Source organism: Arachis hypogaea, chromosome 20 (assembly GCF_003086295.3).
Source record: "Arachis hypogaea cultivar Tifrunner chromosome 20, arahy.Tifrunner.gnm2.J5K5, whole genome shotgun sequence".
NCBI classification, from domain to species: domain Eukaryota; kingdom Viridiplantae; phylum Streptophyta; class Magnoliopsida; order Fabales; family Fabaceae; genus Arachis; species Arachis hypogaea.
The window spans coordinates 101,634,099-101,706,187 of record NC_092055.1 but is presented as its reverse complement, the minus strand read 5'-3'; the positions used below and the strand labels follow the sequence as shown (position 1 = coordinate 101,706,187).

Below are 72,089 nucleotides of genomic sequence, written 5' to 3'. Positions count from 1 at the left end.
ATCACAAGCACAACTAACCAGTCCAAAACTGCACTCTAAGACTGACGAATGCCGCGCTGGTGAAATCCCTATGCCAATGGAAAAAAAAATAACAGACACATCTGCACTCAACTCGCATGTCAAGGGAAAAGGCATTGCAGGAGATTTCGAGGAGGGATGTTTGACATTATAGTCCCCAATTCTCCAGGGATGTTATCTGATGACAAGTCATCTTAGCCTATTTTAACTAGCCTTTTTCTTTTGTTTTCAATTGAATTATGCACTTTCTTGAGCCATAAGCAAGCCAATTGGGTAGATTTTCATGTTTCCCTTGATTGAACCAACCATATATGAATTCATGCCATTTCATGAGGTTTTATGCTATATTTGTTACATATTATGAAAGATTGAATATCTCATGATTTTGAGCAAAGCTTTGATTAGTTTGGTTGATCAATGATAGGTGAAGAAGGCTTGGAGAAAGGTTGAAGCAAAGAGGAATGGCTAGGAGTGAAGAAAGGACAATGGAAGAATGGAAGTTGATCCTGGAGGCATGAAGTTAGCCCCAACGTTAGCCCCCTAACTTGGAGGCTAACGTTGGGCATGAAGATCACTCCCTGGACTCCCCACGTTTGAGCCAACGTTAGCCCCCTAACTTGGAGGCTAACGTTGGCAAGAGAAACTTGAAACTCATCCCTGGGCCAGCCAACGTTTGCGCCAACGTTAGCCCCCTAACTTGGAGGCTAACGTTGGCACATGAGTTATAAAGGGGGAGAAGGCCAACGTTTGCGCCAACGTTAGCCCCCTAACTTGGAGGCTAACGTTGGCGCCACACACCACAAGGCATACAAGGGGTATACTTCCAACAAGAATAACTTGAGCTACAGAGCTCCAAATGAGGTGATTCAAGAAGCATTGGAAAGTAGGAATCAAGAGCTTTCCAAGCATATATGGCACTGCATGGTGGACACTAAAATTGAGGGAGAAAACTGCCCTGCAATGTGCATAAACGAACATGGTGGCAACCTGCAGTGAGGCCAACTGACCTCTGCACCTTAAAAGGAGTATAACTCGAGCTGTAGAGCTCCAAATAATGTGCTCCCAACGGCATTGGAAAGTAGACATCCAGGGCTTTCCAACAATGTATAATAGTATGGGGTGGACAATACATTTGAGCCTCCAGAACTGGCGTTTTCGCCAACGTTTGAGGGCTAACGTTACCTCAAACGCTGCACACCAAAGCCAGCGACCATGCCCTCTTCAAATGATCATAACTTGAGTTGTAGATGTCCAATTGAAGTGATTTCAAGTGGGTTAGAAAGCTGACATTCAGAGCTTTTCAACCATATATGATAGTCTATATTGGGCATAAAATTGGCAACATGACAAGAGGACAAAGTTGGTGCCATAAATGTGCATAAGGGAGGCCAACGTTAGGGTCAAAGTTAGACCCCTAACGTTGGCACCAACGTCCAAACCAGAGAATATTGCTTGCTGCTATGAAAAGTTGGGGTCAAAGTTAGACCCCTAACTTTGGCCCTAACGTTGGGACCAACTATGGCTAACTTCAAAACCGGTTCAATTGGTTCACTTCGGTTCTTCTTCAAACTCCAAGAGCAATCAACCAAGGCCTCTTTCAACCCAATTCCACCAAGAGCAAAGGCCCATGATCATCACTCAAAGGCACAAGAAATAGATAAAATAGGAATTTCATTTAGTTGTAATTTGTTTTTAATTTCATTTTCATTTCCATTTTGTAAAGCCTATATAAGGCATCATTTTCATATTTGTAAAGAGGCTGGCTCCACTAGGGAGCATTAGGATTTGAGAGCTCTCTCTTAGTTTTCAATTTCGTTTTGAATCTTGGGTTGAGAATTGAAGAAATTCTGTTTCAATCTCACCTTGAGAATTTTCTTGTTTACTTTCTCTGCACAATTGAATTTCCATTCCTGTTTACTACTTCACCTTCTCTTGGCTTCTGCAATTTACTTTTCTTTAATTTCTCTTGCAATTGTTCTTGTTGGATCTAGGAAGGCATTGAGATCTAGACTTGGTTATCTAGTCTCTTGGGTCCTGAGATCTTAATTCCAATTTTACATTCTCTGTTTATTGCTTTTCATGTTTATTTACATTTCTGTTTTGGTTCCGAATCAATCAAATCCATCTTTTACTTCTCTGCTTGTTGCAATTTAACTTTTCCTTGTTTAATTTCTGCAAATCCAATTCCCAATTCCCTTTACATTTGATGCAATTTATATTTCTTGTCATTTAAGATTCTTGCAATTTACATTTCTTGCTCTTTAAGTTACTTGCCAATTTACATTCTGCAACTTTAAATTCATTGTCATTTACTTTCTGTTGGTTACAATTTCACACAATTCACATCAATGTTAGCTTGACTAAACTAATCACCCACTAAAATTGCTTGATCCATCAATCCCTGTGGGATCGACCTCACTCCCGTGAGTTTTTATTACTTGATGCGACCCGGTGCACTTGCCGGTTGGATTGTGATGTTTTGTGAGAGATTTATTTTTCACCAAAATATCTCATCAAGTTTTTGGCGCCGTTGCCGGGGATTGATTAGATCAACAATGATTAAGTGGGTGAGAAGTCTAGATCAAGCATTTTCTTTATTTTTGTTTTCTGTTTCAAAGTGAAACCAAGGTGTTTGAGTTTTTGCCTCACTAAGAAATTCTCATCTCTGATATGAGTAATTTCAATTTTCATTGATGTTTGCAAAATACAAATGGAGTTCAACTCATCATTTGGTCAAACAAAATTTTATGGGATATCACCCACCATCACCAATCTCTAATGATGGCTGGGGATATCACCAAGAAACTTCAAATTCTGGGCACTCCAATTCATGGAGCTATGCTTCAGAACCACAAGATGAGAAAGAAAATCATATGGGATATTTCTTTCCACCACAAAATAATGCAAGTCATGATTCTAATGGTGGCTGGGAAGGGAATTCTAGTGCTCCATATGATAATCATCCAAAGATATCATCACTTGACCATACTTCAACCGAAAGCCCCTTTCAAAACTCACCACCCACACAAACTTCCATGAACCACTCAAGGCTTTCAGAGCTTGAGTCCAAGCTCGAAAAATATGCGAAAGAAGCACAAATATCCGAGAAAAGGCAAGAAGCTTTCTTCAAAAATATGAATGAAGAAGTAGAGAAAATAAGGAGGAGCTTAGAACCACTGAGCAAGAAAAATGAAGGCCAATTGATGGATATGAAGGAGAAAGTGGAAAAGCAAGATAAGGAGGCCACTGCATCAAGTGAACTTTCAATGAAGAATGAGGTGGTTGAACCTGAAACTTCACTTGAGATGACAAGAGAACATGAAGACTCACAACTCTCACAAACCTCCCCCATGATAGAGCAATTGAAACAAATGTTGGGTGTAAAAGAGGAAGTGGAGGAGCAAGAAAGTGAAGAAGTCATTCCAAACTCAAGTGAGGCAGAGAAGTACATAAAGGAGGAGTTCATGGAACCACCAATACAAAAGGCTCTGGATGAATACAAAACTCCAACAATCACACAACCACCAAAACTTGGATTCAAAGAAGTGAAGGCAATTGACAAAAGCACCAAGAAGAGGATTGTGACCAAGACACCAAGGACAACATTCATGAGAAGGTCAACTGCAAACAATCCTCCCCCTGATCCAGCAAGCAAGATCAATCAAGCCAATTTCACAAGGAAGCTTGCTGAGGAGAGACCAAGACAGGGGGCACTAGCTGAAACTTCTCCTCCTTTGAAGTCATTTCTCTTAACAAATTGGAAGAAAAGGAAGAAAGTAAAGAACAGGTAGACAGTAGGTACATTTCTTCTCCTTGCTTTGTTTAAATTTCAATAAATTGGCATATGATTACATTCTAAGTTTGGTGTTGCCCTGCAACAAACTGTTTTCCATCTTCATGGATGATTGCATCAATTTTACATGAAAGTGACACACCAAGATTCTAAGTTTGGTGTGCCACCTATTTTTCTATGCAAATCAATCCAGCAACATCACTTGTCTGTATAATCATATTGCCTTTTACAGTGTTATTTTTCTTCTTAGTTGGATAATTTTTGTTTTCCCTTTGTTTCATTTATTTACTTGTTTTTAATGCTTTCCTTCATTAACTGTTTTTGTTAATACATCACCAAGACATCCTTATTTATAACAGACTCTTCATTTGGTGATTGTATTTAACATATAACAGTTTCTTTTGTTTAGTTTTAGTTTAAATAAATTGACATAGGATTGCATTCTAAGTTTGGTGTTGCTATGCAACACAGTTTGCTTCAAATCTTTACTGGATACTTGCATTAATTCCAAGTGAAAGTGTCACACTAAGTTTGGTGTGCCACTTATCTTTTATGCAAAGTATTATGCTCACCTTCTTAAGCTTGCAATCACAATGTCTCTGTCTCTTGTGCCTTGATTATTATCTTTAATTTTGCTTGCTTGAAACACATGTACTACTAACATTCCTTGTGAAAGACATTCATGATCCATCTTAGCCCCATAGCCACGGTTCTAATAGTTGCTTGAGGATGAGCAAGCATTCTGAGTTTGGTATGGGAAGGAGGAGAATGGGAGGAAAATGACAACAATAGAGAAGATGAACTACAAGGTTGTAAAGTTCCTTTTCCTCTCATTTGTTTCAAGCACTATAAACTGCATGATTGTCTTTACCTTCTCTGTATGCATGTGTGTTTGAAAAGGCATAGTTTGATTTCTAAATTGCAACATGGTGCTATGTCATTATGATTTCCAACTTGAGTTTTGTGAATTCAAAAGCAACAAAGTATCATGATCATAAACAAACAAGGCATTAAAGAAGATTTTAGCATGTGCATAAAAGTATTGGTAAGCTAGTATGTTTGATTGTTGCTTGATTGCACTGGATTTTATTTAATTGAAGTTTTCATCTAGGACATTTTGTGAAATTTTTTGAAAATCATGAAAACCTTGAAGAAGCAAATGCAAAATAAAGCAAGAAAAGAAAAAGGGAAAAAAATGAGAAAGCTGAAGGCTCTGAGTACCAATGGCAATTCATTTGTTAAGTACTTGTGGTGTTTATGTATCAAGCCAAATGCTTGAAAACAAAACACTTAGAAGTCAAGGTTAGGCTTAAAGTGCAAAAGCACTCCCTCAAAGCTCAAGGCTCTGAGCATCAATGATTAGAGAGTCAAGAAAAGAAAAGAAAAATGAGCTTAATGAAGTCCTCTAATCAAATGCTTGTGGTGCTTATGTATCAAGTGGTAATACTTGAAAACAAAGCATTTAGAAGTCGTAGCTTTGTTATCAACTCATGGGGCAAAGCACCCAAAAAGGAGAAGCTAATAAGAAAATCAAAAGCTTGTTTCAAGGAAGAAATATAAGAAAAAGATTTCATAAATTGAGCTAGATGGAAGCATCAATCATTTACATTTCTTTTGTGATTGTAGTATACTTAGAAAACTAGCTTACCATGAACATTGAGTTGCTATTCTTCTTGCCTTGGATTGTCAATCTTTATTGCATGATTCTTTTCTTGCTTGGGGACAAGCAAGCTTTAAGTTTGGTGTTGTGATGACAAGTCATCTTAGCCTATTTTAACTAGCCTTTTTCTTTTGTTTTCAATTGAATTATGCACTTTCTTGAGCCATAAGCAAGCCAATTGGGTAGATTTTCATGTTTCCCTTGATTGAACCAACCATATATGAATTCATGCCATTTCATGAGGTTTTATGCTATATTTGTTACATATTATGAAAGATTGAATATCTCATGATTTTGAGCAAAGCTTTGATTAGTTTGGTTGATCAATGATAGGTGAAGAAGGCTTGGAGAAAGGTTGAAGCAAAGAGGAATGGCTAGGAGTGAAGAAAGGACAATGGAAGAATGGAAGTTGATCCTGGAGGCATGAAGTTAGCCCCAACGTTAGCCCCCTAACTTGGAGGCTAACGTTGGGCATGAAGATCACTCCCTGGACTCCCCACGTTTGAGCCAACGTTAGCCCCCTAACTTGGAGGCTAACGTTGGCAAGAGAAACTTGAAACTCATCCCTGGGCCAGCCAACGTTTGCGCCAACGTTAGCCCCCTAACTTGGAGGCTAACGTTGGCACATGAGTTATAAAGGGGGAGAAGGCCAACGTTTGCGCCAACGTTAGCCCCCTAACTTGGAGGCTAACGTTGGCGCCACACACCACAAGGCATACAAGGGGTATACTTCCAACAAGAATAACTTGAGCTACAGAGCTCCAAATGAGGTGATTCAAGAAGCATTGGAAAGTAGGAATCAAGAGCTTTCCAAGCATATATGGCACTGCATGGTGGACACTAAAATTGAGGGAGAAAACTGCCCTGCAATGTGCATAAACGAACATGGTGGCAACCTGCAGTGAGGCCAACTGACCTCTGCACCTTAAAAGGAGTATAACTCGAGCTGTAGAGCTCCAAATAATGTGCTCCCAACGGCATTGGAAAGTAGACATCCAGGGCTTTCCAACAATGTATAATAGTATGGGGTGGACAATACATTTGAGCCTCCAGAACTGGCGTTTTCGCCAACGTTTGAGGGCTAACGTTACCTCAAACGCTGCACACCAAAGCCAGCGACCATGCCCTCTTCAAATGATCATAACTTGAGTTGTAGATGTCCAATTGAAGTGATTTCAAGTGGGTTAGAAAGCTGACATTCAGATCTTTTCAACCATATATGATAGTCTATATTGGGCATAAAATTGGCAACATGACAAGAGGACAAAGTTGGTGCCATAAATGTGCATAAGGGAGGCCAACGTTAGGGTCAAAGTTAGACCCCTAACGTTGGCACCAACGTCCAAACCAGAGAATATTGCTTGCTGCTATGAAAAGTTGGGGTCAAAGTTAGACCCCTAACTTTGGCCCTAACGTTGGGACCAACTATGGCTAACTTCAAAACCGGTTCAATTGGTTCACTTCGGTTCTTCTTCAAACTCCAAGAGCAATCAACCAAGGCCTCTTTCAACCCAATTCCACCAAGAGCAAAGGCCCATGATCATCACTCAAAGGCACAAGAAATAGATAAAATAGGAATTTCATTTAGTTGTAATTTGTTTTTAATTTCATTTTCATTTCCATTTTGTAAAGCCTATATAAGGCATCATTTTCATATTTGTAAAGAGGCTGGCTCCACTAGGGAGCATTAGGATTTGAGAGCTCTCTCTTAGTTTTCAATTTCGTTTTGAATCTTGGGTTGAGAATTGAAGAAATTCTGTTTCAATCTCACCTTGAGAATTTTCTTGTTTACTTTCTCTGCACAATTGAATTTCCATTCCTGTTTACTACTTCACCTTCTCTTGGCTTCTGCAATTTACTTTTCTTTAATTTCTCTTGCAATTGTTCTTGTTGGATCTAGGAAGGCATTGAGATCTAGACTTGGTTATCTAGTCTCTTGGGTCCTGAGATCTTAATTCCAATTTTACATTCTCTGTTTATTGCTTTTCATGTTTATTTACATTTCTGTTTTGGTTCCGAATCAATCAAATCCATCTTTTACTTCTCTGCTTGTTGCAATTTAACTTTTCCTTGTTTAATTTCTGCAAATCCAATTCCCAATTCCCTTTACATTTGATGCAATTTATATTTCTTGTCATTTAAGATTCTTGCAATTTACATTTCTTGCTCTTTAAGTTACTTGCCAATTTACATTCTGCAACTTTAAATTCATTGTCATTTACTTTCTGTTGGTTACAATTTCACACAATTCACATCAATGTTAGCTTGACTAAACTAATCACCCACTAAAATTGCTTGATCCATCAATCCCTGTGGGATCGACCTCACTCCCGTGAGTTTTTATTACTTGATGCGACCCGGTGCACTTGCCGGTTGGATTGTGATGTTTTGTGAGAGATTTATTTTTCACCAAAATATCTCATCATTATCATCGACGAGCAACGTTCTACACCGAGGCCTAAGTCTCGTCTAGCGAATTCGAAGCCCCTACTAGCTCACAAACTGCATTGGTCGACTGGAGTCCTGAAAGTCAGAATCTCCCGAACTATTGCTAGGAGTTCACCTATTATAAGATCCACAAAGATGGTACATGTTATGTTAAAAAGTTGTAGTCTCTCTCTTTATTTTTCAGATACTCCACAATTGATATTTTTCACACTGTTCAGTTTGCTGTAAATGATGTAAGGTTTTGATGAACTAGATAATGCAATCTGTCATGCAACTTCCGAGCTTAACCCATATGGATTGCAACACTCAGGTTTGTGAGTTGTTTTCAGCTTCACCTTGTAGGCCTAGACCAATGAAGCTACCCAAGATGGAGCCTGTAGACAATGATAGTGTTCCACATCCAGCTGAAATTCCAACCCATGGGCTAATCCTTTCGATGGAAGGGTGTGTGAACAATTAAGTCCCTCTCATAACCCAAGTCGGTCCACCCACAAGTGTCCTTCGACATCCATTCTTAAACTACTATGATTCCCCGTTTTTCTAATTCCACTGGCAAGCACATGAGAGTATTTGATAGTAATAAGTAACCCGACTCAAGGAACAAAGAGTTCATGCAATTTTTTGTTGCTATTATAAGCAAACCTTCGAAATGGAGTTCATGCCGACCCCAGAGATGGACCTTATGTATGATGAAGTCCGATTTGCTGCTTATATATTTTGGAAGACTAATGAGACTAGTGACTACAGGTGCTTTCTTTTGCATAAATTTGCCATTATAGTTTGGTTTTGTTTTTTTACCTTTTTGTATGAAATTACTTAACAAATTTATTCACTTGACCCATTCATACACAGGGAGATCTTGTTCAAATTCACTCAACTTGAGGTTTCTAAAGGGTAATTATTTTCTCTTTGTCCACGCTATGTGTCCCATTCTGATGTGAGGTTGATTCCTTTTGGCATCAAATATAAGATTTAGACATTTGGCATGAAGAATACATTCACATATGATTTCTTTTTTAAAAATTTGCAGATTGTGAATATTATTGTAATGATGGCTTCCATGAGAGCCTCAAGAGCATTATCACCTCGTAATTGGTTTGTTCCTTCCACAATGGCAAATGATATTCTCCTTCTAAAACCCTTAGAGGTTATCATCAAACGGTATCTTGAGCGATGGATGCCTGAAACATCCCAACTGGAACATGCAATGTTTATCTAAAAATTTTGTTGTACTTGAGTATCTATGAAATTAATTTACGATTAAAATTTTTGTTCATACGTATCTTTCAAATGATGAGTTGTAGGTCTTTGTGCCAATTCGCAAAGCAAGTCATTCATGGTATCTGATGGTCATAGATGTATCAAATGCAAGGGTGTATTCTCTTGACATGACCAAGGCACCAGATACAGTAGAAAGGAGAAAACACAACATGCGAACCATGGTGAGTTTTGAAAATCTGTTTTATATTGAGAAACCATGAACGCAACACTTAATTCCCTCATGAGATAAGATTGTAATTAGAGCTATTTGTTAATTTATTTTTATTTTACCTTTCAGATGATTGCGCTATCACAGATTTTTAGGCTAGACCACAATGTTGAAAGCTTCCACCTTGTGTCCCTTAACCCTACCACATGGGGACCTATTCAATATCCACAAGGAGTTCCTACTCTGGACGATAAGTATGAGAAAATCAAGCTCATGAATGATTGTTTACAGAAGAATGATACCTATGGTGAAAATAAATGGCAGCTTTTAGTCGGCAACATGGATGTTATATTGGTTGCAGCTGGCTGGCAAGTTCAACTTCAATGACATATGGAACATGGTAAGATATACAAGTTTTGTTTTAAAGTTGCCACAAAAGTTGCATTCCTTGTCTGATGTTTCATTTGATTTCCTAAATTTTGTGTGGATTTCATGAATAGACAATGCCGGATAGGGTGTGAGTGAGGACAGCTATAAACATCGTCTGCTTCCCAATCAACGAGGTTCTAAACAAGGTTGACTTGAATATTGTAGTGGTATGGAGTACCATTTTGCACAACATCGAGTAGCAAACATGAATTATGTCTATTTATCTTAGAATTGTAAAATGTTAATCAATTATGTAGGTCCGTCATGATATTATGGTGTAATACTAGCTGCTCTACTTATTTTGGTGTGGAGAATAGTTGTCTAAGCTACCCCATCAGAGCATACAATCCACATTTTCCAGCTTTGGTACACTCTTTTAGAGTTACCTCTTTTGAACCATGTGTGGGATATAAGTCTTTAGGTTTCATTGTTGTTAAATTTATCTATGCATATGTATTTTGAATCATGAAAACCAATAGTGTTAATGGTATGTGGTATTAGGTAGTTTAATTATAGGATTTGTTTATGTTTTTCAAAATTGGACTCTTTAATTATGTTTAAAGTAAACATGATTTATCTTCCTTAACTATTTAGGACTAGTATTTTTAAAAATATTTTTTAATATAATAATTATATTAATAATATTTTGATTTAAGTATTTTATTAGTTCTTATCTTTACCAATTTTTTAATTAATTTCTTATAGTCTAACATTTTATAATAACTTTATTGTATTGGACCAAAAAAATCAATTAGATCCTTAGTAGTTGTCATCTTTTAGAAAATAGAGACCAACTATAAAATATTTTGTTTTTCACATATTTTATAATTTATCCTACGTTAAATATAAAAACAAATGTTGAAGAAAACTTAAAAAGAACCTAATTGAAGATTTTTATCTAATATAGAAACTCAACATAATTATAAATTTTTAAATTATACGGACCTAAATAAAAATTTGATGAAGCTATAAAAACTAATAGATTATTTAAATCTAATTTTTATAAAGTTTTTAAATTATGCAACTACAAATTAAAATACTAAAATAGTAATTTAAATAATAACACATACTTTAGAAAGTTCTTTCAACTGTTTCAGATGATACGACAAAATTAAAGCTAACTTTAAAAGCAAAAACATTTATGGATAAATAATATTCTGTCAAGTCTCAACCAATTTCTAATAAAGAACACTAATTTCATTTAAGTTTAAAAATTAATCTTGAAAATGCATATCTAAACTGAAACTCTCATGTTGACTATCAAGGACAAAAGGATTGAGTAAAAAGATTCTAGCAAGGTTAAATTAATGAACTTAATGGGGATAAATAATTATTATTGTTATATACTGCTTAAAAATTTTCTAAATAGTAGTATAGGCACTTACTCCCACACCCTAATACATAGATTCGTCCTTATACACAAGTATAGTTCAAAAGTCTCCACTGACATGCGTTAGTGGTAAATCTGGTAATCCTTACGAATCTGAACAAACATTAGAAAAAAGTCTTTCAAACCATGACGAAATATGGTGATACAACTTAATTCCATTTGATAACGAATAGTTTATAATTTATACCACATATTAATTATTCAAAAGTATCATAGGTGATACAAGTAGTCTTAAAATAAATTGGAATGTCACCTGCTTACTTTAATAACTTCCACCAATGAATATAGAAGCATGATTCAAACAGATTACATAACTCAATCCAATGCAACAAATAAAGTCATCATTATAGTTCAACTACTTATCCATTTTAAATAAAGGTAAACACAAATCATTCAAACTACAACTTTGTCGAGCATCACAGCCAAATGTTGCCCTAGTACGACACTATTTAGGTTATGTCTTCATTTATTTTAAGGGTCACACCTCCGGCAACTGACTACATTCACCTATACATGTCATAGAGTCGGGAAAAATGGGTGCTTGGACAACAGAAGGATCGCAACCAATCTTCAGCTTCCTGGTTAGAACTGGTTTTTCGCCACCTTGTGTGGTTGAACAGTGTTGTCAACAGGGACCCTCTTAATGAAAATTCGTTAGCGCAACAGAACAATAAAACATAATCAATTGTTTTAAAATAGTTTTGGATCATTCAATAGGATTGGTATTTGATTAATGATTCAGGAAAACAGATGATAGTATGCATACACTTAGGTAAGCCTTAACTTTATTAGATATTGTCTCAACTAAAACTAATTCAAATGGCTGAAAATGATCACATGAAACCAACCTTGAAAGATGACAATGGTAGTAAAACTTAAAAGATGTAAGATCTTATGCCACAAGTACTCCATTCTTGCCTAATATTCTTTGATTTTAATGTTACAATTTTTAGTAGTCTTCCATGATCCCATCCTCCTTTAAGCTCATTCATTTCAAATACAATAGCCTTTCTTGTTAGCCTAATAGCTCATTTCATAAGCTTAGACATATGCACTCAAGTGCTGTTAGTGCCTGTCCTGTCATTGTATTACCACCTAATTTTTAGAATGATTTCAAATTTTTATAACCTTACCATCTAATCGATTCTTTTACAATTTAAATGTCACCAACATAAAAAAAACATTCATTAGTTAAGAACCACTTGTTAAAATATGTGAATAATAAAGTTGAATGTCAATATCAGGTACCATCGTTAATGTATCTTAATATTTTAATTTTATAGCCAATTAGTTTTCAAAACTAAATTTATTAAGAACAATATTATACTTACTTGAACTTCTTGAGTCATCCTATTAAGCACAAATTCGTCTCTTGGCCGTAAGGAAGCCTGGCTTGGTGCATTGGGACATTGATAAACCACTATTTTATGGTTTATCTTGTGCTCAATTGAGTGGATTTCATCAACTCTTTACCCACTTATTCATAATATTTGCATGGTTTTATATTTCCTTCCTGATTTTGTGCTATGATTGAAAACATGCTTCTTTGATCTTATATTTACTTATTATTAATCCTCTCCTATTACCATTAGATGCCTTGATATGTGTGTTAAGTGTTTTCAGAGATTACAGGGCAGGAATGGTTCAGAGGATGGAAAGGAAGCATACAAAAGTGGAAGGAATACAATAAGTTGGAAAAATTGCTAAGCTGTCCAGCCTGACCTCTTCGCACTCAAACAGCTATAACTTTAGCTATAGAGGTCCAAATGATGCGGTTTTATTTGCATTGGAAAGATAACGTCCGGGGCTTCGATTTGATATATAATATGCCATAGTTGCCCTGACGCTAGGCGATGCGAACGCGTGATCCACGCGGATGCGTCGCATCTGCAAACTTCAATCTGCGCGGCCGCGTGGACGATGCCTCCGCGTTACTTGTCCGCGACCTGAACGTACCAGAATACGTAGGGAGCAATTTCTGGGCTGTTTTTGACCCATCTTTCGGCCCGGAAAACACAGATTAGAGGCTATAAAGTGGGAGAATGCATCCATTCAGAGAGAGCTCGCCAATTTTTACTTTCCATGAATTAGATTTAGTTTAGAGAGAGATTCTCTCTCTCTCTCTTTAGGATTAGGATTTAGATTTAGGATTTTTATTCACCTTGAGGATTATCTCTTTTGATCAGGTTCAATATTCCTTTTATTTACCTTTGCAAGCTACTTTATGAATTCTTTCATGTTACATATTACTCTTTTATTAATGTTATTTGAGGTATTTCAGTTTAATATTGATCTCTCTTATTTATGTTATTGTTGCTTTACATCTGAAGGCATTTTTATTCCAACAAATTTACTTTTTCCTCTTTTGGTCTTGGTTAAGAAAGCAGTAACTCAGGAGTTATCTTATCTCAACATAATTGATAACTGTTATCTTTGCTAATTGAACTGAGCTTCAATAATCCTAACCTTTTCTTAGGAAATAAATAGGATTCGAAGATCAAACTAATTAGTCCCTTGATTTTCCTTTACTTTAGTAAAGGTTGAATAAGTGGAATTAAGATTCAACTTTCATTGTTGTTGATAAGAATAACTAAGCCTGGACTTCCAATTTCTCATACCTTGCCAAAAGTTTGCTTTACAGTTATTTATTCATTTTAATTGTCATTTAATTTACTCACCATTAAATTACTTGTTCCTCATTCTTGAAACCCCAATTTGCAATCTCCATAGCCAATAATAAGAACATACTTCCTTGCAGTTCCTTGAGAAGACGACCCGATGTTAAATACTCGGTTATCAATTTTAAGGGGTTTGTTACTTGTGACAACCAAAACGTTTGCACGAAGGGGATTTCTGTCGGTTTAGAGACTATATCTACAACGCGACTGTTTTTATGACATTCTTTACTGGCAAAAATCCCTAACGTCAAAATAGCGCCGTTGCCGGGGAACTGCTAACGTGTGCCTTATTATTGGTTATTGTAAATATTTTTCTTTTGCTTGTTTATTTATTTTTGTTTTTCTTTTTTATTTTTATTTGCTACTATGAACTCTCACCCCTCTCGCTTTGAGTTTGGTTCTAACTTTGTTGAAGGAAATAGAAGTTACAGTAGGAATATGCACCAAGGTCAGACCAATCAAGGATGGATGGAGCCAAGAGGATCTAATCAACCCTTCAGGCAACAACACCCTTCAAGATATCACGGACAACGACCATTCTACAATGCATCCCCAGCTGATAGATATGGTGGACAACCTTGTAACTACCAACAAGTCCCACCCCGTGCCTATAGACCAAGCTCTCAACATAACCTCGAACCACCACACTCACAAGCTTCTCTTTACTATTCGCCACCACATGATCCCTATTTACCCCAGATCCAATCCAGTCACTCCCAAACACCACCACTTTCCTATGTATCATGTCCAAATCCATCACCCTGAGAATCAGAGGTTCACCTCAAGGCAATAGTAAATAAACTTCAAGCAACCATTCGACAATTGGAGCAAGCAGTAATTCAATTAGTTTCTAGACGCGCGAACATTCAAGGACCAACCACAGCCCCATGTGGACAATCTAATGAAGAGCGTAGCATGAAAGAGATATTGAAAACTCCAGTGGACAAGACAGAGCATGAATTCGTACTCGAACAAGTAGAAGAAGCTGTCATTGTACAAGAAGAAGAGTTGGTTGAAGATCTAGGAGACGCTGAACCTCCATGGGAATCCAGAGTTGAGGAGAACTCCGTCAAAGACGTTACAGTTGATGCTAAGGAGGATATTGCACATTTCCCAAGGCAAGTCGTTTATGAAGAACTAGACGGAATAACCCAGGACACAAATTCCCTTGATGATGATAGTCACAAGTCAAGTTTTCTTAGTGATGAACTTGCATCCGTAAGTGAATTCTCTGAGATCGAAGGGTCTTTCCCAATTGAATACGAAGATGATGCAGAGGTAGATTTCTCTCAACCTCCAATCTATGACTCAAGTGATGAGGAAGACATAGAAGACTTTGACCAGAACTCAGATGCATTTGAAGAACCTTCACAGAAGAGCACAAGGGAGTAGAACTTCCAGAACCACCAGAAACACCTTCCCCAAGGCCATTACCACCCAATACAAGCTTCAAGTGGGTACAATCCTTAACTTTTAACTTTACTTATTCACTTGAATATGGTTTACTTGAAACAGATGGCCAGCTTAGAGCTCTCTGCGGCTTTAAGAGTAAGAGGGAAATGGCTCGTGCTCAGAGCTGGTGTACAGGGTTCAATAAGGTTCCACGCTTCAACTTGAAGTGCACGGATTGGTATCAAGCTCAATTGAATGGATCTCGGAAAACGTTTGGTCACTATGGTAAGAATCTACTTTCTAAACCACCCGAATGGAAAAGTATAGATCAAGACGGAGGCGGATTTAGAACCAAAGTTTGGGATCCTGGAAAATATTCTGATATTCATCACCCCGGGAGCCTGAAAATCTGTTTGAAGCTTCTCGGAAGCTTTACATGCCTAGTTTGGGACCCCGGAGGCTATTGGCATTCCAAGCATTGGTGGAGATTTCTGGATGAATTTAAACACAAGCCACCATAACAGGAAGCCCCTCCAATGTCCAACTTAAGGACTTTAACTAAAAGTGCTAGGTGGGAGACAACCCACCATGGTATGATCGTTCCTTTTGCAATTTTAATTTTATTTAGTTTTGTTTGTTTTTGAATTTTATTTTATTTTATTGAACCTGGAATCATGCATAGCATTCACATTAAGCACTGCATTCTGCATATTGCATTCCACATTCTGCATATAAAAAAAAGGGGAAAACACTCACGCGACGCGGCAGCGTCGCTGACGCGTCCGCGTCACAAGCGCGTTAGGAAGAAAAGAATTGAACAAAGAGTCACGCGAGAGCGTGGCTGGAGGCGTGCCAATGGCACAAATCGTCCCACGCGACTGCGTCATATGGGAATAATGGCCTCCCACGCGACCGCGTGCCCCATGCGGCCGCATGACCAGGATTTCGACGCAATAATGGTACACAGCCGAAAGTTGTGCTAGAGTGGTGCTGGACTGGCGCTGGACGCGCAGTCCATCTCACGCGACCGCGTGCCCCACGCGGCCGCGTCACATCCTACTAAGTGGTCATTCACGCGATCGCATGCCCCATGCGATCGCGTCACCCAATATTTGGCAATTAATGATTTTTGAACAGAGAGTTGTGCGAGAGCGAGGCTGCCCTCGCGCCAGTAGCATAAAATGGGTCACGCGACCGCGTCAATCAGTTTAAGCGCAAGCCGTGCGACCGCGTGCCCCACGCAACCGCATTGCTTGCGCCGCACAACTTATCCTTATTTGCCAAATATCTTATCTTTTCTTCCCCAATCCTAATTTTTCCCTCCCTCCTTTCTTACTCACTTCTTTCCCTTCTCATTCTTCTTATCTTTCATTTTATTTTACTTAATTTATTTGCATATTTCATTCATTGCATTTTAATTTAGTGCATATTTTTTCTTTTCTTTTATACATTTATTATATTTCCTTTGGTGTTGATTTTCTTATTTAACTGTTGCAACTTTTCTGGTATTATGTGGTGCTTAGTGACTTGTTTACACTGTTGGGTAATATCACTTAAATCAATGCTATTCTTTTATGATATTTGTATTCCTTTTTGCATTGACATGAGCTTATACTATCTTTCATTACCCACACTCTCCTCCCCTATGTTTCAAATCTTGCACCACTGGTATGCCATGGCTTCTATTGTTTTCTCACGTACATGTTGAAGCTTCCATGTAAATGAGACCCTTATCATTTGGCATTAACCCACCCATACTTCATTTATTTTCTTACCTTTATTACTGGGTTACCTTTCTTCCCTTTTTCTTTCAGGATGGCCACCCGGAAGGGAACTGGAAGACGTTTACATGGGGAGATAAGACAAGTCCATCTGCACAATCTTTGGAGAAAAGCATCAGTTGTAGCAGCCCGTCCACCGCACATCTCAGCATGCACGGAGGACGGTGCAATCTTTAAGTGTGGGAAGATCGATACCGATCTCCATGGGTTAGCTATTTTCCTCCTTTCAACACCATTGTCTTATTTTCTTTGTTAATTCATTGTTGCATTTACATATTTGATTGCATGTTTATTTGATTTTGTGCATTTAGTTACTACTTGGTTGAAGTAATATTTTCTTTTTCAAGAAATTTTTATAGTACTTCACTAATTTAAATTTAAAAAAAAAATTTCTGTTAAAACTTGTTTGAAGTTGTATTTGGAACATGGTTTTTGAGCTAAAGAACACACAACCTGTGAGATTTTGAGCTTATTTACATGGTTACATTATTTAACCATAAATTTTTATTCTTGTGTGTTTTCTTCACTATGATTGCAATCTTTTCTTTGTTCCATTCTATATGTCCAATATTTAGTATATTTACATGCTTGCATATGATTGAGGCCATTATTTGTTATTAACTTACTTATCCCAAATAAGCCTACCTTTTACATCACCTTTGTTAGCCCCTTGAGCTTAATCCCCTCTTGTTCTATAACCACATTACTAGCCTTAAGCAGAAAAATAAATCAAAAATCCCAAGTGAATCTTTGGTTAGCTTAAGATAGAAATTGTGCATCAACTAAGTGTGGGAAAACTGTGGGAATATGGGTTAATAAGGGAATGTATCATGTTTCTAATTTATTTGAATATTGGGAATTTGGGAAACCTACTCATGAAAAACTAAAATAGAAAAATAATGGAAAATTCATGTGCATTGATAAGTTATGTTTGCTTATATGATTCAAAAAAAATTTTCAATAAATAAATAAGGGGAAAAATAACCCCAATGCTAAGTTAATAAAAGATCAATGCACATGTGATAAAAGTAAAGAAATATAAAAAAAATTTGGTACATGAGTATGGGAATCATACAAAAGTGGGAATTATGGGTAGTTAGGCATGAATTTAAAAGTATATAGAATATATGTATATTAGGTGAGAGCTTAGGTTAGTCAAAGATTCATATTATTAGCTCACTTGGCCATACATATATCCTTACCTTTACCTTAGCCCCATTACAACCCTGAAAAGACCTCATGATGTTTGCATTAGTATGCTAAATATTTGTTAATTGGTTAGATGAAGAACAAAGTTTAGAAAGCATGATTAGGGAAGAGTAGAGTGATTGACCCTAGACACTTGAGAGTTTGAGTGATATACACTACCAGTGAGGGTTCAATACTTAATTCTATGTTCCCTGCTTTCATGAGCTATCTTCTTACAAGTTTACTTATCTTTTATTGTATAATTTGAATTAGTGAAATTTGATTTATGTTTATCTTGAAAAGCTTATTTACTTTTAACCAAGTAGGTAGAAACATTTTGCATTTAGTTGCATTCATATAGATAGGATTGCATTTCATACTTTCTACCATTCCTCTTCATCTTTATAGCTTCTCTTGAGCTTAGCATGAGGACATGCTAGTGTTTAAGTGTGGGGAGGTTGATAAACCACTATTTTATGGTTTATCTTGTGCTCAATTGAGTGGATTTCATCAACTCTTTACCCACTTATTCATAATATTTGCATGGTTTTATATTTCCTTCCTGATTTTGTGCTATGATTGAAAACATGCTTCTTTGATCTTATATTTACTTATTATTAATCCTCTCCTATTACCATTAGATGCCTTGATATGTGTGTTAAGTGTTTTTAGAGATTACAGGGCAGGAATGGTTCAGAGGATGGAAAGGAAGCATGCAAAAGTGGAAGGAATACAATAAGTTGGAGAAATTGCTAAGCTGTCCAACTTGACCTCTTCGCACTCAAACGGCTATAACTTTAGCTACAGAGGTCCAAATGATGCGGTTCAATTTGCATTGGAAAGCTAACGTCCGGGGCTTCGATTTGATATATAATATGCCATAGTTTCTCTGACGCTAAGCAACGCGAACGCATGATCCACGCGGACGCGTCGCATCTGCGAACTTCAATCCGCGCGGCCGCGTGGACGACGCCTCCGCGTCACTTGTCCGCGACCTGAACGTACCAGAATACGCAGGGGGCGATTTCTGGGCTGTTTTTAACCCAGTTTTTGGCCCGGAAAACACAGATTAGAGGCTATAAAGTGGGGGAATGCATCCATTCAGAGAGAGCTCGCCAATTTTTACTTTCCATGAATTAGATTTAGTATAGAGAGAGATTCTCTCTCTCTCTTTAGGATTAGGATTTAGATTTAGGATTTTTATTCACCTTGAGCATTATCTCTTTTGATCAGGTTCAATATTCCTTTTATTTACCTTTGCAAGCTACTCTATGAATTCTTTCATGTTACAGATTACTCTTTTATTAATGTTATTTGAGGTATTTCAGTTTAATATTGATCTCTCTTATTTATGTTATTGTTGCTTTACATCTGAAGGCATTTTTATTCCAGCAAATTTACTTTTTCCTCTTTTGGTCTTGGTTAAGAAAGCAGTAACTCAGGAGTTATCTTATCTCAACATAATTGATAACTGTTATCTTTGCTAATTGAACTAAGCTTCAATAATCCTAACCTTTTCTTAGGAAATAAATAGGATTCGAAGATCAAACTAATTAGTCCCTTGATTTTCCTTTACTTTAGTAAAGGTTGACTAAGTGGAATTAAGATTCAACTTTCATTGTTGTTGATAAGAATAACTAAGCCTGGACTTCCAATTTCTCATACCTTGCCAAAAGTTTGCTTTACAGTTATTTATTCATTTTAATTGCCATTTAATTTACTCACCATTAAATTACTTGTTCCTCATTCTTGAAACCCCAATTTGCAATCTCCATAGCCAATAATAAGAACATACTTTCTTGCAGTTCCTTGAGAAGACGACTCGAGGTTAAATACTCGGTTATCAATTTTAAGGTGTTTGTTACTTGTGACAACCAAAACGTTTGCACGAAGGGGATTTCTGTCGGTTTAGAGACTATATCTACAACGCGACTGTTTTTATGACATTCTTTACTGGTAAAAATCCCTAACGTCAGACATCACATCATTCGATGTTCAAGTCGGTCATATGTGCTACACTTTTGTCGCTTCTTCCCAACTGACGAAGAGGCCTGGAACATCATCTGGTGCCCTTCGTTCCAACACGGGCCGGGTCTTTTATCCCTTGACGGACTAACTTGTTTGTCACGATAGGTTCAGCGGATCTCAGCCCGTACTTAATTTCCAACACAATTGCATCACTTTGAAGCTTCTTCGAGTATTGCTTGAAGTCTTCATCACTCGTGCATGCGACCCGTTCTAACCTCTTGCATATCTGAGAAAAGGCACCCAACCTGGTTCTATAAGTTGCTGCGTGGTCTATTGTTTCTTCACCACATGCATTTGATATAATCGTTAACTTTGCTATTTTAGCCCACCTGCGCAACACAAGGCTATCGGGCAGTGCACCTAAATGCAGCCTAACGTAGACAGCAAGGATATGCACACATGGGAACCCAAAGGACGCCATCCGCATGCATGTGAACCTAAAGTTATTTGTGACAGGTTTCCACACAACAATCCAGGTCATATCCAGTCGCCGATACTTTTTGATTCTGTAAACGTGGCACTGATCTGTAACCTTGCTTTCAAATATCCTAACTCAAACACATCGTCTGAGGGACTCACAAAATCTCCAAAACGTCTCTCGTGTGAATTTACTCTATCCAAATTTTTCCAACTCCACAAACTCTGTTTGCAATACGGGGGTACCATAGCATGACCTAAATTCAAGCTCATCCTCATTGTCATTAAGAAAATCTACATATCTTTGAAAGTTAGTAACAAACTCCAATACTCTATACCTACTCCCAACAAACCTCCCAAGCTTAGCATGTAACGACTCACAACAAGAATGGTCCTTATACCGGCAAAGAACCTCCCTCGTATGTAGGATGTCGCCCAAGAATTCTTTTTTCTATACAAGTCCTTCACCTACTCTACATTAAAAATGCCACACTTGTCGACCATTGACTGCCAGTGTGTTTTGAATTCTTCAGTCTCCATGTCTGCCAACATACAATGTCTTAGCAATTGTGTGAAACGCAGATCACGTATATTTTGTGTTGCGTTTCTCAGAAGATGCCATGTGCAAAGCCTGTGATGATCTTGGAGAAAAACAACTTGTATGGCTATTCGCATGGAAGGATCACCATCTGTGATCATTGAAATTGGCAATTTTCCTTGCATGCAATCGAGAAACTATTGTAAAACCCCAAATATATGAATCTTGAGACTAATTGCCGTGGCAAACACACAGGTTTGGTTGTGATGATTAACCCCTGAGAATACCACCACCGGTAGGTTGTACTTGTTATGTCCATAAGTTGCATCAATAGCAAGCACATACCCAAAAATAGCGTAATCGTCCTGACTACGACCATCACTCTAGAAAATATCGCGCAAGTTCTCCTTCGATCCCACCTTATACCACCAAAACATTCTACCATCTACACCAGCAATGCCTTCCAAAAACCTAATCGCAACATTTACATCTCTACCTTGCAATTCTCTTTGCTTCCTAACGTCGTTATACATGACTTGTTTCGTGAAAGGAACCTTATTAAAACCAGCAAGATGGGGCTGCAAAGGATTCATATATCTTCGGAATACTGATCCCAATTTCCCTCCTACTAGTCAACTGAGCAATCTCAACCTTCGATATCTTCCTATGAGACCTTAGATAATTTACAAACTTTTCAGATACCATCTCGTGGTTATGTTCATCAACGAACCGCGACACGTACCATTTCTTGCTTCCATCTTTTTTCTTAATCCTCATCTCAATGAGACACCCACAACGAGTTACTACCTTATGCTCCATTTTTTTTATCCATTTTTCCAATCATTTCTTCTCTCGAAAATCCTGCCTGTTACATACAAATGTATATCCAACAATCTGCCCTGTACTATTCCTTATTTTCTTCTGTTGCCTTGATGCAAGACCCTTTAGTCGACTATAGTTGTTGTAGAAATCACTTGCTTTTTCAGGAGTGTTGAATTCCATTTGATGAACATCGTCTACAGTAACACCTTCCAGCTCTATTAATTGGTCTGGGGATCTACTCGTTGTCCCCTTCACCTGCACCGAAGCTTCATCTGCCTCAACTCCCATATCATACATTCCATCCTGCATTATGACACAACACAGATTTGTAAAATTAACTCAACCCTTTTCTTATCAAATGTATAATGTACAAATACTACCAAATAATGTATGTATAGCATAGGAATAATATTTTTCAGCAAGAACATTTCTCCGATCTCACCCCAACTAAGCAAAATAAAAGAGTTTCGCAATTTAGAAAATAAATGAAAATGATAAATATTCCATTATGCTTTCACTGAATATTTTTAATTTATCCTAAATAATTATTTTTTTACGGTGATCATATTTGATATCTTGCAAGTGAAGTGAAGTATTAATATTGTTTTATTTGATGAAGTGAAGAGGAAAGTTATGCACCAATTAAGTCTCAAAGTAAAGAAGTCGAGTTGATCAAATATAGGTAAATTTGACCTTTATTTTAAGTGATTTTGAGTTCGAGTCTAAAAAAAAAAAAAAAATAGTGAATCTTAAATGGGACATTTAAAAAAATAAGATGCTTTTTCTGATTCTTACACTATTTATTATTGAATCTCATACACTATATTTGAGATGATGAAAAAAATTTTTAGGTTTTGAATGTTGATAATACATATATTTATTTTTTTATCTTTATACTAAGTCAACTTATTCTCTACTGTTATTATTTGAGATCTAGGGTCCATTTTATAACAGACATAAGTGAGTCGGTTTAGTGTATAACAAAAAATGAATACAAATAAGATTTTTCTTTTCAAAAATTTGCCAATTATTTTAAATAAATAAACCAATACTTAAAGTTTTGAGTTTATAATAACATTCCTAACTTCTAAAAAAATACCTCTAAAAGACCGTTACAGACATGTAATTATTAAAAAGAATTTTTAGTACTAAAATTATTAAGAAAGATTAATTTCTATAATATTTAAGAAGGACCAATTTTTTTTTATAAAGAGACAAATATATCCTTAAATTATTTTCTCATTTATTTATTTTCTATAAACATATTTATTTTCTAATTACTTATTATATTCAAATCTTTATTAATTTACATTTTTCTATAACAGAAATTTGTTACTATAAGTCACCAATTTACCGTTACTAAATAACTTTATTATTTTTTTGCACTTCCATAAACTAACACAACATCATCATAACAATAATGAAGAGATAAAGAGATAGGTAAATCACAAAATAATTATCGTATGAATCGCAAAATAATTATCGTAGTACTTTAATTTATTGCAAGTAATAATCATTCTATTTCTCTGTGTTTTCGCCCCTTTTTATTTTTGTAATTAGGGGTTATTTTTGGTGTCTTGATTTTTTTCCTCCATATCTTGCATTCCCTCTTTGAGTATATTTTATTTTTTCTTTTTTAATATCATTGATGTGTAGTTATGTATCTCTTAGTGGAAGAATAATTTTTTCGATATCATTTTTTTTTATAAAATAAAATTGTTCTTAGTTCTCTAATTCTTAAATTATATATTTTACAATAATTTATATACATGAATAAATAATTATATCGACAAGAGATAAATAAATGAAAAAATAATTTAAGGGTATATTTGTGTTTTTTTTTTAGAAAAAGGTCCTTCTCCCTAAATATTTTATAAGTTAATAATTTTTAATAATTAAACATCCCAAAAAATCTTATAAAGTAATTTTCTCTAAACTTTTTTGACTCCAGTAATTTTATTTTATTCATTAATTTTCATCCAAACATGTAACATGTCCTCAAATTAAGCTTATGATATTGACTCTGAATAAATACCGATTAGCTAGGTATTTGAGCTAAAATGTGAAAGAACAAGTTATACATAACGAGGTACAGAAATTATAAGCATATATTATTTAATAAAATTTGTCCTGCACATTATTGTAAAAATTCAACTTCTAATGAATTGCCTAAACTAACCAGGGGTGACAAAAATGTGACTATAACACAAAAAACTTGTAAGAGTGAATCAAATCTTTTTATATAATAACATTTCAATGCATCTATCTAAGTAGTTTTGTGGTAAATCACAGATGCACAATAACATATGTGAATGGTATTACAATGTTAAAAGTCACACATACCTGCATGTCAATATCAGCAACATCGATCTCTGTCAAAAAATCTTTCTCGAACTACTCCATAATGATGCGTCCTTGGCGACACTGCTGCTCACTTCCATTTTTTCCAGCTATAATCGATCTGCTGGTGGAGTTCACAACAAACTAACTTGAAAAAATAATAACTACACATTTGATTTTGAGTAGTTTAGCTTTTCATACAAACGCACAATGTGTTTCATCCCATTTCCCAAATTGTCGCCCCCAAGTTTCATTACTATACCCTTATATTTTTTCTTGTAACACCCTTTTTTTTGTCTTGGGCTAAGCCTAAACCCTACCTGAACCCATAACCCAACCAAACCCAAACCCCAATCTGATCTCTCTCAAAGCGTTGAATTCTAGCACCAAGAGACAAGCTCCCATGGCCTCCACGAAAAGATCATGTTTAATTCCACTTTCCGGTTGATCCTCAGGTTTAGAATCAAGGCGCGATCTGGTTCATGAAGTCCACATCGTCTGTTGGCATCACCTCGGCAAGAAGCTCTGTCTTAGAAGTTGAGTCACCGCTTGAGTCCACAGTGTTTCGGGTTCTCCTCGCCGCTGCATATCGCCGAAGCTTGTTCCTCTTTGCTTCCTTTGTTCTAGTGTCCTCGATTTCTGGTATTGCGTGAAGCTCCGCTGCCCACTTTTTCTGCAGCCATTGCTAGCTTGTAACAATACTCTTGAATACATTGAAGGAACAAAGACTTCTTTTTACACCATGGGCTTTCACCAGCTACGAGGTCTTCATGTGTTCCAAAAAAAAGATTTGGGTAATAGAAAAATCAACACTCTATCACTCGAACACTACTCCCTGTCTCGAACATTCAAGCCCAGTCCATAAAGATCCAATGCGATTCAGCCCATTGGCTTAGAGTCGTTCATAGCCGAATACGACTATGCTTATCTACTTCCTCACTACCCTTTTGATATTTTGCCTTCTTAGCTCAGGGACGAGTTTGGAATTACACTACATACAACGTGACAAATAAATCACCTGCAACCGTTCTGTCCTTGGTATAGCTTTGTTCCACTATAGTACACTGGAACATTTGAAAACCTTTCTATCTTTTAATGTTTGGTTTATATTGGTCCTTCATTCACGCTGAATGGGTTTCAGTTTCACAATTTTAAATTCAAATTTTTTTATCAAACAAAATAAAAATACAAATTTTGTTTGGAGTGAGTGTTGAACTCGAATGCTCTACCTTTTTATAAAAAAGATTAATCATTAGACTATGTTTAACTTTATTATTTTAAATGTCATTAGATTTATTTATTTAATGATGATGATTATATTTGCATGCAATATAAATTCTTCCGCTACATATTATATTGTGATTAATATATAATTTATTGAGGAATAGACACAGCATCCTTGATAATAATTATATTTAAAGAAATCACATAAAGGTTAATATGATATATTTGTAATTGTTGTGAATTATATAATGAACTTACCCACAGGAATTTATTATGTTATTCACATGCAATTAGGTTGAAATAGAAAATATTTTTTACTTATTAATTAGCCCACAGATATTAAGCAGTATTTTTTTTTTCTAGTTTTAACACTTTAGTCAATATAGTGAAAATTATGTGTGTTAAAGTCTTTGTCCACAGATAAATTTTAATGATACTATGATTTTTATTTATTTTGATATGATTTGCATTGCCATGTTTTATCATATGTTATAGATTTTGATGTGAATATTTAAAGTTGAGTAATGTTAGCATGATTTATTATTTGCAGTAGTAACGATATCTGAAATTGTATCAGAAGTTCAATTGTTAAGTGGTGACAACTACAAGGAGTGGAAAGATAAGATTCTCTTTCAATTAGGGTGTGCAGACCTTGACTATGCTCTTCGTAGGGAAGAGCCTCTGACACCAACTGATGCTAGCACTCGGGCCAAGGTAGCATTATACGAACGGTGGGAGAAATCCAACCGTTTAAGTATGATGTTCATTAAGTCTCGTATCTTGCTAGTATCCGGGGTTCAATTCTTGATTGCGGGAATATCAAGGATTACATGAAGGCTATTGATGAATACTTTGAGTCTTCTAGTAAGGCACTTTCAAGTACCCTAATGGTACAATTGTCATCCATGAGGCTTATTAGCGTAAGGGGTGTGTGTGAGCACATTATGAGGTTGAAAAACATAGCAGCACAACTGAAAGCTTTAGAGGTTAAGATCTCTAACTCATTTCTGGTGCATCTTATTCTGAATTCTCTTCCTGTCTATTATGGACTATTTAAGATTTCTTATAACACATATAAAGAAAAGTGGTCCATTAATGAATTACTGGTGATGTGTGTGCAAGAGGAAGGAAAACTAATTCAGGAACTTGGTGAAAGTGCACTGTTGGTAACAAATGAGGATGGTAAAAAGTGAGCTCGTAAGAAGAAAGAAAAGGGTATTGCATCCCATCCTATGAAGAAAGAAGGTGCACGGTATTTTTTTTTTGTAAAAAGAAAGGACACATGAAGAAGGAGTGCTCAAAGTTTAAATCTTGGCTTGAAAAGAAAGGTACTAACCTTTGTGATTTTATTCCTTCAGTGTGTTTTGAATATAATTTTGTTGAAATATGTCATGACACTTGGTGGATTGATTCTGGTGCTGAAATTCATATTCCAAATTCCATACAGGGTTTCATAAGGAAAAGGAAACTGATAGGAAGTGAACTGAGCATCTATATGGGCAATCGGATGCGTTCACATATGGAAGCCGTTGGAATATTTAGGCTTGTATTAAGTACTGGTTGTATTTTAGATTTAGAAAGAACTTTTTATATTCTATATTTTTATAAAAATTTGATTTCTTGATCTAAGCTTGTAAAACAAGGATTATGTATAAATTTTTATGATGATGCTGTTGTCAATATTAAAAGTTCTAATATTATTGGACATGGTACTTTAATTGGTTTTTTTTAAAGTTCATTTAGCTAATAATGTTCCATCAGGTTTAATGGTTAGGCATGGTAATGGTATGAATGAAAAATTCTCCATGTTGTGGCACCGAAAGTTGGGACACATCTCCATTGGGAGAATGAAAAAATTAATAAGTGGTGGATCTTGAACCTCTAGACTTTACTAATTTTGATACTTGTGTGAATTGCATTAAGGAAAAGCAAACCAAAAAGTCTCAAAAAGATGCTAAGAGGAGTTCTGACATATTAGAAATAATTCACATTGATATATGTTGTCCTGATATGTCTTCAAGTGGTTAGAAATACTTCATCTCCTTTATTGATGATTATTCACGATATATGTATCTCTATATACTTCATAATAAATATGAGGCATTAGATGCTTTTAAAGTTTATAAAGCTGAAGTAGAGAAACAATGCGGAAAGCAAATTAAGATTGTGAGATCAGATAGAGGTGGAGAATTCTATAGGGGATATACTGGAAGTGGACAAGCACCTGATCCTTTTGTAAAGTATCTTCAAAAGCATGATATTATGGCACAATACACCATGCCTGACACACCAAATCAAAATGGTGTAGTTGAAAGAAGAAATAAGACTTTGCTGGATATGGTGAGGAGTATGCTTAGCAACTTCAATCTTCCTTTATTCTTGTGGAGTGTCATCCTTAAGATAGCCGCATATATATTAACAGAGTTCTAACCAAGGCAGTTGCTAAAATACCATTTGAACTATAGAAAGGTTGAAATTCTAGTTTGAATCATATACGCATTTGGGATTGTTCTGCTGAAGTTTGGATTTATAATCCACAAGAAAGAAATTTGGACCTAAGGATGCTCATTGCCTATTTTATACGTTATGTAGAAAATTCTACGGGTTACAGGTTTTATTGTCCTTCCTATTCAAATAAAATAGTTGAATCTAAAAATGCAAGGTTTTTAGAGCATGATGTAGAAAGTGGGAGAAATCGTTCTCTTAAGGTTATTAAGAATGATAATGTTTGTCAAACCTCTCCATGTACAAGGGTGATTGTTCAATACAATGCCCATACAAATAGGGTTAGTGTAGAACAACTTATTACTGATATTCCACATCATGAAAATAATGTTCTAGTAGATCATATGGTGGAGGATCAAGCTCTTCATAATAAAAATGTTATTTAAAAATACATTGTTCAAGATCAACCTCAAGAAGTGGGAGAATCTATTATGCAGTACCTTTACAACAGGTTGATGATGCAACATTAAGAAGATCAACTAAAATAAGAAAATCTGCAATTTCTAGTGACTATGTAATGTATCTTGTTGAGTCTGACTATGTTGTTTGTGATGAAAAAGACCCAACGGCATTTTCACAAGCAATGGAAAGTCATAATTCTAATTTATGGCAAGATACTATGAAGGATGAAATAAATTCTATGGCAGATAACTAAGTTTGGAATCTTATAGAATTGTCTTATGGGGAAAAGGCCATTGGCTGTAAATGGGTCTTTAAGATAAAAAAGGATTCATTAGGCAATATTGAGCGCTACAAGACTCGGCTTGTTGCCAAAGGATTTATGCAAAGGGAGGGAGTTGACTACAGGGAAACCATTTTCTCCTGTTTCAAAGAAAGACTCTTTTCACATCATTATGGCATTGGAAGCGTACTTTGATATGGAATTGCATTAAATGGATGTGAAAATGGCCTTTCTTAATAGAGATTTAGAAGAAGATGTCTATATGAGATAGCTCGAACGGTTTATCTCAAGTGTTGGTAAGGAATTAGTTTGCAAGCTTAAGAGAGTAATGTATGATCTTAAGCAGACTTCCTAACAGTGATATTTGAAGTTTTACAATGCAATTTCTTCATTTGGGTTCATTAAGAATATTTCTGATCAATGTATATACCACAAGGTTAGTGGGAGTAAAATCATATTTCTCATCTTATATGTAGATGACATTTTGCTTGCAATAAATGATTTAGAGTTGTTACATGAGGTGAAACAACTTTTCTCTAGACATTTTGATATGAAAGATATGGGTGGCGCATCTTATGTCACTGGCATAAAGATTCATAGAGACAAACATAAAAGAATTTTAGGTTTATCTCAAGAAACCTATATTAATAAAGTTTTTGAGAGGTTTAAAATGCAAAATTGTTCACCAAGTGTTGTACCTATTGTGAAAAGTGACAAGTTCTGCTTAGATCATTGTCCCAAAAATGAACTTGAAAAGGAACAGATGCAAAATGTTTCTTATGCTTTAGCCGTTAGAAGCCTAATGTATGCTTAGGTCTGTACAAGACTTGACATTATTTTGTTGTTGGCATATTAGGATAATATCAAAGTAATCCAGGAATTATTCATTGGAGAGTTGCAAAGAAGGTCTTAAAGTATCTTCAAGGACCAAGGACTTCATGCAAGAAGAACCAACAATTTGAAAATTGTTGGATACTTAGATTCAAACTTGGAGGGATGTGTTAATTCTAGGAAGTCAATATCATGATACATCTTTATGCTTGCTGATGGAGTAGTATTTTAGAAGAGCGCAAAACAATCACTTGTAGCCACTTCTACCATGGAAGCTGAGTTTATTGCTTGTTTTGAGGCTACATCACAAGGTGTTTGGTTAAAGAATTTCATCTCTGGGCTTAAGATCATGGATTGTATCTCTAGGCCATTGGAAATATATTGTGACAATTTCGCTGTTGTATTTATGGTTAAGAATAATAGAAGTAGTAGTCAAAGTAAGCATATTAACATTAAGTACTTAGCCATTAAAGACTGAGTTAGGTCTAATAAGGGACAGATCGAGCATATCAGTACTAAGAAGATGATAGCTGATCCTTTGACAAAAGACATACTACCTAGGGATGGCAATGAGTTCCTATAAGGGTGGCAACAAGCCCCTCGCCCCCCGCCTCCAAAACTTGTCCCCGTCTCTATCCCGTCCTCGCTACGGGTATTCAACGTATCCGCCAGGGACCGGGTTCTCCGCAGATTTTTGTAAAAAAAAATAAAAATTGAGAAAAATGAACAAAAATAGAAAAAAGTTTTAAAAAGTAAAGATAATCCTCAATTGCCATTACAAACATAATTTTCATAGCCTTCAAAGACTTAAATATCAATAACCAACAAACATTTGATACCAAATTACATTCAAAAACAACCAAACATAATAACATATCCATAAACAAACAAACATATCCATAATCCATACACAACCAAACATAATTCTTAAGCTTTCTTTCATCCTGTAATGGTAGTGATGGTAGATTTTGATTTACTTTAGTCATACAGACATAAATTACAGAAATCACAAGCATAAGTCATGCAAATCAGAATCAGAATAAAAAACATAAATCATAATTAACCTAACTCAAAAAAAATTATAACACAAACACAAATTATATAAATCAGAGTCAAAATAAGAAATTGTAATATAAACACATAAAATTACATAAATCATAGAATTCACAAAGCATCACATAAATCATAAAAATAAGAATCAGAATCAGAATAAAAAACAGAAATTATGGTTAACCTAACTTAAATCAAAGTAACACAAAAAAAAGTGAAATTTTAGATGCTTCAAACCACAAACTAAAACCAAAATCAGAATCACAAATGCTTCAAATCCAACTAAAAAAATTCAGAGTTCACAGAAGCTACTTACCGGAAGGAAGAGCAAAGGCTCGGAGATTAGTGAAAATCGGCGACGGCTGAGAAGCGGCGCAGAGGCTCGGACGCTCCGACGGTCAAGATGGCGATGACTCACTGCTGCTGTGACATCGAGACTGAGAGGAGAGGATCTTATCATTGACGGTGAGAGGAGAGGACAGAAGAGAGGAGTGTGACACAGTGTGAGTGACGGCTAGCTAGGGTTTTTTCTCAATTCTCATATCTTATATATATAATAGGAAAATTTTAGTATTTTGACACATAAACAGGGATTAAACGGATCCTCATAGAGCGGATACCACTATCCCCACCCCCGCCCCATATAATAAACGGGTCCCCGCCCTTCATCCCCGCCCTTCGTCCCCGCTGGCACAGAAAGCCTCCCATATCTGCCTCCGGTGGGTAAATCCCACGGATACTCGCCCCACTAAAGGTTTTTGCCATCCCTAATGCTACCAGGATTGTTTAAAGATCATGTTACTAGTATGGGTTTTTGTTTTGTAATGTCACTTTTATGATTTATGTTGTATTATATAACATATTTGGACATGAAATTCTTATTATTATTTGTTTCTCATTTGGTTAGTATATATGTGCATACATGATTGAGAATAACAAATAAAATTTAGTGAAGGACCTAAAATAAGCATTGAATGTTTATTCAATTAGGAGTTGTTACATCGTAATACATAGAAGGTAATACTCTATTAATGAGGACTTACTGCTATGATTTGTGTAATTTGTCCTAATTGTTTGGACATAGTTTGTAATCACAAGCTAGATGTAACAAATGTGAGACCAAGTGGGAGAATATTAGAATTTTATTCTATTTGTGGTCTAATTTATTAATATAGAAATTAGTTTGGATGGTATTATAATTGTTAAGAAATTATATTATCTAATAGTATTGGAAGTTGGTTTGTTTTTTGATGAAAAAAATGTGACTTTTAAAATTTATATAATTTGGGTCTCCAATTTTAATCATTATACAATAAATATATTTGAATTTCATTTGATTTGGTGATTCAAGAATTGGAAATTCCAAATTAAATCAAAATTTTATGGCTATGGCTGAAGGCATGTAAATTTGCTGATTTTATGAAGTATCTAACATGTAGAGTACGGCTACTCTTGAAAGATCACTTAGGAAGAAAGTTGAATGGCAGAAACTATAAAAAAGAGGAATGTATACATTGAAGAAGCGACAATACCATGTCTTTCTTCTTTCAACAGAAATGTATAATTGTGTTGCACCAATAAATCATTAGGATTGATGGTCCTGTTTATTTCAGTTGTGTTTTGTTGATTCTGGTATTGCCAGTGAGGAGGAGACAGAAAAACTCAAGACAATTGATGGTATCTTCCTTGAGTTGTAGAGAACCAAAAACTTGCTGTGATACATCCCGCTACGATCTATTTCATGCCAGTGAATTATTTTTTTGGCATTTATTCTAACTGTACTTTTATTACATCAGAGAAGAAAATATAATTTCATGAAGTGACACAGGTACTTTTTGCTGTTATAGACACTAGATATGTATATAACTTACGAGGATTCATCAAAGCTCTGTAGCTTGAATAACCTCGAATAGAGTCCTTCTCCAGTTGTTATTAGGGTTGAGTGGGATCCCATCTCTACAATCTTACCCTTGTCCATGACAATTATGGTATCCGAATTTATTACTGTGGAAAGCCTGTGAGCTACCGTAATCTGGGTAGTCCTTGAACACAAGCCACTGTCCTCCTTGAGATTTATTGCTTTTAAAGCGCTCACAATAGTTCTTTCCGACTCAGCATCAAGAGCACTTGTTGCTTCATCTAGGAGTAAAATTGCAGGCTTCTTTAGCAAGGTTCTGGCAATGGCTATTCTTTGCTTTTGACCTCCTGAAAGCTGGCACCCTTTTTCCCCAACAACAGTGTTATATCCATCTGGTAGGTTACTTACAAATTCATGTATGTTTGCTTCTCTGGCAACCTCCACTATTTCACTTTCAGAAGCCCCATTGTGTCCATAGCAAATGTTGTCTCTTATAGAGCAGTTAAAAAGAAGTGGTTCTTGTTGTACTAGCCCTATTTGAGTCCTTAGCCATCTTAGATTATATCCCCGTATATCTCTCCCATCAATTGATACCTTTCCTGCCCTTGGATCATAAAATCTTAGTATAAGGGCCAAAACAGAGGATTTTCCCGCACCACTCGGTCCTACAAAAGCCACCTTTGATCCAGCTTCAATTTGTAAACTGAAGTTGTCCAGAACAGTGACTGCAGGTCTTGAAGGGTAGTTGAATTTTACATGTTCAAATTCAACTTCTCCTAGGATCCTCTCCGGTTGGGAATCATCCTGTGTATCTGGTTCGATTTCAGTTTTCCGATCAAGCGTTTGGAATGCTGGGGTTAGTACATTGATAGCTGAGATGACAGTTGGGATCAGTGTATATAATTCTGTGATAGAGGGAACAGTGAGAGAAAAGATTTGGTATGCTCGTATTCCATTTTTAAAGGTGGCTTGACGTCTTTCAACTAGAATTGTTGTATACCACAGAGCAACAGCATGTGCAATGTTCCACAAGCAAAGGGAGAAGCCTTGAACGATCCCGTATTTGATGCTTTCATTCCTGTACTTTCTCATTGGAATTTCCTGAGATGTCTTTGCTTTCATGATTACATGTTCTTCATGGCAAAATGACGCTATAGTCCTTATGTTGGCTGCAGACTCAGATGCAAGAGCAACAAGCTCAGAATGGGAAGCAGCATAGTCACCTGAAAAGCCTTTGGCAGACTTTGCTTGAATGAGACCGCCTATGAAGTGGCAAGGCATCACAGCCCAAGCTACCAAAGCCATTCTCCAGTCGACATACATGCTCACACCTGTTGCTATCAATATGGAGGAAATGCATTGCACAATCACAGCCATCCGATCAGCAATTATGATTTTGACCAGGGCAGTGTCACTGATGATTCGCGAAGTTAATGAACCAACCGTGTTATCAGATCTATCAAACCAGCCTACTTCGTTACGGAGCACACCTGCAGAGCTTGAAAGGATTATTATTGACTGCCATTGAGAGAGAAATTAGGTTAATTGTGATATCTGATACCTTTATATAGAGCATGTCTGAAATTCTCCATGGCCTTTTCTCCGACTACTCCATAGAAGTAATGCTGGATTGTGTTACTGAGTAATGAAAGCAACCCTATTGCAGAGAAGAAGGCTGAATAATAGCCAACCTTCCTTTTTGCATCGGGATCGAAGTATGCAACTCCAATAGTGATGATGCAGTACCCGAAAACTGGCTTCGACACACCAGAGAAAGCTGCTGCGGCTGAGCCAAAAGCAATCTTTGCCAGCTCCCTCGGTTTCAGACCAAACCAGATTCTGAAAAATATATTTCTTTTTCTTGTCTCCTGTCCCTTTAGCTCAGAATCCTCCATGGGATTTATTTGAGTCTCTTTTTGCTTCTCCGAGAGTTTAGCTTCATCAGTAGAATCTCCTTGGTGGGTACTCTTACTTTTGGAAATTGTGGTGCTATCCAGTGAGTAATTAAAACCGGTTAGATTTCGTCATTTGCCACTCTTTGGTTAATGACATGCGTAAAACTGAACATTAAATGGCTGATTACCTGGATTCAGGAGCTGCTTCAAGGTTCTGCATGCTATATAATGCCCTATAGAAATCGCTTTTGTCGAGCAAATTCTGGTGTGTGCCTGTTTCTACAACTTGTCCGTTCTCTACTACAGCAATCATATCTGCGTTTACAACTGTTGAGAGTCTGTGTGCAATCAAGATGACAGTCCTTCCCTGCATGGCTGTTTCAAGTGCTTCTTGAACCAGCTTTTCTGACTCGGTGTCAAGGGCGCTAGTTGCCTCATCAAGCAAAAGGATGGGAGGATTCTTAAGAATGGCTCTTGCTATTGCAATTCTCTGTTTCTGGCCTCCTGATAATTGAACTCCCCTTTGTCCTACCTGGCACCAACAAAATAGTTATGTTGCTAGCAGACAACAAAACATTACTAAGAATTTCATCTGCCAAACTCCAAAACTGAAAGGAACTATGCCCAAATCAAAGAGCTAAGTTCTTCCCACTTTTATTGTATGAATTTAAATCACTATTAGTTCTTATCTTTCTCTCCCTCTTCCCTTGTTTATGGAATTGAATTATATCAGAATATGATGTGTATAAAGTATGTAAATTCATTCAATGAAAGGGAAATCAAACAAGGCATTGATTTCATTATAAGATTACCTCTGTTAAGTACTGATTCGGCAGCTGTGATACAAAAGTGTGTGCATTTGACATTTCAGCTGCCTTCTGTATCTCTTGATCATCTGCATCCATTTTCCCCACTTTCAAGTTATCCTTGATGGTGCCTGCAAACAGTGACGGTTCTTGGGAAACGAGCCCTATATTACTCCGAAGGAACTTCAGATCAAGATCCTTGATATTGTGACCATCAATAAAAACTTCTCCTGGAAAGGTATTAGAAAACGTTAGATGTGGCATCACCCTTTTGCATACAGTTTACACATCCACTTTCTTTGCAAGATTTTAATTCAAGGCTGTCATAATATATAGCATTTTTGCAAGCAATGCATTAGTCTAGTATTAGAATGAATTATGTAACAAAATAAACAGAATAGAAGAAAGTACTATAACTATATTCTGCCAACAACAAAGAATAGTGAAAAATTCATAATACTAACCTCTAGCAGGGTCATAGAATCTGTTAACCAGGGAAATAACAGTGCTTTTTCCGCAACCACTGCTACCAACTAGAGCTACTGTCCTTCCTGCTGGAATTGACAAGGATAGTCCTTGAAGGATAGGTTTCTCCGGTCGAGATGGGTAGGTAAAGTATACATCCCTCAGCTCAATGTCGCCTGTGATCTCGGTAACCTTCCTCCCTTGTGCTTCGTTGCTTATTAAAGGCTTTCTTTGTATCACTTGGAAAACTTCATATCCTGCTGCTTTTGCCTGGTTGAATATTTGCATGTCTGGTGCCGCGTAAGTGATGGATCTGCAATTCACAAAGGAGAGTTTTGTCACATGATATTCAACCCTTTTACACCATTCCAAATGTTTCTTCCTTACATGGCACCAAAGAGGATGCTCATCACTGCAGCTATAATGTTTCCTCCCTTCGCTCTACCGGCTGTCACGACAACGGCTCCAACCCATACAATGAGAGCCCAGGAACAGAAACTTACGGTTTGAAACATCCCTGTTCCAACTCCCTTCACAAGCGCCTCCCCTTTGCTTATTTGGAACTGTTTCTCCATATTCTCTCTGAAGGATTTGATTGCAGAACTCTCTCCCACAAAAGCATATACTGTTTTTATGTGTGATATTGTCTGCAACATCAATACAAACAACTTCAGTTTGCTATCTTATTTATCAATGACTTACTATATCACTATATGATATACTACGTGTACACCAAAATCAGCCACCAAAGTCAGCCACAAGTATAAAATACATATTGGAATATAAATAAATACACATTGAAAATAAATTAAACCACACATGTATTTATACACAAATACATTGGTGGCTAATTTTGGTATACAAATATCATTTTTGTTATTTGATTCATCTATGTGACACTAGACTTGTGTACATGTATACCTGCTCTATCATAGCTGTAGCTTCAGAATGGAAAAACATTTTGGTCGTTGAAATGGTGTTCATTTTCTTGGTGTAAGTTGCTCCAATCATAAGAATAAGGGGTACAACCACTAAACACAAGAGTGACACTTCCCAACAGCATATGGCAGCAATCACAATTCCGGAAAAGAATGTTGAACAGCTTGAGGTAAAGTGACCCAACTGTGAGTAAGAAAATTAACATGTGAACTTCAGTCATAAAAAAATGATGTGATTTAATGATGTGGGAGGGAAAAGGTGAGTCTAACCTTCTCACCAATGGCATCTTGTATGACACTCATGTGTTTGCTTATTCCACTAATGACTTTTCCACTTGTTAGTTCTGTATCAAATGCTCCTATCTCTTGGCTAAGAACTGCTTTTAGATATGCTATTCTTAGGCGTGATAACTGCCTTTCGCTTGTATACATCCAACATCCAATCTCTGCCAAAGTTTCAATCTCATCACGGTGAAGTAAACTTCACAAATACTCAAAGCTTAATGCAGCTTGTTGAATCACAGATGTAGTGTTTCTCTTACAATATATATTGTTTGGATCTTATGATCACTTTCCTTTCTTTTCTTTTTTTCTTTTTTGGGGTCTGGTTATGAACACTTGGCTGCTATGTCTTTTAACATGTTTGCTCTTCAAATCTTTAGTTGTTACTTGTTAATACATTAATGGTTAACGTGGTAAACCAGCTGATGTAGTGATATCTGTGCTAGAAAAGGTGATGATAATAATTAAAATTTGTGCTTATAATGTAAATCTCATAAGGGTCCCATATTTATTGAATAAATAAACTCTATCTTTCACAACGGTATCTATATCACACGCAACCTAATATAGGGAAAAACTTTATTCCTTTTCATTTCTAATTAATATGTGTCTCAGTCGTTTAAATGTAAATTTAAATTTTCTCATATATCACAGAATTTTTTCGATTGTTAAAAAAAATTGAGAGTGTAAAGTGTGATCTTTAATCCTCTATTACTCTCTCTTTCATATTTATTCTTGGTCCTACTTATAAAACCAATGGTGAGAGATCACACTTTACTCCCTCAATTATTAAAAAAAAAAATGAATAGGATCCATTCTCCATATATCACTATACAAAAAACAATCTAACCAACAAAAATTCTACTAACTTCGCCAACTCTTATTTATAGTTATATTTAATAGAAATATCTTCGTGAATGTGTCTAATAAAAATATTTTTTTATAGCTATATCTAATAAAAGTATTTTTGTAAATGTATCTCCTTATACATGTTAATATTTATTATAATTAAAATATAATAATTAATTATTATTAATAATAAATTGACAGATAATATATTGGTATCTTATATTTTTTTAAAATTATTATTTTCATAACAAGTACTTTTAAAATTGCATGAATTTTGTTAAGCCTTGTTCCTAAATTTTCGCTTAAGTTTCAAATCGGTCATTATTGCATTTTTAATTACCTCAAATTAGATCTCAAATTTTCACTTTATGTGTTACTTAATTTGCTTAATATTTTTGGTTAATGGCTTGTTGACTTGACATACTGATGTAAACAATCAATGTCATATATTAAAAATTGACGACGAATAAAAAAGTGATAATATAATAATAAGTAACACGTATTATATTGACGTAGATAATAATATCATGTGTCATATATAGTACGGTTTATCCAAATATCACTGAAATATTATCATTGCAAGTGATTTAATTTAGCCACTTAAATTTTGTTAAACTATTCAATCTAACCTATATATTGAAAAATTATACTCCATATAATTGTTCTCCTTTTTTTTTATTGAACTAGATAATTCTCATTGCTCATATATATGTAAAACTATTGAATAATCATTCTAAAAGTGATAACTATTCAATTAATATAAGACATTATCATAATTGAATCAAACTAAGCTTAAAATATGTAACCTGGTCGTAATGACAAAAGGCAGTTTAACGTTCCTTTGTTTTGTTTGTTTGTTTTCTTAATGAATGAGACCAATAATCTTTTCAAACTTTAACGATATATATGATATTCGATGGACTAACGTGAGTCATGAAATAAAAATTTAGAATATAAATTGAGACAATTAAAATTTAGGAACCAATTTAAAGATCGAGTAAAAATTCAGAATCTATAAAACTTAACTGAGTTTTGTTCGAGTATATGTGGGTGAATGTGTATAAGGACTATGCTCTTTAAAGTTTTTGGTAAATTTTCTTTAAAATTTAAATAACAATAATAAATACTAAATTTAATAAGGACACTTTTTTAATAATAATCAGTAAATAAAATAAAATAAAATAAAAGTATTTTAATAAATGAAAATTAATTAAAAATAATAATTTAACCAAATAACATGATGAGTTACAAAATAATAATTATTTCTAGTTAATATTTACTTATTGTTAAAGATTATTTATAAATAAAGGATAAGATTATATAATATTACTAAATTATTAGATATTATATCATTATGTTTTATTCTATTATTAGATTTTATACCATGAGGCCCTATCCGATATGCTAAACCTATCCATAACTAAGGTTTCTTTTAAACTACAAATACGTCAATAACCTTTTATTTCAAAATCAAATAAGTCATTCACTAAATTTAACTGCAAATAGGTCATTGATTTTTGTAAATGGTAAACACACAAGCCTCTCTGTATTAGATTCAACTATCACTAAAAATTATATGTCTTTATTTACAAAAGTTCAGGAACTTATTTATATTTTAATTTAGTAAGAGATAAATTTATTTTATAATAAAATATCAATAACTTATTTCTTCTTTTTTTTCTAAATTTTATCAATATATTATATTGATTTTTAGCCGATTAGATAGGAAAGGTTATATATTTTTAATTACTAATGATGGTAGAGCATGCCATAAATAATATCATAACATTTTCACAAGAGAATATCACACATCATTTAATTCTCTAATTCAAAATTTTTAAAGTTTGGAAAAAAAAAATTGTAGATGGTGTATATAACAAGTTTGGCTTTGGTTTGAGAGTTTTTTTTTTTTTTTAAATTGATCAAATTTTATCTAATTAGTTGATTTTATTATTTTTATATTTTTTGGATTATTAACGAATCAAGTTAGGCTAGATTATAAACGGATTCGTCTCACTTGATCTAACCACAAACATATCTCCCAAATAAATAGATTTAATTATATAAAGATAAAACTAAAAAAAATAAAACATCCTACACTTTAAATTTTATATTTTAAATCTTTAAAATTAAAATTCTAAATTTATAAATATAATAAATAATAAATTAAGATTTAAATAATTAGTATAAAATATAGCATTTCTTACTTAACAAGAAATGTATAAAGATAAAATGATAATTAGTATATATATTTGATTAGTATAAAAAAAAAACATATACCAAGTATCCCAGCAGGGAATGTGGCGATGGCCATGTACCACACGTACGGAACAACCTGAATTCAAGAAAACAGCCCCCAGTAAACAACAACTGAATTTAACAATAATAATTCATAGATGGATTTAGATTTTTTTTTTCAATTACATAATTAGGGATAAGTATGGTTTTGGTCCCAAAAGTTTTGCGCCAGAATCAAAATCGTCCATCGTCTAATTTTCGATTTAAAATCGTCCTTAACGTTTTTTTTCGTATTAAAATCGTCCTTTTTATTTAAATTTTTAATTTAATTCCTAAACTACTCCTGCTTTAAAAAAAGGGATAAGTATTGTTTTGGTCCCTAACGTTAAGGCTGAAAATCGAAACCGTCCCTCATCTAATTTTCGATTTAGAATCGTCCTTAACGTTTTTTTCGTATTAAAATTGTCATTTTTAATTTTTTTTTGGACAAAAATACCCTCACCACTACCAACACAATTACTTCCTCCACCACTACCACCACCAACACTAACACCACCGCCACAACCAACACCAACACCACCACCATCACTAGCACCACCACCACCACCACCAACACCAACACTAATACTAACACCAACACCAACACCAACACCAATACCAACACCAAGAACACAAAACAACAGCAACAACACCAAATAACACCAAACTAAGAAGCAGAAACAGAAAGCAAAAAAAAGAAAGCAAGAACTCCACCCCGCGTCCTTTCCCCTCCCCCCACACGCGTTGAGAAGGTAATTGTGTTGGTAGTATTGGGGGTATTTTTGTCCAAAAAATTAAAAAGGACGATTTTAATACGAAAAAAAATATTAAGGATGATTCTAAATCGAAAATTAGATGTGGGATGGTTTCGATTTTCAACCTCAACGTTAGGGACCAAAACAATACTTACCCCTTTTTTTAAAGCAGGAGTAGTTTAGGAATTAAATTAAAAATTTAAATAAAAAAGACGATTTTAATACGAAAAAAAACGTTAAGGACGATTCTAAATAAAAAATTAGATGAGGGACAATTTTGATTATAACACTAAATTTTTGGGACCAAAACCATATTTAGTGTGTAAAGCTCGTCTTATCGGTAAGAAAAGTTAAAAAATGCTATTATATAATTAAAGAGTTAAAAATAAAATAAAATAATAACAATATGTAATTAAATCATGAGCACACATATGTGTCTCTCTAAAGTCTAAACTTATACCAAAACTAACAAACTTGCATCCACGAATTTAGCTAAATTGTTTGCCATAGTTAATTTTATATGTTAGGAGAGACAGTGATACATCAACTTGAAATTTTTAGCCAACGAAGTAGATAAAATTCTCAATAAAAAAAAATTTTTAAAATTAAAAAAAATAAAAATATTCAAAATTTAAATAAAAAATTAAAATTTAGTATTTAAAATTTAAAATTTTAGATTTAATTTAGGATTTAGAATTTAGAAATTAATGTTTAAGCTACCTTTAGAATTTAGGATTTTAGACAGGTTTTTGGATGTGAAAGTGGCCGACAATGGTCTCCAACGACAGTGATGGCCAGCAGTGGTCAATGATTGGCGGCATCGAAGATAGTGGTTTCTGATAGAGGTAGTAATTTATGATGATAAATGAAAGTGGGGTGTTGGGAGAAAGAAGAAAAAAAATAAAAAAGTAATCTCAAGAAAAGATAATTTAAATGGGTATTGAACTTTTTTTATTTATTAACTGAAGTTGGCTTTTTTTTTTTTTTTTCGTTAACTAGCATAATTGCTATAAAAAAGAATGCTATGTCTATTGCTCAAACAGTCAAACCCATTCTTATAAGTTTCTTTATCATTATTGTTGATATATTAAGTAAAACATATAGGAGGTATCTAAAATAATAAGTATGGCAATGAAACATATCACTTTGCTTTTCACGTTAATTATTTAATGCTATTAAAAAAAAGAAAAGTAAGAAAATAAACAAATTACATACTTTTCTTACGAAATGAGTTTGTTCATATCATTTTCGTACCATATAATATACACTTGAGAATAATTTTTGTCATGTGTATACATACCTGTTTAAGAGCTTTAACCATGGCATCTTGGTCATGAATATTGTTCCCAAAAGCATTAAGAGCTTTTCCTAACAAGAGGTATCCAACAGGAAGAGCCATTCCATGCACAATCGAACCCACCATTCCCAAACTCATCAGAATCCAATCTATTACGTCAGCATAGCTCAATAATTTGAAAAATGGCAAGGCTCTCACAACATTCTTCTTCAAATCATCAACATCACCACCACCACCACCATCATCTTCTACAGGTTCCACCATTTGCACTACTTTTTGTGGTCTGCTTGGAGCCATATTAATTCCACTAACAATAATTAACACCACTACATCAATAAGTTTCAAGATATATACATGATAATGTAGAACACGTAATTACTAATGATTAATTATTAATTAGTAGTCTACATATTTATATATGGACTATTTGTGACACGAAAAATTATGCGCGATAGTGACAATAGTATGACCCAAATGTAGCAACAGAATATGCCTTAAGGATATTACATTCAATTTAAAAAATAGTTAGGATTGTGGCGTTGTATTCTTGGTTGATTTCATTTGTTTCTTCGATGCCCACAAAGTTGCTGGCGATGGATACTTAATAGAGATTATTATCTTGTTGAAACTATTAGAATCGCCACTTAGACTTGGAAAACATATATACCAAATTTATTTCTTTTCACATGCCATCATCATCAGCTATAGCACAAAGCCACATAGATACATGCATATCTTTACTAGATACTATATAAATCATTGTTTTCATCCTAATAGTATTCGGCATGGTCCAATGACCATAATGATTCTTCTCCAATAATTGCGAAACTAGTTACTATAGTGTATTACGAAATATGATCAAGGTAGGATATTCTATTGTAAAATTATTAGTTATAATATAGTTAGATACTTGCTTGAACGGTGAGATTTTATGATCATTCCAATGGTTCTAGTAGATACGTGCTTGGTGCTAATCCTTGGCTGTTTGGCAGTCATAGTTTTGTCCTTAAATACTAATAAAATATTCTGCCGTATTGTGTATGTGTTGTATGTTGTATTATTTATTTTCACTTAGAAGATGATGCTACATGCAATAACATATGAATGATAAGGTGTATTGCAAGTCTTAGGTGGCTTAAAAATATGATTCCAATAGATTAAGAACTGGTTTGGTAAAACATGTAAAAGATGTTCTTAAACAAATATTTCATTTTATTTTTAAAAAATAAAAAAATTAAGTCTATATTTATAATTTTTTTTGAAACTTAAGAATACTTTTAAAAGGAGTTAAAAAGGTGTTTTTCAAAGATATATAATTTGTGTTTATGAAAATTAAAAGATCTAATATAATGTTATATATTAATAAATATATAAATTTATTATTATATTTATATCTATTATTATCTAATTAAATTTTAAAAATTATTTTATTAAATACGATCGTTGTTTCTTATAAAAATAAAAATGTTACTAAATCAATTCTAAATCGATCTCAAATGTTGGCAGCATCTATTACCTATTTATATATATCCAGGCTCCAGCGAGATGCTGCCATGTTCCAAGGCCACTAAGGTTACGTTTGGTTTTGTAAATAAGATAAGACACTAAAAATAGAATGTATAATACTTTATTACACAAAATCTTATATGCTATAAATTAGAAGTGGTAATGTATTGCGACTCTTAAATGTAAAATATATATATATATATATATATATATATATATATATATATATATATATATATATATATTAAAAAATATCATTTAACTAAGAGCTGTAAGAAAGGTAATAAAACAATAAATGTATCTCATTCGTAACGTTAAAGATATATAGGGTTGATATACAAAAATGAAAGAAATATAAATATATATAAGAGTTCAAAAAGAATACATAACAATAATATTAGTCTTAACTTGTAAAGATAAGGTTGGCTAAAAAGTATAATACAACTCAAAGTATACCAAATACAATATGTTTTTCCATAAATCAACTTCTAAAAGGGATATACGAATACATATATCAAAAGTAGAGAAAAGTGCTACATAAATCAAAATAAACTCAAAAGTAAAGTCTTCACTTCATCAAGAGTCCAGCATACTCAGTAAGGTGCGTCACGTCCTACATCTGAAAATAACAAATCCGATAACGAGTGAGAACCCGAAGGTTCCAGTAGGATAATAATTTCAAATAGAGACTATGTAAAAAGATATGAACTCGCTAGGCAATCCTAAATTCCAATCATTCAAGGTTCAAGCCTAGGGTCCTTTCTAATCCAAACAAGGTATATAGACTAAGTCTCAGCTAAATTATTGATTTTAAATTCTCAACTCTACTCAATACAAGTCATTAATCATACTAGTGATCTCAATTCTCAAACTGGAACAAGTGGACGAACCACAATTCTTGCATCTATCCAGGGAGTTCTAATCTTAACCCAGAGTAAGTGGGGCGAACCATAACCCTTGCATCTACCTAGGGAGCTCAAATATCAACCTGGAGCAAGTGGGACAAAGCCACAACCCTTGCATCTATCCAGGAAACTCAAAATGTCAATTAAATTTATTTTCATCATCCAGTCATATCAATATATCGCATCAAAAACAACCTCCAGCGTCACATCGCCAGTATAAGAGATCTCTCAGTTAAGGCAAGTAGTTCAAATAGTATATAGATACAATTATTCAACAAAGCAAGTCAAATACAAGATGCACATCCAATCAATACCCACAAATGCATATGATGCATGTCTCTTCCTAAACAGGTCATGAGCTCACGTGTCGGTTGGTTGCGCACACCCGACAACATCCCTGAGATAGACATTATGTATCGTCGTCCCTATCTCAGAAAACTTTCCTCGATGAGCGTTACAAATTATTGTTCTCATGGGGATAATTCATCCGGTCTCCAATGAGCGTTACATATATATCGCCGTCCTCGCGGAATCATACTCATAGTCTTGCGTGGGCATTACATATCGCCATCTCCACTAAGTTGTACTCTTAGTTTCAAGTCTAATTACGTATCGCTGTCCCACTGATCAAAATTCGTTTCCTCCATGAGCATTACGTATCACCGTCCTCATGGAAACCCTCCTTTAGGTCTCAAGTGGGCGTTACGTATTGCCGTCCCCACTGAGCCTCACGCACATTATCTCAAGTGAGCGTTATGTATCACCATCCTCACGAGATTGTGCTCAACATCAATTCTCAATCATAATCATAACACGAGGGAGGGGATCTATCCTTCATCCTCAACTTGCCTAATCCGTGAGCAGGATAAAACCATCGTCCTCACCAAATTAATAATATTCATAGTCTTTAATCAAATTCAGTAGTTGTCAGATTTATTAACCCCAATCCTTTACCAATTAGTTCAATTCTATTAACTCGTAAGCGGGATATTACCACCGTTCTCATTGCGGATGGGACAAACCACCATCCCAGCAACCAAGTCATCCGGTTTAACCAAATGTTTATCTGAGAATAATGCAATTTAATTCATTACATATACTCACGCTTATTCCAGAGCCAAAAAACTAGTTATCAGACCTTAATTGGGGGTTATGAAAGATTACAAGCTTGCCGAAAAAGCCATACAATCAAAAGCGGAGTTTAATTGAGAAAACAGGACTTGTGTGTACGCATCGCCCTTGTGCATACACACAAATCAGAAGGGCTTCCTAGCTTGTGCGTACGTATGACCCCTGTGCATACGCAAAACTTGAAAAATTTCTGGGTGTGCGTACGCACGAGTCTCTTCACTCGCTTTGCCCGGTGCGTGCGCATACATACCAGAATTTTTTATTTTTCTGCAACTCTTAGATTTTAGATTTTTATACCAAATTTCAAACTCTCATAACATTTTTCATAAAATTCCATTTTTCTTCATTCTTAAACCATTTTAAAGATCGTTTCACTAGCTTTAATTTAAGACAAATTTTATTCGATTCCAAACTTTGAGTGCCAAGTTGTGACCCATCGAAGTTGGTTAAAAATTGATTTTTACCAAATTTTACTTAAGAGCCAAATTCACTAATCCTCAACTCAATTCAACTCAAAAGCAATCCAAAACCATTCCTAGGAATCCTCAACAAATAATTTTCAAGTCTCCATCTCTCCTAACAATTCAAGACGTAATCAATTCAATTTCAACGCCATCAATAAATTCCAACATTTAATCCATCATTAGTCAAAATGAAACCATCAATTCCACAACAATTCACACAATACCAATATATCCAATTTTACAACCAACCAAACATAAATTATCTCACACCACTTACCTCCACTTACCAAATAGGGGATTCCTCACCTTATCTTGGCCTCCGACTCAATTTTGACATCAATCATCATTATAAACATCCATACCACTCAATCTATAATATTGCAATGACCAATTAAATCATGCATATACATACATATCTCCATTCAACAAATCACAACAATAACCAATTATAATTTAATCCTATCCTAGGAGAAATTAACCTAGATTTTCATATAGTGTTACATGGTGCCTATTCAAAATTAAGATCCGTACCTTAATGAGGGCGGTTTTTCCAACACTTGGATTTCTGCTCTGGATGGACCCAATCCTCAATCGATACTACCGAGCCTCCACCGAGTGCTCCAAAAGCAAGCCCAACTCCAAATTCCGCAACAACTCAAATCAAGCAATCCAACTTGCACCAAAATCACCGAGCAACTCTACCCAAATCTAATTAAACCAACATTACATTTTTTCAAGCTAGGGTTTCATACATAATTAGGGATAATAAATGAATTAGGATTTCTTACCTTAACCCACTGAATTTAGTGATAGAAATCACTAAGAATTATAAGCTAGAGGACTTCTATAACATCAAAATCACAAAAAATTCTCAACACCAAGCTTAAAACGCAAATTCAAATGAGAAACTACAGCTGGAATTTTGAGTTACTCACTAAACTAATCCAATAAAATTGAAGAGGAGGAGATAAGCTTCGCATGGCCCCAAATGACTCGTCAGTCGGAACTGCGGAGCAAAAGTTATGGTGGATTGAAGGTGATGGAGATTAGGGTTTCTTCTCTCTTTTCTCTCTTCTCTCTTTAACCTGATTCTCCTCAGGGGGGTTGAGTGCTGAATTGTGAAGTGTTGTGGGTTATTTATACTTGGGCTTGGGCCCAAGTGTGGTCTAACTCAAGTTCTTAGCTCTTTGGGACAAAACCTTTAAGACAAGTGTTCGGACTTTTGTTCCACATATTTTTCTCATCATTTTGACATTTTCAATTTTTCTCACACGCAGTACCGGACAAATTTAAGCCGGTACAGTAAATTTTAATGTCGGTATTCATTTTTTCGTAATTAACTATATTTTTGTGCTCAATTTCATTCTCTAAATTAAATTTTCACCGGTATTTTTCCAAATTAAAATTTCTAATTTTCTAATCCTATTTGCTTATAATTAATTTAATAAATTAATTATTCAGCATTTATCGAGGTTTTACATTCTATCCACTTTAATAAAAAATTTTTCCTCAACATTTCGATCATGAAAAGAAAACAGGTGAGAATGGCTCTTCTTTATCTCAATGTATCATTCCTCAACCTTTTGCTAACCCTAGAATTAACTTTGTTCCCTACAACTCCACCTTCACATCATAGCTGCCCCAAATCCATCAAAATCACCACGCTTTTGCTACGTCGCTCTAATTGTAAGCCATTAAGTATCTAACTATTCGTGCACGTCAACCAAAAATCTCTTTGAGTTTTGCCAGTATTAACGGCAACATTCTATATAGCACAAACAAGTTCGGTCCTAAGTTTGTCACTAATTCTGACCTTTCAGTCCCAATTTCTCATCTCCGTCATAAGCTATGAATACATACGATGTTCCAATGACATACTATGCAATTAAAATTCGATAACCAATATTATAATTACCTCAACCTTGTTGTTGCGACCGATCGGCATCTTGAGCCTCCCTACGTGGGAAATTCTTGGAGATATACCCTGGCATTCCATAGTTATAACATAAACCTAACTCAGCCCTTCATGACTGGTTCGGATGGTGTCTTGCGCACCTATCACACTGCAAGTCACTCAAATGAGTCCTCGCCTGCTTCTCTTTGTCGTTTCCCTAGCGGTTGTCACTCCTTTGGAAATCATTTCGGCCTTGAGGGTATTGCGGTGCATGGCCATTTCTCTTAAAGTCTTGACCCCTCGGTGTAAAAGTTCGGCCTTGTCCTCTGTTGTAGAAACCTCCATGGTTATTCCTTGCCATTGAGCTCTTTTTGGAGCACTCCTCAACCATTCACCTTTTGTTAACCAATTCAGCGAAGTTCTTAATCTCTAGAGGTGCCAAAACTTTCCTTGTATCATCTTGAAGACCATCCTGGTATTTAAGGCACTTCCACTCCTCATAATCTTTTGGCGCTCCTTGACAAATCTTAGAAAAATGACACAACTCCTCAAATTTATTAGTATACTCTGCTATAAACATAAACCCTTGCTTTAACTGTAGTAACTCCAACCCCTTAGCTCCCCTTGCAGAAATTGAAAGGTACTTCTTATATAATTCACCTTTGAACATCTCCCAAGTAATAACTCCATCCTCATTTCCCTATTGCAATTGACGGTGAGCTCCTTGCCACTAGAATTGAACCTCTTCAGTCAGTTGATAAGCAGCAAACTCTACGAATTAGCTCTTAGGTACATGTTGAGCTTGTAATGCCCTTTCTATAGCTTGAAACCAATTGTCAAATTCGGTGAAACTAGTTGAACCCTTGAACTCTGGAGGATTCACCTTCAGAAAATGTAGCTAGTGTCATCAGACCAACATCATTTCCGTTTTCTACATGTTGCTCCATCCTCTCCATTGCTTGATTAGTAGCCACAGTACTTACTTGCATAGCGTGCACGAGATTAGTCATAGCAGCTAAGAACTTAGCCTGGTTATCTATCGGGGCGCCTTCCTCATTTCCTCTCCATCTACTGGTTCGACCGCGTCCATGAGTCGCCATTCGGGTCCTGTCCACACCAAACAAGTGATATCAAGGTGATCAATCTTAATATTTTAAGTTAAGTACTTCAAATTTTCAAAAGTATGCTCATGAATTTTATGCTATATTTATCAATCAGATATCCTAAATAGCATATAAACATGACTCAGAGCATGCTCAGAAGCATAGTCAGTCCGTTCCTTAGGCTCTACGGAAACTAACTGCTCTGATACCATAATATAACATCCTACCACAGAAAGCCTTACGCTATAGTTTTAAATCGGAAGGGGTGAGGTATTACGATACCTAAAAGCAAAATACATACATATATAAATTGAAGAAATATCATTTAATTAGGAGCCAATGAAGAAGGGTAACAAAACAACAAGTGTATCTCACTCGAAACGTCAACGATATACAGCATCGATATACATAAACGAATATATATATATATATATATATATATATATATATATATATATATATATATATATATATGTAAGTTCAAAGGGAATACATAACAATACTAGGTCGGATAGAAAATATAATACAACCCAAAGTATACCAAATACAACCAGTTTCTCCATAAATCAACCTCTAAGAGGGATATACAAATACATATATCAAAAGTGGAGAAAAGTATTACATAGATCAAAATAAACCAAAAAGTAAAGTTTTCGCTTCATCAAGAGTCCAGCACACTCAACAAGGTGCATCACGTCCTGCATCTGAAAATAAAAAAATCCGACAACGAGTGAGAACCCAAAGGTTCCCAATAGGGTAATAATTCCAAATAAAGACAATGTAAAAAGATATGAACCCACTAGGCAATCCTAAACTCTAATCATTCAAGGTTCAAGTCTAGGATCCTTTCTAATATAAACAAGGTATACACACTAAGTCTCAGCTAAATTATTAATTTTGAATTCTCAACTCTACTCAATACAAGTCATCACCCATACTAGTGATCTCAATTCTCAACCTGGGGCAAGTGAAAAAAACCACAACCCTTGCATCTATCCATGGAGTTTGAATCTCAACCTCAAGCAAGGGGGCGAACCACAACCCTCGCATATACCCCAGGAAGCTCAAATATCAATCCGGAGCAAGTGGGACAAAGTCATAACCCTTGCATCTATCCAGGGAGCTCAAATATCAATCTGGAGCAAGTGGGACAAAGCCACAACCCTTGCATCTACCCAGGCAACTCAAAATGTCAATTAAATTTATCTCCATAATCCAGTCATATCAATACATCGCATCAAGAACAACCTCCAGCGTCACCATCGCCAGCATGAGGGATCTCTCAGTTGTTCAAACACATACAAAACAATACAAAGAATACACAAATAGAGAGAACAAATAAGTCAAGTAGTTCAAATGGCATATAGATACAATTATTCAACAAGGCAAGCCAAATACAAGATGCACACCTGATGAGCGGATAATTTATACGCTTTTTGGCATTGTTTTCAGTATGTTTTTAGTAGAATCTAGTTACTTTTAGGGATGTTTTCATTAGTTTTTATGTTAAATTCACATTTCTGGATTTTACTATGAGTTTGTGTGTTTTTCTGTGATTTCAGGTATTTTCTGGCTGAAATTGAGGGACTTGAGCAGAAATCAGATTCAGAGGTTGAAAAAGGACTGCTGATGCTGTTGGATTCTGACCTCCCTGCACTCAAAATAGATTTTCTGGAGCTACAGAACTCAAAATGGCGCGCTTCTAATTGCGTTGGAAAGTAGACATCCAGGGCTTTCCAGCAATATATAATAGTCCATACTTTAGCCAAGTTTAGATGACACAAACTGGCGTTCAACGCCAGCTCTCTGCCCAAATCTGGCGTCCAGCGCCAGAAAAGGATCCAAAACCAGAGTTGAACGCCCAAACTGGCACAAATGCTGGCGTTCAACTCCAAGAAGGACCTCTACACGTGCAACACTCAAGCTCAGCCCAAGCACACACCAAGTGGGCCCCGGAAGTGGATTTATGCATCAATTACTTACTTCTGTAAACCCTAGTGACTAGTTTATTATAAATAGGACCTTTTACTATTGTATTAGACATCCTGGATTGTATTCTGATCCTGTGATCACGTTTTAGGGGGCTGGCCATCCCGGCCATGCCTGGACCTCTCACTTATGTAATTTCAACGGTAGAGTTTCTACACTCCATAGATTAAGGTGTAGAGCTCTGCTGTTCCTCAAAGATTAATGCAAAGTACTACTGTTTTCTATTCAATTCATCTTATTTCGCTTCTAAGATATTCATTCGCACTTCAACCTGAATGTGATGAACGTGACAATCATCATCATTCCCTATGAACGCGTGCCTGACAACCACTTCCGTTCTACATTAGAATTGAATGAGTATCTCTTAGATCTCCTAATCGGAATCTTCGTGGTGTAAGCTAGAATGATGGCGGCATTCAAGAGAATCCGGAAGGTCTAAACCTTGTCTGTGGTATTCCGAGTAGGATTCAATGATTGAATGACTGTGACGAGCTCCAAACTCGCGATTGCCGGGCGTAGTGACAGACGCAAAAGGATAGTAAATCCTATTCCAGCATGATCGAGAACCGATAGATGAATAGCTGTGCCGTGAGAGGGTGCGTTGACCATTTTCACTGAGAGGATAAGATGAAGCCATTGACAAGGGTGATGCCTCCAGACGATTAGCCGTGCTGTGATAGGGCATTTGGATCATTTTCCCGAGAGAAGACCGAAAGTAGCCATTGACAGTGGTGATGTATCACATAAAGCCAGCCATGGAAAGGAGTAAGACTGATTGGATGAAGATAGCAGGAAAGCAGAGGTTCAGAGGAACGAAAGCATCTCTATTCGCTTATCTGAAATTCTCACCAGTGATTTACATAAGTGTTTCTATCCCTATTTTATTAATTAATTTCAAAAACCTCATTACTATTTTATATCTGCCTGACTGAGATTTGCAAGGTGACCATAGCTTGCTTCATACCAACAATCTCCATGGGATTCGACCCTTACTCACGTAAGGTATTACTTGGACGACCCAGTGCACTTGCTGGTTAGTTGTGCGAAGTTGTGAACCATTGCATTGGCATCATATTTTTGGCGCCATTACCAGGGAAAGAAAGAGCGATGAATTTTACATAATTAAAGTATAATCACAATTTCTGCGCACCAAGTTTTTGGCGCCGTTGCCAGGGATTGTTCGAGTTTGGACAACTGACGGTTCATCTTGTTGCTCAGATTGGGTAACTTTCTTTTCGTTTTCTTTTCAAAAAGTTTTCAAAAAATTTTTCAAAAATCTTTCAAAAAATTTTCTTTTGTTTTCAAAAAAAAAAAAATAAAAATAAAAATAATGTTTTCAAAAATAAATTATTCTATGGCTTCAAAACATTCAAGAATGAATTCTAGAGTTTCATGGTAACATGTTGAATCCTATCTGGCTGAAAAGCCATACCCAAACTCCTTTGGGATTGGTCTTCAACTAATCACCTCAATGGATGTAAATCCATTCTAAAGCTTGGCTGGCTATTAAGCCATGCCTGACCCTTTGATTGGAGCTTTAGAGCATAAGATTCCTGGAATTCATACTAAAAATCTTGGAATCCTTATTTTTCTTTTTTTTTTTCTAAAATGATTTTCGAAAAATATAAAATAAAAATTAAAAAAAATCATAAAATCATAAAAATAAAAAATATTTTGTGTTCTTGTTTGAGTCTTGAGTCATGTTATAAGTTTGGTGTCAATTGCATGTGCATCTTGCATTTTTCGAAAATAATCATGCATTCATAGTGTTCTTCATGATCTTCAAGTTGTTCTTGGTAAGTCTTCTTGTTTGATCTTTGCATTTGCATGTTTTGTGTCTTTTCTTGTTTTCATATGCATTCTTGAATTCTTAGTGTCTAAGCATTAAAGAATTCTAAGTTTGGTGTCTTGCATATTTTCTTTGCATTAAAATTTTTCAAAAATATGTTCTTGATGTTCATCATGATCTTCATAGTGTTCTTGGTGTTCATCTTGACATTCATAGCATTCTTGCATGCATCACATGTTTTGATCTAAAATTCTCATGCATTGCATCATTTTTCTTGTTTTTCTCTCTCATCATAGAAAATTCAAAAAAATCAAAAAAATATCTCTCCCTTTTTCTCTCATCAAATTCGAAAATTGGATTGACTTTTTCAAAAATTTTTAAAATCAAGTTGTTTCTTATGAGTCAAATCAAATTTTCAATTTGAAAATCTTGTCTTTTTCAAAATTCTTAGTTATTTTCGAAAATTCCAAAAAGTTTTCAAAAATCTTTTTCTAATTTTTATTAAATTTTCGAAAATAACAATAACAATTAATGTTTTGATTCAAAAATTTCAAGTTTGTTACTTACTTGTTAAGAAAGATTCAAACTTTAAGTTCTAGAATCATATCTTGTGATTTCTTGTGAATCAAGTCATTAATTGTGATTTTTAAAAATCAAATCTTTTTCAAAAATAATTTCAATCATATCTTTTCAAAAATATCTTCTTATCTTTTTCAAAAATTTGATTTTAAAATATCTTTTCTAACTTCCTAACTTCTTATCTTTTCAAAATTTGTTTCAACTAACTAACTAACTTTTTGTTTGTTTCTTATCTTTTTCAAAACTACCTAACTAAATCTCTCTCTCTAATTTTCGAAAATATCTTCCCCCTTTTTCAAAAATTTCTTTTTAATTAACTAATTATTTTTTTATTTGAATTTTTGAAAAACTACTAACCTTTTTCAAAACTATTTTCGAAAATCACTAACTCTTTTTCAAAAATTATTTTCAAAAATCCTTCTCCCTCATCTCCTTCTATTTATTTATTCATCTACTAACATCTCTTCCTCACATCACAAAAAATCCGAACCCTCTCTCTCTCTCTCTGAGTTCAAATTTTCTTCTTCTTTTCTTCTACTAACACAAGGACCTCTATACTGTGATGTAAAGGATCCATATTATTATTATTATTTTCTCTGTGCCCTCTTCTTTGTCATATGAGCAGGAGCAAGGACAAGAATATTCTTGTTGAAGCAGATCCAGAACCTGAAAGGACTCTGAAGAAAAAAATTAAGAGAAGCTAAATTACAACAATCCAGAGATAACCTTTCAGAAATTTTCGAACAGGAAGAGGAGATGGCAGCCGAAAATAATAATAATGCAAGGAGGATGCTTGGTGACTTTACTGCACCTAATTCCAATTTACATGGAAGAAGCATCTCCATTCCTGCCATTGGAGCAAACAACTTTGAGCTGAAACCTCAATTAGTTTCTCTGATGCAGCAGAACTGCAAGTTTCATGGACTTCCATCTGAAGATCCTTTTCAGTTCTTAACTTAATTCTTACAGATATGTGATACTGTTAAGACTAATGGAGTAGATCCTGAAGTCTACAGGCTCATGCTTTTCCCTTTTGCTGTAAGAGACAGAGCTAGAATATGATTGAACTCTCAACCCAAAGACAGCCTGAACTCTTGGGATAAGCTGGTCACGGCTTTCTTAGCCAAGTTCTTTCCTCCTCAAAAGCTGAGCAAGCTTAGAGTGGATGTTCAAACCTTCAAACAGAAAGAAGGTGAATCCCTCTATGAAGCTTGGGAAAGATACAAACAGTTGACCAAAAAGTGTCCTTCTGACATGCTTTCAGGATGGACCATCCTGGATATATTCTATGATGGTTTATCTGAGCTATCAAAGATGTCATTGGATACCTCTGCAGGTGGATCCATTCACCTGAAGAAAATGCCTGCAGAAGCTCAAGAACTCATTGACATGGTTGCAAATAACCAGTTCATGTACACTTCTGAAAGGAATCCTGTGAATAATGGGACGCCTATGAAGAAGAGAGTTCTTGAGGTTGATACTCTGAATGCCATATTGGCTCAGAACAAAATATTGACTTAGCAAGTCAATATGATTTCTCAGAGTCTGAATGGAATGCAAGCTGCATCCAACAGTACTCAAGAGGCATCTTGTGAAGAAGAAGCTTATGATCCTGAGAACCCTGCAATAGCAGAGGTGAATTACTTAGGTGAACCTTATGGAAACACCTATAACTCATCATGGAGAAATGATCCAAATTTCTCATGGAAGGATCAAAAGCCTCAACAAGGCTTTAATAATGGTGGAAGAAACAGGTTTAACAATAATAAACCTTTTCCATCATCCACTCAGCAACAAACAGAGAACTCTGAACAAAATACTTCTAATTTAGCAAACTTAGTCTCTGATCTATCTAAGGTCACTGTAAGTTTCATGAATGAAACAAGGTCTTCCATTAGAAATCTGGAAGCACAAGTGGGCCAGCTGAGTAAAAGGATCACTAAAATCCCTCCTAGTACTCTCCCAAGCAATACAGAAGAGAATCCAAAAGGAGAGTGCAAGGCCATTGACATAACCAAAATGGCCGAACCCAATGAGGGAGAGGAGGACGTGAATCCCAAGGAGGAAGACCTCCTGGGACGTCCAGTGGTCAATAAGGAGCTTCCCTCTGAGGAAGCAAAGGACTCTAAGGCTCATCTAGAGACCATAGAGATTCCATTGAACCTCCTTATGCCATTCATGAGCTCTGATGAGTATTCCTCTTCTGAAGAGAATGAGGATGTTACTGAAGAGCAAACTGCCAAGTTTCTTGGTGCAATCATGAAGCTAAATGCCAAATTATTTGGCATTGATACTTGGGAAGTTAAACCTCCCTTGTTCATCAATGAACTAAGTGATCTGGATCAACTGACATTGCCTCAGAAGAGACAGGATCCTGGAAAGTTCATAATAACTTGTACTATAGGCACCATGATCTTTAAGGCCTTGTGTGACCTTGGTTCAGGAATAAACCTCATGCCCCTCTCTGTAATAGAGAAACTGGGAAGCTATGGGGTGCAAGCTGCTAAAATCTCATTAGAGATGGCAGACAATTCAAGAAAATAGGCATATGGACAAGTAGAGGACGTGTTAGTAAAGGTTGAAGGCCTTTATGTCCCTGCTGATTTCATAGTCCTGGATACTGGAAAGGAAGAGGATGAATCCATCATCTTAGGAAGACCTTTCCTGGCCACAGCAAGAGCTGTGATTGATGTTGACAGAGGTGAACTAGTCCTTCAATGGAATGAGAACTCCCTTGTATTTAAAACTCAAGGATCTCCCTCTGCAACCATGGAGAGGAAGCATGAAAAGCTTCTTTCAAAGCAGAGTCAACCCAAGCCCCCACAGTCAAACTCTAAGTTTGGTGTTGGGAGGCCACAACCAAACTCTAAGTTTGGTGTTGAACTCCCATATCCAAAGTCTAAGTTTGGTGTTGGAGAGTTTCAACAATGCTCTGAACATCTGTGAGGCTCCATGAGAGCCCACTGTCAAGCTATTGACATTAAAGAAGCGCTTGTTGGGAGGCAACCCAATGTTTATTTATCTAACTATATTTTTGTTTTTCATGTTTTCTTAGGTTCATGATCATGTGGAGTCACAAAATAAATATAAAAATTGGAAACGGAATCAAAAACAGCAGAAGAAAAATCACACCCTGGAGGAAGCACCTGCCTGGCGTTCAACGCCAGAACAGAGCATGGTTCTGGCACTGAACGCCCAAAATGGGCAGCATCCTGGCGCTGAACGCCCAGAACAAGCATGGTTCTGGCGTTCAACGCCAGAAATGGCAACAAATGGGCGTTGAACGCCCAAAATGGGCACCAACCTGGCGCTGAACGCCCAGAGTTGTGTGCAAAGGCATTTTACATGCCTAATTGGTGCAGGGATGCAAATCCTTGACACCTCAGGATCTGTGGACACCACAGGATCATCTCAGGATCTGTGAATCCCACAGGATCCCCACCCACCTCACCCTCTCTCTCTCTATTCATGATCATCCCTTCTGTTTTCCATTCACCACTCACATCCATACACACATCCCTCCATCTCCTCCATATCTTCTTCTTCTTCTATTCTTTCTTCTTTTGCTCGAGGGCGAGCAACATTCTAAGTTTGGTGTGGTAAAAGCATAAGCTTTTTGTTTTTCTATTACCATTGATGGCACCTAAACCTCTAAAAGAGGGGAAGGGAAGACAAAGGCTTCCACCTCCGAGTCATGGGAGATGGAAAGATTCATCTCAAGGGTCTATAGCTCAGTGGTAGAACATGTGGCTGCAAATCAAGAGATCCCTGAGATACCTCAGGGGATGCACTTCCCTCCACATAAATATTAGGAGCAAATCAACACCTCCCTAGGAGAATTGAGTTCCAATATGGGACAACTAAGGGTGGAACATCAAGAGCACTCCATCATCCTTCATGAAATAAGAGAAGATCAAAAAGCAATGAGGGAGGAGCAACAAAGACAAGGAAGAGTCATAGAAGAGCTCAAGGACATCATTGGTTCCTCAAGAAGGAAACGCCACCACCACTAAGGTGGATTCATTCCTTGTTCTTATTTCTTCTGCTTTTCGTTTTCTATGTTATGTGCTTATCTATGTTTGTGACTGCATTACATGATCATTAGTATTTAGTAACTTTGTCTTAAAGTTATGAATGTCCTATGAATCCATCACCTCTCTTAAATGAAAAATGTTTTAATTCAAAAGAACAAGAAGTACATGAGTTTCGAATTTATCCTTGAATCTAGTTTAATTATATTGATGTGGTGACAATGCTTCTTGTTTTCTGAATGTATGCTTAAACAGTGCATATGTCTTTTGAAGTTGTTGTTTAAGAATGTTAAATATGTTGGCTCTTGAAAGAATGATGACTAGGAGACATGTTATTTGATAATCTGAAAAATCATAAAAATGATTCTTGAAGCAAGAAAAAGCAGCAAAGAACAAAGCTTGCAGAAAAAAAAATAGGCGAAAAAAAATAGAAAGAAAAAGAAAAAGCAAGTAGAAAAAGCCAAAAGCTCTTAAAACCAAGAGGCAAGAGCAAAAAGCCAATAACCCTTAAAACCAAAAGGCAAGGATAAATAAAAAGGATCCCAAGGCTTTGAGCATCAGTGGATAGGAGGGCCTAAAGGAATAAAATCCTGGTCTAAGCGGCTAAACCAAACTGTCCCTAACCATGTGCTTGTGGTGTGTAGGTGTCAAGTGAAAACTTGAGACTGAGCGGTTAAAGTCAAGATCCAAAGCAAAAGAAGAGTGTGCTTAAGAACCCTGGACACCTCTAATTGGGGACTTTAGCAAAGCTGAATCACAATCTGAAAAGGTTCACCCAATTATGTGTCTGTGGCATTTATGTATCCGGTGGTAATACTGAAAAACAAAGTGCTTAGGGCCACGGCCAAGACTCATAAAATAGCTGTGTTCAAGAATCATCATACTGAACTAGGAGAATCAATAACACTATCTGAACTCTGAGTTCCTATAGATGCCAATCATTCTGAACATCAATGGATAAAGCGAGATGCCAAAACTATTCAAGAGGCAAAAAGCTATAAGTCCCGCTCATTTAATTGGAGCTATGTTTCATTGATAGTTTGGAATTTATAGTATATTCTCTTCTTTTTATCCTATTTGATTTTTAGTTGCTTGGGGACAAGCAACAATTTAAGTTTGGTGTTGTGATGAGCGGATAATTTATACGCTTTTTGGCATTGTTTTCAGTATATTTTTAGTAGAATCTAGTTACTTTTAGGGATGTTTTCATTAGTTTTTATGTTAAATTCACATTTCTGGATTTTACTATGAGTTTGTGTGTTTTTCTGTGATTTCAGGTATTTTCTGGCTGAAATTGAGGGACTTGAGCAGAAATCAGATTCAGAGGTTGAAAAAGGACTGCTGATGCTGTTGGATTCTGACCTCCCTGCACTCAAAATGGATTTTCTGGAGCTACAGAACTCAAAATGGCGCACTTCTAATTGCTTTGGAAAGTAGACATCCAGGGCTTTCCAGCAATATATAATAGTCCATACTTTGGCCAATTTTAGACGATGCAAACTGGCGTTCAACGCCAGCTCTCTGCCCAAATCTGGCGTCCAGCGCCAGAAAAGGATCCAAAACCAGAGTTGAACGCCCAAACTGGCACAAATGCTGGCGTTCAACTCCAAGAAGGACCTCTACACGTGCAACACTCAAGCTCAGCCCAAGCACACACCAAGTGGGCCCCGGAAGTGGATTTATGCATCAATTACTTACTTCTGTAAACCCTAGTGACTAGTTTATTATAAATAGGACCTTTTACTATTGTATTAGACATCCTGGATTGTATTCTGATCCTGTGATCACGTTTTAGGGGGCTGGCCATCCCGGCCATGCCTGGACCTCTCACTTATGTAATTTCAATGGTAGAGTTTCTACACTCCATAGATTAAGGTGTAGAGCTCTGCTGTTCCTCAAAGATTAATGTAAAGTACTACTGTTTTCTATTCAATTCATCTTATTTCGCTTCTAAGATATTCATTCGCACTTCAACCTGAATGTGATGAACGTGACAATCATCATCATTCCCTATGAACGCGTGCCTGACAACCACTTCCGTTCTACATTAGAATTGAATGAGTATCTCTTAGATCTCCTAATCGGAATCTTCGTGGTGTAAGCTAGAATGATGGCGGCATTCAAGAGAATCCGGAAGGTCTAAACCTTGTCTGTGGTATTCCGAGTAGGATTCAATGATTGAATGACTGTGACGAGCTCCAAACTCGCGATTGCCGGGCGTAGTGACAGACGCAAAAGGATAGTAAATCCTATTCCAGCATGATCGAGAACCGACAGATGAATAGCCATGCCGTGACAGGGTGCGTTGACCATTTTCACTGAGAGGATAAGATGAAGCCATTGACAAGGGTGATGCCTCCAGACGATTAGCCGTGCCGTGACAGGGCATTTGGATCATTTTCCCGAGAGAAGACCGAAAGTAGCCATTGACAGTGGTGATGTATCACATAAAGCCAGCCATGGAAAGGAGTAAGACTGATTGGATGAAGATAGCAGGAAAGCAGAGGTTCAGAGGAACGAAAGCATCTCTATTTGCTTATCTGAAATTCTCACTAGTGATTTACATAAGTGTTTCTATCCATATTTTATTAATTAATTTCGAAAACCTCATTACTATTTTATATCTGCCTAACTGAGATTTGCAAGGTGACCATAGCTTGCTTCATACCAACAATCTCCGTGGGATTCGACCCTTACTCACGTAAGGTATTACTTGGACGACCCAGTGCACTTGCTGGTTAGTTGTGCGAAGTTGTGAACCATGGCATTGGCATCATATTTTTGGCGCCATTACCAGGGAAAGAAAGAGCGATGAATTTTACATAATTAAAGTATAATCACAATTTCTGCGCACCAACACCCAATTAATACACACAAATACAGATGATGCATGTCTATTCCTAAATAGGCCATGAGCTCATGTATCAGTTGGTTGTCCATACCCGACAACATCCTTGAGATAGTATTGCCATCCCTATCTCAGAAAACATCCCCTCCGTGAGTGTTACGTATCGCCGTTCTCATGGAGATTCATTCATCCGGTCTCTAGTGAGCGTTACGTATCGCCTTCCTCATGGGGCTGTACTCAGTCTCGCATGAGCACGTATCGCCATCCCCATCGAGTTGTACTCTTAATTTCAAGTCTAGTGGGCGTTACATATCGCCGTCCCCACCGATCAAAATTTGTTTCCTCCATGAGCGTTACTTATCGCCGTCCTCATGGGAACCCTCCTTAGGTATCAAGTGAGCGTTACGTATGGCCCTCCTCACAAGATTGTGCTCAACATCAATTCCAAATCATAATCATAACACGAGAGAGGTGATCCTTCATCCTCAACTTGCCTAATCCATGAGCAGGATGAAACTACCGTCCTCACCAAATCAATAATATTCATAGTCTTTAATCAAATTCACAAGTCGTTAGATTTATTAACCCCAATCCTTTACTAATTAGTTCAATTATATTAACTCGTGAGTGGAAAAATACCACTGTCCTCACCGTGGATGGGACAAATCACCATCCCCGCAACCAAGTCATCCGGTTTAACTAAACGTTTATTCGGAAATAATGCAATATAATTCATTCCATATACTCACACACATTTTAAAACCCAAAAACTAAGTTTCAGACCTTAATTGGGGGTTATGGAAGGTTACAAGCTTGCCGGAAAATCCAAAGAATAAAAAATAGAGTTTAATTAATGAAACAGGACTTGTGCGTACGCATGACCCCCGTGCATACGCACAACTTGAAAAATTCCTGGGTGTGCGTACACACACCTCTCATGCGTACACACGAGTCTCTTCACTCGCTCCGCCTGGTGCGTGTGCACAACCATGCGTGTGCGCACACATACCAGAATTTCTGGTTTTTATGAAACTCTTATATTTCAAATTTTTATACCAAAATTCAAACTCTCATAACTTTTCGAACTCCGAGCGCCAAGTTATGGCCTGTTGATAAACCCCTATTTTATGATTCATCTTATGCTCAATTAAGTATTTTTATCAATTCTTCACCCACTTATTCATATGAATTGCATAATTTTACAATTCATTCCTTATTTTATGATATATTAGAAAACATGTTTCTTATGCTTTAAAATTATTTACTTTAATTATCCTTTATTACCATTTGATGCCGTGATTTGTGTGTTAAGTAATTTCAGGATTCATAGGGAAGGAATGACTTAGAGGACAGAAAAGGAAACATACAAAAATGGAAGAAAAGCACAAAAATGGAGTTTTGAAGAAAAGGCAGCGACGCGTACGCGTGGACGACGCGGACGAGTGCCTAGAGCAGAACACAAATGACGCGGATGCGTGACTGACGCGTACGCGTGACAAAGAAAAATTTCCAAACCACGCGAACGCGTGACGGACGCCACGTGCAGTAAATTGCAGAAGTCACCCCCAGCGATTTCTGGGCCCTTTTTGGCCCAAATCCAAGCCCAGAAGCGCAGAATAAAAGCCAGAGAATGGGGGAATCAAGGAGGACATGGAAAAACAACATTCACATACATAATTTTAGATTTTAGATGTAGTTTTAGAGAGAGAGAGAGGCTCTCTCCTCTCTCTTAGGTTTTAGAATTAGGATTTCTCTTATTTTATGGTTATTTTCTTCATTCCAGGTTCAATGTTCCTTTAATTTATTTTATACTTTTATTTATTCTATTACTTTAATTGTTATTTATCTTTTCAATTTGGCTTATGAACTCCATGTTAGAATTGATTTCTTTATTTAATGCAATTTGAGGTATTTCAGATTTATGATTGTTTTATTCTATTTATGATGCTTTCAATTTAATTTAGATTTTTTTCCTTTTGGTTTTGGTTAAGTAATTGGTAACACTTGAGTTATCAGACTCAGCAGTTGATTGAAAATTGGAATTCTCGCTTATTGATTTGGATCACTCTAAAACTAGTCTTTCCACAGGAGTTGACTAGGACTTGAGGATCAAATTGATTGGTCCACTTGACTTTCCTTTATTTAGTAAGGGTTAACTAAGTGGGAGTGATAAACAATTCTCATCACACCTGATAAGGATAACTAGGATAGGATTTCCAGTTCTTATACCTTGCCAAGAGTTTTCTTTATAATTATTAATTTATTTTTCTTGCCATCTAAATTACTTGTTCTCTACTTCAAAAACCCAAAAATACACCTTTTTCCATAACCAATAATAAATCATACTTCCTTGCAATTCCTTGAGAAGACGACCCGAGATTTAAATACTTCGGTTATAAATTTTATTGGATTTTGTTACTTGTGACAACCAAAGTTTTTGTACAAAAGGATTCTCTGTTAGTTTAGAAACTATACTTACAACGCGATTATATTTTTATAAAATTCTTTACTAGCAGAAATCCGAACGTCAAAATGGCGCCGTTGTTGGGGAATTGCAAACGTGTGCCTTATTATTGGTTATTGTAAATATTTTATTTTGCTTGTTTATTTGTTTTTATTTTTATTTTTAATTTCTATTAGCTACTATGAACTCTCACCCCCGTCGCTTTGAGTTTGGTTCTAATATTGTTGCAAGGAATGTGAGCTATAATAGGAACATGCATCCAGGTCAAAACAATCAAAGATGGAAGGAGCCTCGAGGATCTGATCAACCCTTTCGGCAACAACACATTCCAAGATACCATGGACAACGACCATTCTACAATGCATGCCAAGACAATAGTTACGGTGGACCTCCTCGTGACAACCAACCCCCACCAGTTTACTATGGTCAAAAGCCATTCCGAGGTGCGTACTAAGATGATAGATACGGTGGACCCCCTTGTGGTTACCAACAAGCCCCATCATACGTCTATAACCCACCTCCTCAACATAGCTTTGAACCACCATACTCACAAGCCAACCATAACCATTCACCCCCATATGCCCCTAACCCTTATCTACCCCAATTCCAATCCAATTACTCCCAAGAACCACCACTCCCATATGCACCATATCCATGCCCATCAACCCAAGAAGCACAGGATCGTCTCAAGGACACGGTGAACCAATTTCATGCAACCCTTCATCAATTGGAGCAAGCGATAAATCGATTAGCCCCCTGTACGAAGAAGACACTAGAAGCTCCAGTGGACAACACGGAACATGACTTTGTACTGGAAGAAGTAGAGGAAGCTGCAATTATCGAAGAAGATGAATTGGTTGAAGACTTAGGAGATGCTGAACCTCCATGGGAATTAGGAATTGTGGAAAATTTTGTCAAAAAATTTGAAATCGATGCTAAGGAGGATAGTGCACAACCCCCAAAGCATGTATCTTATAAAGAACTGGACGGAACAATTCAAGAAGCAAGTTTCCTTGGTAATGATGAGCATGAATCAAGTTCTTCTAATGATGACCTTGCAGTCACAGTTGAACTCTTTGAGATAGAAGATTCTTCCCCAAGTGAATATGAAGATGATGTGGAGGTTGACTTTTCTCAACCTCCAACTTATGACTCGAGTAATGAGGAAGACATTGAAGACTTTGAACAAGACGTGGTTACAATTGAAGAGATTAGTCAGGAATTGGAAGAATTCACAGAGGAGTACAAGGAAGTGGAGCCTGAAGAACCACTGGAAACACCACTCCCACGGCCATTACCACTAAATACAAACTTCAAGTGGGTAAAATCCTTAGCCTTCATCCTTACTTTTCCACTTGAATATGGCTTGCTTGAAACAGATGGCCAGCTTAGCGCTCTTTGCGGCTTTAAGAGTAAGAAGGAGATGATTGGTAATACTAGAAGTTGGCATCCAAGGTTCAATACGGTTCCACGCTCCGATTGGAAATGCAAGGATTGGTATAGAGCTCGATTTAATGGGTTTCGGAAGATGTTTGGGTATCTCAGTGGAAATTCAGATTTCGTACCACCCGGCTGGAAAAATGAAGATCAATGCAAAGACGGATACAAAAGTAAGGTTTGGGATCCTGGGATTCATTCTGACAATCAACACCCGTGGAGCCTGAAAACCTGCTTTGAGTTGATCAAAGGCTTTACATGCCTAGTCTGGGACCCCGGAGGATATTGGAACTACAAAAGTTGGTGGAGATTTCTGGATGAGTTCAAACACAAGCCACCATGACAATGAGCTCATCAAAATGTCCAACTTAAGGACTTTAACTAAAAGTGCTAGGTGAGAGACAACCCATCATGGTATGATCGTTCCTTTTTCAATTTTATTTCGTTTTGTTTGTTTTTAAGTTTTATTTTATTCTATTTTATTGAACTTGGAATTATTCATAACATCCATATCAGCATTGCATTATATATATATAAAGCACCCCACGCGTGCGCATGGGCCACGCGTGGGCATCGATTCAAAATGGACGTAACAATCCAATGCCCAAAAAGTTGGGTTGGAATCGTGCAGCTGGTATGCGTTAGGCACAATTTGGGCCACGCGATCGCGTTAGTGACGCGAACGCGTCACTTTCACTTCACTCACACCACGCGAAAGCGTGGGCGACGCGTACGCGTCGTGTGAATATTCTTGCCCCCTAAATGGAAACAGAGAGTTGCGCCAAAACGACGCTGGAATTGTGCATTTAGCACAATTTTGAGTGACGCGTACGCGTGCTCCACGCGTACGCGTCACTTTCATTATCCATCACTCATGCGATCGCATGGATTTGAATCCTCTTACCCCCTTCGACGCGAAACCCTAACTCATTTCGCGTCCCCATCACCACCCCCTCCCCCTCTGCACTCTCCCTCTTCCCCTCTACCACCACCGACCAGACACCACCACCCCGCCCCACCTCGCTGCGCCCCCAGCACTGCGCCTCCCTCGCAGAACCCCCTCCTCCCTTCTCTTCTTCTTCCCTCTTTCTCCCCTTCCACTCTTCTCCCTCCACGACCCCCACCCCATCGCCGAACCACCACCGCGCCGCCCCGCCCAGAACCGCCGGCCACCACGCCACCCCAACCCTCCCCTCCTCACCCCCTCTTCTCCTTTCCTCCCCCATAACCCCCTTTCATCCCCAACCACCAAACCGCCACCCTGCCTCCACCGAACCGCCACCGTGACCGCCTCCCAGTGCCGCCGCATCACCACCACCATCTCTCTGATTCCAAATTTTATATCTCCGTCCACCAGGTTACACCGAACACTGATTCCTGTCCCAAGTTAGTTAGTTAGTCGCATATTTTTTTTTTCAAATTCTGTTCAAATTAGGATAGTTAGAGATGCATGATCGTAGTGGATTTTAGGTGGTTAGGTAGCTAGGATGTGGTTAGTGGATTTAGGCCTGATAATTGCGCTGTTCTTGTTACTTGTTTTATCTGTTTCACAATTTTGAATTTGCTATGATGATAATGCTGTTCATAAGCTATTCCTTACCATTCTTTAATGCAGATTGAGTTTGTTTATTCTGAATTCTTGTGAATTACTATTTATTACTCTTTCCTGCACTACCTTATTATCATATGAACTGTTTTTGCTACTATTTATTACCCGAAAATGTTCAATTTTTAGCCAAAATGCTATCCAATTTTTTTTCAGCAAATTGTTTCACTCAACTACCATTCATGAATTAGTTTTGGAAATTTCAAGTTTTGCACTAAATGATTTCAACCAAAACAATTCATGCATGCACGGGCTAGCTTTCTTATTCTTTCTGATTCCCTTATTCATTAAATAACATTATTGATGATTCCACTTTCATTTTGCAATTCTTCTCTTTTTATGAATTAATCATCAATAATCTGCAATATTCACTTGAATTTGAGTTACTTGTTATTCAAGTTTGTGAAATTTTAGTTAATTGGAAACCACAACATCATGCCTCTTACTTTAACTTTATTTTTACCTCTTAAACTACTTTAACTTTCTCACTCTTCTATTAGTTTTTAACTAACTACTTTAAAACCATTTCAAGGCATGATTACTGTTTTTTCTAATTAACAAGAATTCCGCATATCATATATTTTGAATTGTGATTTTCATTCTCTAATTTTTCACTTGCATACAATCCAAAATTTTACATCTATTTAACTCAATTCATACTTATATTGCTCTTTTATTCCTCTTTTGCCCCTCTATGCTTCTATTGATAAATTCCTAATTGCTTAACTGTTTTCCTGCTTTATTTTCTTAAATTGTATCCTGGAACTTCTACTTTTCAGGATGTCTGACCCTAAAAGCAAAGAAAAGGGCAAAGCAACCACTGGCAAAAGAAAAAGAGGAGAATCCTCTACTTCTATATTGGATATTCTCCATGACGATTCCTGGTGGGAGAAGAATTTTACCCCGTAGAAAAAGGCTGATCAGTTGGTGCCTGCCACTGACCCAGTAAAGTTTGCCAACAGATACTGTGAACTGAAATATCCAGTCTTTGCAACTTCCAGGAACCTATACCTGGAAAAGACCCTCAAAATCCCAGAAGAACTCAAACAATACACCTCAGAACAAATTAAACAGAGAGGCTGGTTCTTCCTGGAAAGGAACTTGACTGAAGTCAACTCATCCTAGGTCAGGGAATTCTATTTAAACTACTTCAAAACGTCCCTGGATGCAGTGCAACTCAGAGGCAAACAGATTCTGGTTATAGAGGAAGAAATTGAAGAAATCCTCAACCTCCAGCCTGAATCAGATCAACCATATGGTTACCAAAAGGCTGAAGAGGTATGCGATTCATGAGATTTGACTGGGACGCAGTGAAGAGGACTATAGCTCTTGATCCTACCATCCCATAGGTCATGAGCAAGTCCACAGTGGCCCCAAAGGGAATTAAGCTTATCTATCTGAATGATGAGGCTCGGCTTTGGTAGCAGATTCTAAGTAACTACGTCATGCCGAGCACATGATACAGAGGTGCCAGCAGCCATGATTACCCTCATTTGGTGTGTGATGGAGGGCAAGGACCTATATCTTCCCCACTTCATCCGGTATTACATGACTAGGGTCCATGTTAGAGACACTCTGCCCTTTCCCTACTTGATTACTCAGCTGGGCCGCCGAGCTGAGGTGCACTGGGAGATTGCTGATGAAAAGCCAACCGCCGTAGACTGCAAGAAGATTATCCCTCACAGCAAGAAGTTCCAGGCCTTGGGTTACCAACCTCCATTTCTCACTACCTTCACTGAGGCAGCCACATCTTCTGCTGCCCCTTCAGCACCTACTGCCCCAGCTACCACCACTGTACCCTCACCTGCTCCCGAGCCCATTTATCTCCTCGTGCACCGACTCTTCGCACGCCTGGATCGTATGGAGCGTCGTAACAAGCGACGCTATGAGCACTTAAAGTTGATGATCTGATCCGACAGTAACGTCCCCCCGAGCCTGACACATCATCGGAGCCATCTGATGCGGAGGCGGACGATCATGAGGATGAGGCACGTGCAGAGGCTGAGCAGGCAGGAGCTGAGCAGGCTGCACCACGTCATGTGGAGCCCCATCAGATACAGCCAGCAGATCCCGAGGTCCCTCTACAGACAGAGCCTCCGCTTCAGCAGGCAGACCCTCCGACACTCATAGAGACTGCAGACCCTCAGGCCACCACAGAGACACCAGCAGCACATCCTTCCGGAGATGCCACTTCCTCACCCCCAGCTTGATCGAGCATCGAGGACGATGCTATTATTTAAGTGTGGGGAGGTCGCCATCTCTGGCGAATCTTTTTGGTGAACCACTTTCGAACTCTTTTTTTTTATCCTATTTTGTTTATTTTCTGTATTTTATTTTATTTTATCTTATTTATCTTTCAGCACTTACACATTTTTCTTTTACTGTATTTCTGTCTACTTTATTATATTTTACACTTTGGTTTGTATATATCTTAGATATTTAGTTTAGTTTGCACCTTTAGCTTATTAAGTTGTGATATAGAAAACATGGATTAATTAGTTTAGTTTACCCTTTTAGCATACGATAACTTGGTTTAATTGAAAAATAAAAAGAGTAAACTAGAAACTTTAGCTTTTCAAGAATCACAACAATCCACACACCTTATATATATATAGCAATACATGTTGGTAAATTGACAACATTTTTCAAGGAAATACTTATTTTTATAAAAGCCATTCTAAGATTCACATTGAGTTGAATGGAAACTCTTGATCTCTACTTGCATGACATACATAACTAATATATGGTTTTTGAGCAAAAGAACACACAACCCGTGAGTTTTTGAGCTTAATTGTATGGTTACGTTTAACCATAAATTTCATTCCTGTGTGTTTCACACTTCTTTTCTATGCTTGCAATCTTTACTTTGTTTCAATCTATATGTCCACTATAGAATGTAGATACATACCTGCATGTGATTGAGGCCATTATTCATCTTTTCTCACTTATCCCAAATAAGCCTACCCTTTTATGTCACCCTTGTTAGCCCCCTTGAGCCTTTTAATCCCCTTTTGTTCTATAACCACATCACTAGCCTTAAGCAGAAAAACAAAATTAAAAATGCCAAATTGAATCTTTGGTTAGCTTAAGATAGAGATTTTGTATCCACTAAGTGTGGGGAAACGTGGGAACATGGGGTGATAGGAAATGATTAAACTAATAAAATAATCAGAAATTTGGGAGCATGCTCATGTGAAACCAAAATAATTAAAAATACAATGTGCATTGAAAATGTTGTGTTTATGTTTCAAAAAAAATCCCTTTTAAATTAAATAAATAAATGAGGGGACAAAATCATCCCAATAATAAGTTTAGTAAAGGAATCAATGCACATGGAGGTAAAATAAAAAATAAACTTGGTGCATGAGTATGTGACACAAAAGTGGGAAATTTATGGGAAGACTAGGATAATCTTTAATTTTAATAGAGTATGTATATATTAGGTGAGATCTTAGACTAATCAAAGATTCAATTTATAGCTCACTTAGCCTCATATATATATATATATCCTCACTTTTACCTTGGCCCCATTACAACCTTGAAAACGACCTCATGATGTTTGTATGCATACATTATATATTTGTTGATTGGTTAGATGAAGAACAAAGTTTTAGAAAGCATGAATAGAAAAGAATAGAGTGATCAACCCCAAACACTGAGCGACTAGAGAGTAAACACAAATCCAGTGAGGGTTCAATAGCTCATCTCCATATATCCAAATTTAATTATTAATTGTCTTGAAAGTTTGTGAATTCCTTTAACTCAACTCAATTGTGAAAGTGCTTTAACATGATTTAGGCTTGGCTATGCATATATGATTCTTTGAAAAATTTAACTCAATTTATCCACATTTAAGCTTTATATATATATATATAGGTGGATAATAATTAGAATTTCATGATTCATTTAGGTAGCTTGCATTTAGAATAGATTGCATTGCATAAGATTCTACCATCCTACCTTTATTCTTTTCTCTTGGATTTAGCATGAGGACATGCTATTGTTTAAGTGTAGGGAGGTTGATAAATGTAAGACCCAGAACTTTTAAAAATTCTTATTATGATCAAGTCTCAAATCATATAATTATTTATAGCCTTAATTTTAGAGATTATTTTATTAAAGATAATTAAGGCAAGTTGTGATTTATTGAATTTGAGACAAGTTATGATTTATTATCCAATTTTATAATTATTGGATTATTTTCTATATTTAAATTATAAAGTTGGTAGTTGTGAAATAATAAGGATTTCTATATGATTTAGATTAAATAATTAATATTTTAAATATTAATAGTTAATACTGCTACTTTGAAAAATAAAGAGTTTAATTATATTATCTCTAATTATTTTGATTTGGCCATTTTACGGAAAACAATTTGTGAAATTGATGAGCAAATAGTATTTCTATATATAATTAGTGTTGGATTTAATTTGGGTTTCAATTACTATGTTGTCCACAATTTTATTAGAAATTACTAAAATGGCCCTAGCCCTAATTTTCTCAAAAACCCTAACCCATGACCCGGTTTCCTTCTCACTCAACCTAGCAGCAGCAAGGCAATTGCTTTCCCCTTTCCTCACTACCTTCACTGCGCAGCAACAACAACACACGTAGTTTCCTATCTCTCTTTCCATGAACGGAAAGCAACAGAAGCAGAAAGGGAAAGATGGAGCAGAGCTGCGATCCGGGGAGGGGATGAGCCGCGCGGTCGTCGATCACCTCGGCGCTATGTCCAGATCAAGTCCAGACCTCGTCACCGCCGACCCGTGACGCTGCCACCAGAACCGCGCGAAAGACAGAGGGAGGAGAGAGAAGGAGTTCGCGTCGGAGGAGAGAGGGAGCTCGTGCCTCACCGCCGTCACCCATCGAGCCACGAGCTGCGCCGGTCGCCGCCGTGTCGCGTCGGAGAGGAAGCCTAAGATTGAGTGCCACTATGAGAGAGGAAGACGCGGGCTGGAGGAGCTGCATCCAGTCGCCGCTATCGCGCCACTGACCGCCGTCGTTCTGCCGTCGCCGTCAAAGGGGTTTTGCCAAGAGAGAGGAGACTGGCGTGCGTGAAGAAGGGGAGAGGTCTGAGGCTGAGATGGTTCCCGTCACTACCGACTTGCTGCTCTGCGGTGCTTAGCTGGAGCTTCTGCTACTGTTGCCGGAGTCCTAAGGCCACCGGGACCACCGCCGGAGCTTCTGGCTACTTCTGTCGTCGCCAGAAAAGTTTCCAGTAAGGGTTTTATTTGAGGTTTCTGCCTTTTTGTATTTCGAGAAGGTTTTAATGCTGCGCAGTCTTTATAGTTAATCTACCGGAGCTTCTGACCGCCGCCAGAGCTATTGCCGGACTTGCTCGAAATCGCAGCTGCCTCATTGTGTAATTTCGGTAAGAAATTATGTTTCGAAAAGCCTTGCGTTAGTATTCGGTTGTGTTTGGTTAATGAATATGAGTTTTGGTAACGTGAGGTCGAGTCCTGATTACTATATGATTGCGATTAGTGTTGCTATGGTTATTGCGAATGTGGCTGGGAGCTGAGGTTTTGGTTGCCGTCAGTTCGGGTTGAGGTGGAAAGGACTTGATGAGGCGTTTGGGTTATGGAATTGCGTTTTGAGGTAGGGGCGCTTTCTGAAAACTATATTTTGTATATTAGAATTATTACATATGGGTACTGATGTGAGGATGTGTATTTGGTGATTGTATCAGTCCTATATATTGTTTGGTTGTTTTGTATGATTATGGGTGTTTGTTTGACTCGACTGTTGTGTGGCTTTGTGAAACGAAATGCTTTCGAAATTGATTATTTTAAAGCTTTGAGATCGAGTTGAATCTGTTGGAAATTGATTTGAATTGAATGGATTTTCTTGAGAACGTGTAAAATAGAATACACTCTTGATTTCAGCTTGGCTGGCTTTAAATGATCTAGTTGTTGATAAATGATTGTTGCTGAACCGTTTCTTTAAAGCTTTAGAAATGGGTTTATTCGGCTGATAATGATTTGATGTTGAAACGGTTTTATTGAAATATGGAATTGAGATGACTGTTGGATTTTGGCTTGCCTTGGACTGATTTTGAAATTTGGGCTGTTGAAAAGGATTGTGAAACGGTTTAGTTGGGACCCGAACCGGGTGGCAAAAGTCCAAGTTTTAGGGGAGGTGCTGCCGAAATTTTTATAAAATCCGAGTCTTTGTTGAATGTTGTTTGAAATAATGATGAGTTAAAGACTTCTACTGTCTTATTTGAATTATCAAGAAAAGGATGATTCATGTTTTTTAAATGAATTGTTAAAGAGGAA

General features: G+C 36.4%; 1 protein-coding gene and 1 non-coding gene across 2 annotated transcripts; both read right to left on the bottom strand.

Moving 5' to 3' along the window:
- Nucleotides 1-32,041: 32,041 nt before the first annotated feature.
- On the bottom strand, nt 32,042-42,432 carry LOC112784985 (ABC transporter B family member 19-like). Its single transcript, XM_029296065.2, has 10 exons — nt 42,069-42,432; nt 40,017-40,071; nt 36,876-37,051; nt 36,589-36,789; nt 36,055-36,314; nt 35,667-35,980; nt 35,209-35,432; nt 34,585-34,928; nt 34,063-34,490; nt 32,042-33,991 (listed from the first exon to the last, which is right to left on the bottom strand). Exons 1-10 carry the CDS (start codon nt 42,360-42,362, stop codon nt 32,511-32,513), a joined length of 3,777 nt encoding a protein of 1,258 aa, XP_029151898.2. The 5' UTR covers nt 42,363-42,432; the 3' UTR covers nt 32,042-32,510.
- Nucleotides 42,433-54,577: 12,145 nt separating this feature from the next.
- LOC112787523 (small nucleolar RNA R71) lies at nt 54,578-54,685 on the bottom strand. Its single transcript, XR_003194932.1, has one exon. It is a non-coding gene; the product is annotated as a small nucleolar RNA R71 (small nucleolar RNA).
- Nucleotides 54,686-72,089: the final 17,404 nt, after the last annotated feature.

Excerpts from the sequence above, each read along its gene's own strand:
- LOC112784985 (XM_029296065.2), bottom strand. The coding sequence starts at position 42,362 with ATGGCTCCAAGCAGACCACAAAAAGTAGTGCAAATGGTGGAACCTGTA. Across the intron at positions 35,981-36,054 it reads AGCATCCTCTTTGGTGCCAT|ATCCATCACTTACGCGGCAC; the intron begins GTAAGGAAGAAA and ends TGTGAATTGCAG. Across the intron at positions 34,491-34,584 it reads GAAGCAGCTCCTGAATCCAG|CACCACAATTTCCAAAAGTA; the intron begins GTAATCAGCCAT and ends CTCACTGGATAG.